This window comes from Xenopus laevis, chromosome 2S (assembly GCF_017654675.1).
Source record: "Xenopus laevis strain J_2021 chromosome 2S, Xenopus_laevis_v10.1, whole genome shotgun sequence".
In the NCBI taxonomy this organism is placed as follows: Eukaryota; Metazoa; Chordata; class Amphibia; order Anura; family Pipidae; genus Xenopus; species Xenopus laevis.
The window spans coordinates 60,245,366-60,317,454 of NC_054374.1; the positions used below are offsets into that span (position 1 = coordinate 60,245,366).

Sequence of the window (72,089 nt, forward strand, 5' to 3'; positions counted from 1 at the left end):
CACACAATATAACTTTGCTCTGGGGAACCTGTGTGGACTATAAACCCCTGCCACAGTCTCTCAATGCCACAGTCCCACACTCCACTCTGGGTGGATAAAAGTAGAATAAATACGGTCAGTTTAATGTCCCTTCCCCAAGAGCTCTTATGTCCCCAGGTAGCGCTACCTGCCTCAAGGTACCTTTTCCTTTGGAGTTAGTAGCCGCTCCCAAGTGGCAGGTACACGAGGAAGACCTGTCCTAACCCTGGGGAATCACACAGTGGCCAAAGTATCCACTGCCAAAGGCAGGAGGTAGAAACCAGCTCTTCCTGAAGCTCAAATGCTCAATCAAAGCAGAGCACAATGCAGCACTTTCTAACTTGTCTGATCCCCTACATAAGCTAAGGCCCATCTGGCTACAAGTTCAGTGTGACCCATGGATCTACAGTTCACTAGCTTGGAAAGTAGGGTTGCCACCTTTTCTGGAAAATAATACTGGCCTTCCTATAGTCTTGCCATTTTTTCCTATTAATAACATTGGCATCAAGCATCATTTATACCGGCCAGATGGTTACCTTATTGGAAAGGAGTGGTCTAGCCAAGATAGGACTACACATGCTCTCATCTATTTTGGTTGCTAGTGTGAATTCAACCAGATAGCTGCTTAAATTCCAAACTGGAGAGCTGCTCAACAACAAAAAAAACAATTCAAGTGTTTAAAACCCCCACTATATACATGTCAGGGAGCCGGGATGCTCCCACCAGGGAGGTTGTCAGGATCAAGGAGGAAGCCCACAAGGGAGTCAAGGTCGCGGTGTCCAAGAAAGGGTAAATCAGGAGAATAACCAAAGTCCAGGCAAGGGTTCAAGGGCAGGCAGAATATCAGCAAAGTCCAAAAGTCCAGGCAAGGGGTCAGCAACAAACAGGAACAGGATAAGTCTTCAAAATAGCAGACAGGAAACCCAGGAACGAATCCTATACTTGGACGCCATTCTGGCGCCAAGGCTTTTATATTTGAATTTGGCGCCATTCTGACATCATCGGCGTCCTTGCGTCGACGCGCTGACGTCATCGCGCCGGCGCCGCTACCCACCTGGCGGCCATGGGCACCGCGATTTTGGGAGCGACACCGGCAGGGAAGGACGCGCCGCCCGGAGCTCCTGGACCTGCTCCGGGCGGCGATCGTGACAGTACCCCCCCCTCACAGGGGGCCTCCGGACCACCAGGACTTGGCTTCTGGGGAAATTTGGAGTGGAACTCCCTCACCAGACGAGGAGCATGGACATCAGAGCTTCCTTCCCAGGAGCATTCTTCAGGGCCAAAGCCTTTCCACTTAATGAGGTACTGAAGAGAGCCCCTGGAGATTCTGGAGTCAAGGATCTTCTCCACCTCATATTCTTGTTGACCATCCACAGAGATGGTAGGAGGGGGAGGCTGGACAACGGAAAAGCGGTTGGAGGTAGCGGGTTTCACCAAGGAGACATGAAACACGTTGGGAATTCGCATCTCAGGGGGAAGCTGAAGTCTGACAGCCACAGGGTTGATCACCTCCGAGATGGAGAATGGACCTACGAACCTCGGACCCAACTTAGGAGATGGTACCTTCAACCGAATGTTCCTGGAAGACAACCAGACTTTATCACCGACCTTGTAGGGAGGAGAGGGTCTACGTCTACGATCTGCAAACGTCTATGAACCAGAGCACTCTTCTCCAGGTTTGACTTGGTTGCAGCCCAAATAGCAGACATGTGGGCTGCATGGTCATCAGCGGCTGGAACATCAGACAACACAAAGTCTTGTGGGAAGGCTTGAGGATGTTGACCATACACCGACATAAATGGGGACCTTCCAGTGGAAGTGTGGCAGGCATTGTTATGAGCAAATTCCGCCCACGGGAGGAGATCAGACCAATCATCTTGACAAAGGGAAACGTGGTTCCTCAAGAACTGTTCCAAGGCTTGGTTCACTCGCTCAGCCGCTCCATTAGTCTGGGGATGATAAGCTGAGGAGAACTGAAGATTAATACCCAGATCTTTGCACAGGGAACGGCAGAACTTTGCCGTGAATTGGGACCCTCTGTCAGAAACGATCTCGGCTGGGAAGCCATGTAGGCGAAAAATGAACTGGATGAACAACTGTGACAACTCCACTGCAGATGGAAGCTTCCGTAGAGGGATGAAGTGGGCCATCTTGCTGAAGAGGTCAATGACAACCCAGATCACGGTGTTCCCACTGGAGGGAGGAAGTTCAACAATGAAGTCCATTGCCAAATGCGTCCAAGGACGAGAGGGAACAGGCAACGGCTGTAGTAACCCACTGGGGCGAGAATGGCTGGACTTGGAAGTGGCACAAACAGTACAGGCAGAAACAAAGTCTTTGACATCTTTACAGATTGTCGGCCACCAGACTAGACGCCGTAAAATTTCAAGAGTTTTAACAGGACCAGGATGTCCCGCTTGTTTGGAACTATGAGTCTGTTGCAGGATAGGCAGACGAAGCTCAGGAGGTACAAAAGCCATTCCGATGGGGGTATCAGGAGGGGCAGAAGATTGACCAGCCAGGATTTGATCAGCAAACTGAGGGTACAATGAAGCGATGATCTTGACAGGAGGAATAATTGGCTCTTGTCTTTCAGGAGAACGATCCACCGGAGAGAAACTTCGCGACAGAGCATCGGCCTTCCGATTCTTGGAGCCAGGGCGATAAGTCAAGATAAAGTTAAATCGGGAAAAGAAGAGAGCCCACCTTGTCTGCCTGGGGTTCAGCCTCTTGAGAGATTGAATGAATTCGAGATTCTTATGATCGGTGAAGATCGTGACTGGAATCAAGGAACCTTCAAGGAGGTGACGCCACTCTTCTAAGGCGAGCTTGACAGCCAGGAGTTCTCGATTTCCTACATCATAGTTATGTTCAGCAGGAGAGAATTTCTTAGAGAAATATGCACATGGGTGCAGCTTTCCATCAGAGGGATGCCTTTGGGACAAGATAGCTCCAGCTCCAACTTCAGAAGTATCCACCTCAATGAAGAAAGGTAACCCCGGATCAGGATGGCGGAGAACCGAAGCGGAAGTGAAGGCATCCTTCAGGGATTGAAAGGCTTCAATAGCAGATGGAGGCCAAGAACTGGGTTTACCCCCTTTTCGGATGAGGGCCAGGATAGGAGCTATACAAGAAGAGAACCCCTTAATGAATTGCCGGTAGTAATTGGCAAAACCAATGAATCTCTGGATCGCCTTGGTGCTCAGCGGAAGAGGCCACTCTTGGATTGCGGACACTTTAACGGGATCCATCTTGAAACCCTCTGGGGAGATGATATAGCCCAGAAAAGGAATCTTGGACACTTCAAATACACATTTCTCCAGCTTGGCAAAGAGAGAGTTCTTCCTCAAATGAGAGAGTACTTCCTTCACCTGGGAGCGATGGCTTGCAAGGTCCTTGGAGAAAATCAGGATGTCGTCTAGGTATACGACCACAAACTTTCTCAAGAGATCCCGGAAAATGTCGTTCACAAATTCCTGAAAGACAGCGGGGGCATTGCAGAGACCAAAGGGCATTACGAGGTACTCATAGTGCCCATCACGAGTGTTGAATGCTGTCTTCCATTCGTCACCTTCCCGGATGCGGATAAGGTTGTACGCCCCACGGAGATCCAACTTAGAGAAGATTTTAGCCCCCTTCAGTTGGTCGAAAAGTTCTGCGATCAGAGGCAAGGGATACCGGTTCTTAACGGTGATTTTATTTAGACCCCGGTAGTCAATACAAGGACGTAGGCCTCCATCCTTCTTCTCCACAAAGAAGAATCCAGCCCCTGCAGGAGAAGTGGAAGGGCGAATAAACCCCCGCTGTAGATTTTCTTGAATATATTCTTTCATGGCAGAGGTCTCTGCTGGGGAGAGAGGATAAGTGCGACCTCTAGGAGGCATGGTTCCAGGCAGGAGATCAACTGGACAATCGTAGAGACGATGAGGAGGGAGAAATTCTTCAGACTTTTTACAGAAGACATCAGCGAACTCCTTGTAGAAGGAGGGAAGCGTCTTCAAATCTGACGAAGAAATATTCACCCTCTGGATGGGTTCAGCAGGAAGGCAGTGCTGTTGACAGTATGGACTCCAATGGGAAATCTGCCCCGAGGACCAATCAATAATAGGGTTGTGCAGGCGTAACCAAGGAAGCCCCAAGACGACTGGAACAGAAGGACAGGAAATAATCAGGAACGATAACTTTTCTTTGTGTAAAGTCCCAACCTGTACAGGCAATTCCCCAGTCGTCATAGAGATAAACTCGGATTCAAGGGGTCGATCATCAATGGCGGTTACACGAAGTGGAGGAGTCAATGGAAACAGGGGAACATTCATATGCTTGGCAAAGAGAGCGTCCATGAAATTGCCGGCAGCTCCAGAGTCAATAAAAGCAGAGCCAACAATGGTCTTAGAGGACAGACGGATCTGTAAAGGCAGAAGAAACCTATGAGAGTTCTCTTGTGACTTGGGAGTAACACCCCCTACATGAGTCTTTGCAAGGTTACCTTGAAGAGGAGAACTCTGAGGCTTCACAGGACAGGAGTTGGCAAAGTGAGATTGACCCCCACAGTAGAGACAAAGTCCAGCCGTACGTCTCCGGAGTTTCTCCTGTTCAGAGAGACGAGCTCTTCCGACTTGCATAGGTTCCTCCGGAGGAATAACAGAAGGCTGCTGGGAGGTAGGAGGTAATAGAGGTCTTTGAAAGCGAGGAGCCAACATGGGTTGAAATTTCTTGACTCTGTCCCTATCAGCTTGATGTTCTCTCTGACGAGTGTCCACCTTGACAGACAAAGCAATGAGGTCTTCAACCTGCGTGGGTAATTCACGGGAAACCAGGTCATCTTTGAGGCGGATAGGGAGACCATTGTAGAAGGCAGCATGATTGTTCCAGCAAGTCTCTGCAGCGAGGGTACGGAATTCAATGGCATATTCCGCTACACTTGGCGGATCTGGAACAGACGAGAAGCAGCAGTCGCCACCCGACCGGGAGCATTGAACACCGTCCGGAATTCATGAAGGAAGGCTTTGGAATCATCAATTAAGGGAGACTCCTTCTCCCAGTGCGGAGATGCCCATTCGAGCGCCTTCCCCGCCAGACGAGTGATTACGAAACCAACCTTTGCTCGTTCAGAGTTAAATTCCGCAGGTTGCAGGGCGAACCGAATCTGGCACTGGTTCACAAAACCACGACAGGCTTGAGGGTCGCCACTGTAGAGAGGCGGTGCAGGAATTCGCGGACCAGAAGTGGAGGATTGTGTAGCCATATCGGCAGCAGCTAGCGTGGGCGTTGTCGGCGTTGGAGTAGTCGGCGTGAGCATGGATAACTTTTCCAAGATCACCTCCAGCGTGCGTCCGACGTAATTTTGCAGAGCTTCGTACGCCTCCATGCGGGTATGCAGACCTCAAAAGGCCCTGCCGAAATCTGGCTGAGCTTCCTCAGTGGGATCCATGGCCCAAGTATAATGTCAGGGAGCCGGGATGCTCCCACCAGGGAGGTTGTCAGGATCAAGGAGGAAGCCCACAAGGGAGTCAAGGTCGCGGTGTCCAACAAGGGGTAAATCAGGAGAATAACCAAAGTCCAGGCAAGGGTTCAAGGGCAGGCAGAATATCAGCAAAGTCCAAAAGTCCAGGCAAGGGGTCAGCAACAAACAGGAACAGGATAAGTCTTCAAAATAGCAGACAGGAAACCCAGGAAACACATAGGAACGAATCCTATATTTGGGCGCCATTCTGGCGTCTTGGTAAGTCTTTTATATTTGAATTTGGCGCCATTCTGACGTCATTGGCGTCCTTGCGTCGACGTCGACGCGCTGACGTAATCGCGCCGGCGCCGCTACCCACGTGGCGGCCATGGGCGCCGCCATTTTGGGAGTGACGCCGGCAGGGAAGGACGCGCCGCCCGGAGCTCCTGGACCTGCTCCGGACGGCGATCGTGACAATACAGGATTTCAGCCTTCCACTAAAAACTGTCACCAATGTAAAATATGCATACGGCCCTACCTGTCAGTGCAGGACGTATGGGGTTAAGTACAAACTCTAAGTGGCAGGACAAACTCTAAGTGTTTCTTAGGCGCATCCTCTTCCTTTGTCTCCTTCTTCCCTCAGTTTTTTGTTTGCCCTGTTCGGAGTTGGACACAACCTTCATTCCTCCTCACTTTTTATTTTTTATTATTTTTATTTATGAATTCAACTTATGATCTGCGCGCTCTTAACCAAGGTGAGCCCTCTAGTTTGTGTGCTAGTCTAGTCAATGTTTCCCTCTGCTATTATCCTTGTCTTTCAGTGTGAGCCCTATCAGCATTGCTCCATGTTGGCTTTAGTTATCCAAATTGCATGTGAGACCCTCCCCATTGGGACTGGTGTTGCTCCATACATATATTTGCTCCATATATATATATTTATTTATTAATATACACTGTTATAAGCCCCCCTTGTGAGTGCGAGCCATCAGGATGGCCAGCGGTGTTTCATCACGCCTTTTGGCCTCAGGAGCACCTATGGAATCCTGGCATTACTTTACCCCACTCCTGTGGGCTTCGGTAAATTTTTTGCCGAGATATGGCGGCTTCATGGGCGCTCCCGCATTAAGCGCGACTGCGCCTCTACTGCACATCACTTCAGCCATGTCACCATGCTTATGGTGGCGCCAAAACTACCCGTGCACTTCTCAGAGAGCGCACAGTGATGTCACCGCCTAGTACATGCTGAATTCAGCTGTGACATCTAAGTATTGCCTCCAGTTTTCTTTGCATTAAAGTTTACCTACCGATTCTGTTATTATGGCACAATCAAAGGAACTAGTAGACCTAATTGAGGATTTATCTGCACAGCTGGTTAAACCCGCTAAGACAGCTAAAAGGAGAGTTAAGAGGAAGGATGTTTCTCCTTCTCCACCGTACTTACAAAATATGATTGCCTCAGCTTTTTCCTCAGGATCTGAGGGTGATTTAACACAATCTAAATTTACTTCTACCACAGCCATGGTACATGCTGCACAAGTTCCTGCCACACCACCTCAATTTTCACCTGGACCCTCTAGAACATAACTCTCCACAATTTAAACTACCAGAGGCAGCCACTTCTTTGGACTCAGCCTCTACAAATCTGCTAATTTAGAAATTGGGTGGGGGCGTGGCCTGTATGGGGAACAAATACCAACATACCCGCACACAAGGATACCTACTAAGTGGTGAGCAACCTGAGACTCCTGCACATAGCACCGATGGTGCGGAACGGCCGGAGTAGAAGAGCAGCCCCAGCAAATACAAAACATCAGCGCACCATGCCGAACCAAAATGCCGCCGATGCGGGTACATCCCGAGGGGCGTCGGAGACAGACATGAGGGAAGGTGATACGGCAAAAAACAGGCTAGCCCGGTTCGAGAGGGAGGCCCCGCAACAGGGCAACAACAAAGGTATGCTGAATACCCCGCAAAAGATAGTAAACCAGGGGGACAGTGCCCCCTCCCCCACTAAGACAAACACCACTGAATGCGCACCTGCGCCTATGGAGCCTACAATCACTGATGTCCTCAGCGCTATTACCACAAATCACACCATGCTTATGGGTAAAATTGATGAACTCAAAACTGACTTTGCCATTCTGAAACATGACACGCAGAAATTAAGGGAGAGGACAGGGGAAGCAGAAAGGAGAATAGGTGATCTGGAAGACGTCAGTGCCCCAATCCTAGGGCATATGACAAATGCTGAAAAACATCTCGCCCTCCTAGAGAGCAAAGCAGATGACCTTGAAAATGGGCTGAGAAGGAATAACATAAGAATCCTTGGTCTGCCAGAAAGAGCAGAGGGGGCAGAGACAGAGAAGTTTGTCGAACACTGGCTCACATGCACCTTTGGCCAAGCAAACCTTCTCTAGCGCTTTCACTAGTGATGGGCGAATTTGCGCCGTTTTGCTTCGCCGAAAAATTTGTGAATTTCACGCGAAATTCGCGAAACAGCGAAAAATTCGCGAAACGGCGCCGGCGTCCGTTTTTTCGAAAAAAATTTTTTGACGCTGGCGATTTTTTTCCGCAAATTTTCGCTGGCGTTTCGCGAATTTATTCGCTGGCGGCGAATCGCGCAAATTCGCCGCGAATTCGCCTGGCGAATAAATTCGCCCATCACTAGCTTTCACTGTGAAGAAAGCACATAGAATACCTGGAAAGCTGCCGCCTCCAGGGTCACCCCCGTGCCCTGTTAAACTACAGAGATAGAGATGCAGCACTATCAGCAGCAAGGAAAGCAGGGGATCTCCACTATGAGAACTAGTGAATCTCGATCTACCATTTCCACGGAAGCAGAGAGCAAAATTTACAGAAGCTAAAAATCTACTGCGACAGAGACAACTTCACTACGCCATGATGTTCCCAGTGAGGCTTCGGGTCACGGATAAAGGCAAGGCGCATTTTTTCTCTACCCTAGAGGAAGTCGTGAATTGGCTGGAAATAAGACCACGTAGTTCCCCACGCAGAGAATAAAGATCCCTACTTTTTGCAACCGAATAAAGTTGATATGCTTCTTCAGATGACCACAAGTATGAGGTACTTCCTTGTTCTCCCTACAAGTGACATCCAAATCGGAGGACTTCTCGTCATCCCATTCTATAACGTACTTCTCAACCAGTTCAGGTAACGAGAAGGTCAATAACATTTGGCAGGATACAATCCCTGTATACTATATTTTTTCTTCAACCCCAGGCTTGTGAGCGACGGAGAGTACTTAAGCAGAGGGAGATCCTTTTTTGATCTCTAGGTGGACACTAACCCCCCAATATAGAGTTTAAGGGCTGTTAAACTCACTACATCAATGTTGGTGGTGTGGGTGGGGAGGGAAAGGGGAAAGTTTAGTGAGATATTGGTTATTTTTTGTTTTCCTGATATCGAACAAGTAACTATTTCACAATACAATGTCAATGAGGGGATGGATAGGCACTTGAATGGGTTGCCCATACTGTCAAGATTTTCCAAAGTAATACAATATGGCTAAGATTGATATTATATCATGAAATGTGAGAGGATTGGGAGAAACTATAAAAAGAACATTGGTTTTTGACTTTGTACATAGACACAAACCCCAGATTATTTTCCTCCAGTAGACTTACTTGGGGGAAAACATTAGCATTGAAAAAACCCTGGATTGGATCAATGTACCACTCAGTCTACTCTAGCTACTCTAGCTACTCTACAGGGGTCTCTATCTTAGTTTGTAGAAACTGCCCATTAGTGAAAGAAACAATTGTCTCTGATAAACTTCGCAGATTTATTCTTATACACAGGGTCGGACTGGGGGGACCGGGGCCCAACGGGACTGTTGCCGAGGGCCCCCCTCCTGCCACCTGTCCCCCCCCACTGTGACGTGCCGGCTCAGCAAGGAAGCCGCCCGGTGCACATGTGCAACAGCGTCGCTTGGCGCGCATGCGGCGCTGCATAGCGCCAGGAATTTTTTTTTTCAAATATAAATATTTAGAGAGGAGTTCTGGCCTGACACTGCTTATACAAGGAAAAATTCAAGGCAAAAAAATTACCTTAGCAAATGTATATGCCCCGCCTCCTGTGACGGATGCTATTTTGACTGAGTTGACAAATAAACTACTAACGCTGCCTGTGGCACCTCTACTTCTGATGGGGGATTTTAATGCTATTGCAAAGGTGGATACAGATAAACTCCACCCCCCTAGAGTATCTTCTGCAGTTCTAAATAAATGGACCAGCTCTTTTCAATTAGTAGATCTGTGGCGAGTACGTAATCCTGGTATAAAACAGTACACTTGTTACTCCCCGGGCCATAATAATATGTCCAGAATTGACAGCGTTAGGGTGTTCTTAGGTAAATAAATGGGTCCGTAAGGTAGAAGAAATTCTTACTAGAGGTATCTCGGACCATTTGCCTATAAATTCCTATAATTCGCTATACAATTTAGTATCGAAACGTTCCTGGCCACAAATAAAGAGGAAGTATCTCCACATTGTACATGGGATGCCTTTAAAGCATATATCAGGGGGGAATTTATTAGTAACATTAAGGCCCTAACAGATTTTCTTTCAAAAACCCAAAATTACAAAATGGAAAATGAAAATGCATATGTTTCTCACCCCTCTGACGAAAATTGTCAAACTTGGCAGGATAGACAAAGACAGCTAGATTTAGCACAACTTGAGCTCACAAAAAAGCTTAAACTCTATCAAAAGGCAAATATCTTTGAATATGGGGACAAAAATGGGAAGGAAGAATGGGCTGTCCAAGGAAGCTAATACCTCTTCTAGGGCTATCCCTGCAGTTAGGTTACTTAATGGTGAGACTGTCTCCAGCCCAGAAGACATTAATGTCCGATTTGCAGAATATTATTCGGATCTATACAGTACCAGGTTAGCCGTCTCAGTAGATGAGGTGCAACAATATCTAAGTGACACAGACTTACCGGAACTTGAGGTGCAGGCTAGGGCAGAATTGGTGGCGCCTATTACACAGGATGAAGTGGTGGCAGCAATAACAGCCTTCCCAGGGGGAAAACTCTGGGTTTGGACGGTCTGCCAATAGAGTGGTATAAGGAGCATTTTAAAAAAAATAGCTCCTCTCCTGGTTAACATTTATAATGGAATTCAGAGGGGGGACCCTCTTCCCGAATCCATGAGAGAAACACTTATTATTCTGATTCCTAAACCGAGTAAGGACCCTCTGGAGTGCGCCTCATACAGGCTGATATCACTCATTAATGTGGACGCAAACATTTTGACCAAAGTTTTAGCGATGCGACTAGCACCCCACATGGCCTCTGTGATTTCGCCAGACCAAACTGGTTTTATACCAGGCCAGATGACAGACACTAATATTTGACGACTCTTCACGAACATGTCTGTAGTTCATGATAACAAGGGGGAAAGGGTAATAGCCTCTCTAGATAATGAGAAGGCCTTTGATTCTGTGGAGTGGGACTATGTATGGGCCACAATGAAGCTGGTGGGAATACCCCCAGAATTTATTGCATGGGTACAGGTGTTATGTAACTAGCTAGTGGCCAAGGTCAGGACGAATATGTCGATATCACAAGCCATACCAATAAGAAGGGGAACTAGGCAAGGCTGCCCTTTATCCCCCCTGCTCTTTGCAATCGGGATGGAACCTATTGCCTGTCGTATAAAGATCTCGTAGGAAGTAGAGAATCTCGTAGAGTAGAGTAGGCACAAAACGGGAAATTATCTCCATGTATGCTGATGATACTTTCCTTTGCTTACCTAATTCTCACAGGGCATTGGCTGGGGCACTAGAGATAATTAACACACATACAACCTATTCTGGCCTTAAAATTAACTGGTCAAAATTTTCACTATAGACCCTCCCCCACCTGACAAGCCCTCAAGCACTCTCGGCCTGCAATGGGTAGAGTCCTTTAAATACCTAGGGAACTGGATCCACGCTGACCTAACCCAGATCATAGATTTGAATGTTCAACGCATATTAAGGTACATAGGGGTAAAAAAAGAAGCTTAGATGCATCTACCTCTTTCTTTATTAGGCAGAATCAATTTATTTAAAATGATAATTTTACCTAAACTCACATACGTGTTCAGGCAAGCCCCGATAATGATTTCAAGCTCAATCTTTACAAAGTTAAGAAATCTTATAACTACATTGTTTTGGAACGGGGCCCACCCAAGAGTGGCCCTGAGTACCCTACAACTGCCAATCACGCAGGGGGGCCTAGCTGCTCCCAACCTCTATTGATATTTCCTCACAGCGCAGTTGGTAGTGGCGACAAACACGGCAACACTCATTGAGGCACAGCTGGTGGGTTCGCTAGAGGGTTTAAAAAACCTACTGTATAGAGGAACCTCACATACCAAAAATGCCACCCCTCTAATGAAAGCCACAGTGAAAGCATGGCAGGTGGTCCTCAATTTTTACCCCAAATCACAACAACACTGCTCGGAATTATCTCCACTTTGGTGCATTCCCAAATTACAACAGCTCAGCACTATCCCCGACCCACAGATATGGCCGCAACATAATATAAAATACTTGGCTGACATTATGGCCGAGGGGAAGATAATGACATTCCAGGTCCTGAAACAAAACTATACCCTTCCCAACAGCTTATTTTTATATATTCTGCACTGAAATCCATTTCTCAAAAGAGCAAACAGATTTTTTTATATTCAATTTTGAAATCTGACATGGGGCTAGACATTTTGTCAATTTCCCAGCTGCCCCTGGTCATGTGACTTGTGCCTGCACTTTAGGAGAGAAATGCTTTCTGACAGGCTGCTGTTTTTCCTTCTCAATGTAACTGAATGTGTCTCAGTGAGACATGGGATTTTACTATTGAGTGTTGTTCTTAGATCTACCAGGCAGCTGTTATCTTGTGTTAGGGAGCTGCTATCTGGTTGCCTTCCCATTGTTCTTTTGTTTGGCTGCTGGGGAGGGAAAGGGAGGGAGTGATATCACTCCAACTTGCAGTACAGCAGTAAAGAGTGATTGAAGTTTATCAGAGCACAAGTCACATGACATGGGGCAGCTGGAAAATTGACAATATGTCTATCCCCATGTCAGATTTCAAAATTGAATATAAAAAAAATCTGTTTGCTCTTTTGAGAAATGGATTTCAGTGCAGAATTCTGCTGGAGCAGCACTATTAACTGATTCATTTTGAATGGGAATTTTTTTCCCATGACAGTATCCCTTTAGCTGCTCCTTGAGGTCTGGAGCTCTAGGAAGGGTACTGCCCTCCTCCAGGGACCTGAACAATTAAGGTACAACTGGGTTTGTATCCCTAATGTTTACCCTCCAGAATATTTTCCTAAGAAACAAATGGTAAACTTAATATGCTTTTTTTTTTCCAATGGCATTGTATATGTAAATGACGACATCACTCAGGTTAACGATTGTAAAGTTATGTTCATTTTATTAAAATATGTACAACAAAAATGTAACTGCTACATATGTCTGTAACGCTTATCAGTTGTTCATTGATAAAAAAGAATTGTTAAAAAAAAAATCTGCAATTTAACCAATTTATGAGGGTTTCAGCAAATTCCAAATACAAGCACAAGTCTACATTATTACTTGGCACGTCTGACTCTTGCTCTGAGTCTGATTCTAGGTCTGATTCACAAGAAAGTGACTTATCGGATTCAGACGATTCTCTATCAGACGAATCTAATTCCACCAACAGCCTGTTAAGATGCTACTTAAGTTGCCCTGCACTGGTAAAACTGATGTGTTTGCTTCACAAACACTACTATAGTTCATATAAACAAGATGCTGTGTAGCAATGGTGGAAATTGAAAAATGGCTATTTGGCACAGGTTAAATAGTGGATAACAGATAACACCATTATGTTCTATAGAGCTTATCTGCTGTGTAACCTAAGCCTTTTCTCTTTTCAATGGCTGCCCCCATGGCTACACAGCAGCTTATTTATAGAAACTATATTAGTACTTATCTGTTATCTACTGTGTATCCTGTGCTTGAATGGCTGCCCCCATGGCTACACAGCAGCTTGTTTATATAAATTATAGTAGTGTTTCTGAAGCAAAAACACCAGTTTATGTTAGTTCCTTTAACTGCAGGTGACTAATCTCCCTGTGCGCCATCAGCAATAGGGCAATAACACATGGAGCTACTACAGGCAGCTACTTGTTGTGGCTACAAAAAACCCTGCGGTAGACAATACTGAGAATTACCTCTGCGAAGCAAACACATCAGTTTTACCAGTGCAGGACAACTTAAGTAGCATCTTAACAGGCTGCTTGGTGGAATTAGATTCGTCTGATAGAGAATCATCTGAGCATAGGGCAGACAGGGCATGGCACACAAAGAGCATAGGACAAGCAGGGCACACACAGGGAGAAGAGGGCAGGCAGGGCATGGCACACGCAGGGAGCATAGGGCAGACAGGGCATGGCAAGCAGGGAGCATAGGACAGGCACGGCACACACAGGGAGCATAGAGCAGGCAGGGCACACAGGGAGTATAGGGCAGGCAGGGCACACACAGCGAGAATAGGGCAGGCAGGGCATGGCACACTTAGGGAGCATAAGGCAGGCAGCACATGGCACACGCAGGGAGCATAGGGCAGGCAGAGTATGGCACACGCAGGGAGCATAGTGCAGGAAGGGCATGGCGCACGCAGGGAGCATAGGACAGGCAGAGCATGGTACAGGCAGGGAGCAGAGGGCAGGCAGGACATGGCGCACTCAGGGAGCATAGGGCAGGCAGGGCATGTCGCATGCAGGGAGAATAGGACAGGCAGGGCACACACAGGGAGTATAGGGCAGGCATGGCACGGTGCACACAGGGAGCATAGGGCAGGCAGGGCATGGCACAAAGAGCATAGGGCAGGCACGGCACACATAGGGAGCAAAGGGCAGGCAGGGCATGGCACACAAAGAGCATAGGGCAGGCAGGGCATGTCACACGCAAGAAGCATAGGGCAGGCAGGGTGTGGTGCATGCAGGGAGCATAGGACAGGCAGGGCACATGCAGGGAGCATAGGGCAGGCAGGGCATGGCACATGCAGGGAGCATAGGGCAGACAGGGCATGGTGCACACAGAGAGCATAGGGCAGGCAGGGCGTGGCACATGCAGGGAGCATACGACAGGCAGGGCATGGCAAGCAGGGAGCATAGGACAGGTAGGGCACACACAGGGAGCATAGAGCAGGCAGGGCACACACAGGGAGCATAGAGCAGGCAGGGCACACACAGGGAGCCTAGGGCAGGCAGGGAACAGCGCACGCAGGGAGCATAAGGCAGGCAGGGCATGGCACACACAGGGAGCCTAGGACAAGCAGGACATGGCACACACAAGGAGCCTAGGGCAAGCAGGGCACGCACAGGGAGCATAGGACAGGCAGGGCATGGCACACAGGGAGCCTAGGGCAAGCAGGGCATGGCACACATGAAAATGTCAGAGTACACAAAAAGTCAGCTGGGGGCCGAGTGTCACGTGTTGTTAGAGACGTTCCCCAGGCATAGTGTCACGTGTTCGGCGTAGCATCACTTGTTTGGCGTATCGTCACCAGACGTTTGTTTGTGACGTCACCAGAGGTCTGTTAGCAACTTGGAACTAGCAGGTACCCACCTGCCACAGTAGTGACTAGTTCCTATCCATGGAAAGGATCGTCCCTAGTGGATAGGAAATAGATGATTCATATGGCAGTGAGCTAGTTTCTATCCCTAAAAAGGACCTAATGCCTCTAGTGGTGAGGTACCAGGAAAAGACAGGAATTAGTCCAGTCTATACTGACAAAGCTAAATGCCATCCAGTACAAGGACCTTCAAAGTAAGGTCCCAAATAAGGATAGAATCTAGTCTGTTTTATCAGAGCTAGCTATTTCCCATCCTTATAAAGGCCTTCACAATATAATAACCTTATGGTATGTTAAATAGATAGAAAACTATTTGCAACTCATTAAATGATTTATTTCTGCTAGTATTTAATTTGCAACTCATTAAATGATTTATTTCTGCTAGTACTTAGTTATTCATATATAAAATGTGTGAAATCCATCATCAACTGTTCTACTACTTCCAATGAGGTCCAGTATAGGGATAAAAACTAGACAGTTCATATAAGAACAAGCTAATTCCTATCCTGTCTAAGGATCTTTTCTAACAGTACAGGAACCATTTGTATTGGGCAATTACCTGACAGGTCCAGTATAGGGATAGAAACTACTCAATTTATATAAGAAGCAGCTTATTCCCATCCTGTCTAAGGACCTTCTCTAACAGTACATGAATCATCTGTATTGGTCATGTCCAGTATAGGGAAAGAAACTAGTCAGTTCATATAGTGTAAGACACAGTTGATTCCTATCCTGTCTAAGGACCTTCTCTTAACAGTACAGGAACCATCTGTATTGGGCAAATACCGGACAGGTACAGCATAGGGATAGAAACTAGTCAGTTCATATAAGAACAAGCTTATTCCCATCCTGCCAAAGGACCTTCTCTAACAGTACAGAAACTACATTGCCTCCTGTCCCATCCGAGCAATTGTTTTCTGACCTCCTGCAACATTTGTACGTGAAAGAGGGCAAACCAGGATCAGATAGTCCAGTTCATGCAACTCTGAACTGCTTGTCTGGATGCCTTGCAACAATTGCCTGCCATTCAAGAGCTATAACCAAAGGTTCCCTTTCCCAGTATGTTGCATTCCAAGAAACCTTTACATTCGTTTGTTGCCATGCTCTTTGACTTTAGAGGAGGCTAAAATTTAATTTGTTATAACAAGGGGATACTCAAATTTGGGCTTTAAATTTACCTCCAACTGACTCTGCAAGAGTCTCTTTAGAAGCATCTTTTAAAGCCACAGCATTACTCTATGATGACCCTGATCTCTGTGCTTCAGCAGATTATACTATCCGCAAAAATGAAAAGAAATATGCAGAGGAATACTGTACTGATTTCAGATGTTGGGCTGTTGATACCGAGTGGAATGACACAACTTTGTGCAGACAGTTCCGAGTGGGGCTCTCTGATGCTATTGGAGATAGTCTAGTTCAGTAACCTCCCCCCCCTTCCTTTGAAGACTTCCTGCACCTAGTTATACAGGTGGACAGCAGATTAATGGGAAAGCATCAGGAGAAGGTTTCATGACCTGGTTATGCTCCTACCAGCAAGGTCTTGATTTGCTACGAATCTTTTACTCTTGCTCAATCCCCTGAGGATCCCATACATATTGTTCCCAGGGTCTCTGCATGTACTGTGGCGCTAAAAGCCATTTTGTTCCAACCTGCCCAGTAAAGGTAGGAAAACTCCTGAGTCTGAATGAGGTATGGGAGATTCATTTGGGCTGTACTTCTGCTCCCTTTAACACTAGTTCTAACATTTATGTTCCTGCCAATCTGTCCTGGAATAACACCCGTTTCTGTTAAGGCTTTCATTGATTCAGGGCTACTGGGAATTTTCTTGAAGCAACTTTTGCTGCTAAAATGTATTTATCTACTTATCTCTCCTCTCCTGTCAATAGATGACAATCCCTTAGTTCAGTAATCCCCAACCAGTGCCTCCTGAGCAACATGTTGCTCGCCCACCCCTTGGATGTTGCTTCCAGTGGCCTCCAAGCAGGTGCTTATTTTTTAATTATTGGTTTAAAGGCAAGGTTTAGATTCATTAAAACCATGTGCAATGCCAAACAGAGCCTCCTGTTGGTTGCAAGGCCACATAGAAGCTACCAATACCCAATCAGAGCCCTTATTTGGAAGTCCCAGTAACCTTTTGCATATGTTGCTCTCAACATTATTTTAAACTTGAATGTGGCTCATGGGTAAAAAAAGTTTGGGGACCCCTGCCTTAGTTACATCAGTAACCCCTAAACTTGAGATGTATGTGGGAGGCACATGTTCGGAAGAGATTTCCACCTTGTGCACTGCGCAAGCACTCCTGTGCTATTAGGCACACCCTGGTTAAGTCTACATAACAAACGAATTGGAGTAATGCAATTGCATTGCAATGAAGTCTTGGCTGTGTCAGTCTGCATTAAATGCCCATTACATCTTGCTGCCACAGTCCTTGAGAGTCTACCTGAATGCAGGGCCGGACTGGGAGTAAAAAGCAGCCCTGGCACAAAAAAAAAATCAAAGCAGCCCACACAGAAATGCATGCTGGTCTTTTATTTACACACGAGCATATTATATATATATATATATATATATATATATATATATATATATATATAGTTCGAATAAAGAACAGCACTCGCCATAAATGCTCAATATTTTGTATTAAATAGTAAAACAGTTACATCACCATATATGCGCACATATGTAACAGCGATGTTTCGAGCCAAAAAGGCTCTTTCTCAAGCCATGAGAAACAATGGTGTAAAAGTGCATACAAAGTCCATAACGTTCTTTATAGTCCAGCAAGGGAAGTGACATAGTGCATTCTTGTTCATACTCTCTGTAGGGATTCCACCCTGTAATCTGAATAAAATGTACATAGCCTTACAGATATATAAACATAGGCAGTTACTAAACACATTTTTTCTAATATCCTTCAATTATCATATAGATCATAGTCTTTATTAAGACCATGTGGGTGGAGGTTTGGTGGATTAATAAACTAAATTCACTCCTCCCACATGGTCTTAATAAAGACTATGATCTATATCTGTTTCTTTGATAATTGAAGGATATTAGAAAAAATGTGTTTAGTAACTGAACAAGAATGCACTATGTCACTTCCCTTGCTGGACTATAAAGAACGTTATGGACTTTGTATGCACTTTTACACCATTGTTTCACATGGCTTGAGAAAGAGCCTTTTTGGCTCGAAACTTCGCTGTTACATATGTGCACATATATGGTGATGTAACTGTTTTACTATTTAATACAAAATATTGAGCATTTATGGCGAGTGCTGTTCTTTATTCAAACTATATATATTATGGAGGACTGACCGGAGACCTCATGGGACGTGCTCCGCAAAGATACTGCAAAGCGTGAGTGCTGTTACTAGCATTTGTATTATATATATATATATATATATATCCTTATAAGTTACAGTAGGGGGTACTTTATCAGAGTTCCCCATTTAACTCAGCCTGCAGCCTTGTGTCTTTATGTGGTCACAGAACAACCCCTCAGTGATTTCTAATATCCTTATCATTTACAGTAGTGGGTACATTATCCCATATAATACATGAGTGATACTCAGAGTTCCCTGTATAGCCTGTAGCCTTGTGTTTGGTGGGAAAGAGACTGTGTTTGTCTGAGTATTGAAGTGACCCCCCCCCCTCACCCCAAAGAAATTCAGAGGCACAGTGATTCCCCCCCCCCATAGCTCACAGAAATTGAGTGACACAGCAATTCCCCTCCACATACCCCACTGAAATTCAAGAAGCACAGCTATCCCCCCTCACCCTACAGAAATTCAAGAGGCAGTGTTCCCCCTTTGCCCCACAGAGATTCAGAGGCACAGTGACTCCCCTTGCCCCGCAGAAAATCAGAGGCACAGTGATGCCCCCACTCCACAGAGATTCAGAGGCACAGTGATCCCCCCACTCCACAGAGATTCAGATGCAAAGTGATCCCCCCATAGCCCACAGAAAATCAGAGGCACAGCGACCCTCCCCCCATAGCCCACAGAGATTCAGAGGCACAGTGATCCCCCGCATACCCCACAGAAATTGAGAGGCACAGTGATCTCCCCCTCATTCCACAGATTCAGAAGCACAGTGATGCCCCCCTCACAGATTTAGAGGCACAGTGATCCCCCCTCATTCCACAGAAATTCAGAGGCACTGCAATCCCCCCCTCACCCCACAGAGATACAGAGGCACAGACACCCCCCCCCTCCCATAGCCAACATAAATTCAGAGGCACAGTGAACCCCCCTCACTCCAAAGAAATTCAGAGGCACAGTGAAACCCTTTCACCCCATATAAGCATCCAGCGTCACAGTGAACTAAACAAAACCTAAAGTAAAGGTTGCAGCCTGTACCAAACCTACATTACAAATTGGCATTAGCGCTTTTGCCTGTTTGAATGTACCGCTCAATAACCGGTAATGCGCAATGGAGCGGTCACGTGGTAGGGTCACATGGTAGGATCACATGACCGTGACGTCACGGAGATTCTTTCCGAGGATAGGAGCTAGCCGCTACCCACCTGCCACTGCTCCCGACTGGAGAGACATCCGGGGCTAGAAGAGGTTATTTGGGTCACAGGTGACTGTTACTCAAAAGAGCATTTAAATCACAAGTATGTTTTAAAGTTTATTTTATCATGACATGGTCTGGCAACTTTGTTTTCTTAATGCTTCGTTCTGGATGCTGACGTATCTAGTGAATATGCAGCACACTATAGTATGATCCAAGCATAAACAGAGGCATGGGCACTGTACTAGTTGCCACTGGACTCATATAATAAGTATCTATGATAGAGCCTGGGAGTGGGTGTAACCTTTATGACGCATTATTAGGGTATCTGCGCATTTTAAAATAGTCTCATGTTGAAAATAAGTATTGCAGTTATGTTTTGAGAACAAGTGATCTTCATTTCACTGTATGTTGCTTTTTGTTGCGATGCATTTCCATCTGAACTTAAAAGAAAAACATTAGTAATTTACTTCAAGTAATGTTGGCATAATGCAACACAAATTATTAATCTACTGCCATATCTCCTTGTGCCACTCGAAAAACCGTGAAACCTCATTTTTACATCACGTCATTTTAAGTTTTCCTGCATTTTATACCTTTTTTTTTTGTGGTCCCTCCATAATATTATTCATAATGCATTTCCCTGATTTTACTTTCTCCTGTATTTTACACCATTTTTATCTGGTCAGCTAAAAACATTTTATAGGGGTTCTACTGTACCTAGCATTTATGATAATTAGAATTCCAATGTGGGGTATTTAAAATATGTCAATGTTAATTCAAGGCTAGTGATTGCAGATGGAACTATTTATCTTTGCAGCAAGTATACTACTAGTAATGTAACACTACCTACTTCCAGGCCCAGGTGCAGGATGTGCACCTGCCCCTCCCCTCCCTCACACACACTAGACAAACTATATATATATATATATATATATATATATATATATAATATATATATATATATATATATATATATATATAGTAAGTTAGGTTGAAAAAAGACACACGTCCATCAACTTCTTTAACTTACTTTTTTCAACCTGCCTATCTGCCAGTTGATCCAGAAGAAGGCAAATACATCTAATGTATCAGCCTGTACAACTGATTCAGGGGGAGAATTCCATATCTTCAGAACTCTCACTGTAAAAAATCCCTTCCGAATTTTTAGGCGGAACCTCTTCTCGGAATTCTCTCAAATCAGAATGGGTGACCTCGTGTCAGCTGGAAAGACCTATATATATATATATATATATATATATATATAGATATATATATATATACACACAACTTTTATTTTACTTGATTTCACGATATTTCTTTGCAGACAACAGGTAGATAAGGAATATGCCGCCATTATAATCTAAGCATGATTCTTACCTATTTTATTTTTTTTAAGCTTTTTTGTGTTTGCAGTATTTGTATATTGTCTGTGGATTTTGAAACTGTACAGCATTCAACTCATTATGTCTCACATTTTACCGGGGATGAATCTTTGTTAATTTTATGCCTTAAGGTGGCCATACACGGGCAGATAAAGCTGCCGATATCGGTCGTTTGGACCGATTTGACAGCTTATCTGCCCGTGTATGGGGGTTTCCGACGGGTCTTCCCGATCGATATCTGGCCACGATATCGATCGGGAAGGTTGGATTTTTACCCGACCGCCCCGTCGGAGCCGATTGGCGCATCGTAATCCGTACGGCCGAACGTTCGAATAACCCCCGATATAGCCATGCAGTTTAGTGGCATATCGGGGAAAGATCCGCTCATTTGGCGATGTCTTGGAGTCTATGGCCACCTTTACTCCTAAATAGGGATGCACCGAATCCGCTATTTTGGATTCGGCGGAACCCCCGAATCCTTCGCAAAAGATTCGGCCAAATACCGAACCAAATCCTAATTTGCATATGCAAATTAGGGGTTGGAAGGGGGAAAAAATTTTTACTTCCTTGTTTTGTGACAAAAAGTCATGCGATTTCCCTCCCCACCCATAATTTACATATGCAAATTAGGATTCAAATTCGGTTCGGCCGAGCAGAAGTATTCGGCAGAATCCTGCTGAAAAAGGCCATATCCCGAACCGAATCCAGGTTATGTATAATAATACCAGCGAAGACAGTCTGCAATGAAGCAAAGTATGGTCATATTAGATGGCTTGTTAGATATCTGTTTCCAATGGCTATAGATAACTTTATTTTTGTTTAGATGGTGGCTAAATACTTTGGTTCTGATCTGCTTTGCATTAAGAGGAAGTGATGAGTTTAGTCATGTGCTGCTTATCAATGTTTAAAGTCTCATGTCACTTTATGTACTGCAGGTTACATGCAAAAAGTACAAGTTCAGAAGCTTGTTTATGGAGATGTGAGAACATTTGCAGAACAGCAGAGTTGTGCAATGTATAAGCCACAGATTGCAACAGAGTTGGAATTATTCTAGCCAGTGTTTCATTTTAAAGAGGCTGCCATTAATATTATACAAAGTGACTGAGCATTGTTTAAATGTTTCATCACACAGATGTTGCCCAGTTTACAGATTTTTCAAGGTTTACAGATTTTATGGAATTAAATACACATCTCAGCACTGTCACTTTGAATGGCAACTGTACCATCCAACTACAAAAAGTGGGTGGCAGCTTCGTTGGGACTTGGACATGGTGCAGAGAATTGGGACAAGTGCTTTGTTGACCACTTTGCAGTTTTTGTAAAATACAAACATATATTAGGTAAGTTTTTGTAGTTTTACTAGTAGTTTTATATCCAGTTTTATTGGTCAAGGTTTGTTGGATGCAATTAAGTTTTTTTTAGTATAATTCAGGGAAGGTCAAACTGTGGTTGTGGGGTTGTTCTGGGATTTGTAGTGTAGCATCTGACAGGTCACAGGTTGTCTTACTACCCTCATATTCAATGCTTGGAAACTGTTCCAATGGAACAGGTTTAAATTAATATTTTAATTTTATGACATCAAAATGGTTTCAGAATACTATTAAAACTACATAGATATTAATGAGAAAGTCCATTTGCTTTGTTTGCATAACAATAGACCTGCCCATGTTTTTACAACTTTAGTCATTGCATTGCTGTTTTGTTTTAGCCTGCAAATTAATTCCAACAGTCTGTACTATATTAAATGCAACTGCATATTTTGAAATAGCTGTAGTTTGTTTGACATAGAAATCACTAACACACAGGTGGTGCAAATTTGGGATGGAAAGTGTTCTCAGACTTTTTTATGAAATGGATTATATGTGTTTATTTGGCAGATGCACCTCATTTGTAATGTTGAGAAAAAGTAATGTTGATAAACAGTCTGCTATAAAGCTGAGTTTGAAGAATTGAAGAACTGTAGTAGTAATAAACTAGAACTGCATATCACAAAATGTAAGCGTGACTTCAGGGTAGGGGCAACAAAGATAAATATATATGTACAGGTTTGGGATCTGTTATCTGGAAAACCAATATCAAGAAAGCTATGACATTTATATAATGTCTTTATGACAATTTCCTTATGTGGGAAACCCAAGGTCCCAAGTATTCAGTATAACAGGCCCCATACCTGTATATTAAATTATTCTCACGATTTAAAGTCCAAATAAGAACAGTCTTGTGGGAAAGGGTAGTCTGTGTGGAACAAGAGATGTATGACAAGCCTGTTAATAATGGAACATTGTCTGTTTTACAGCTATGCAAGGGGTGAATGGGTCACACAAAGCAATGTGAGGAGGGTTTGTGGCAGGGTAGAAGACGAGGCAGTAATATACAGAATATACTTGTATAAGACCTTTGCTAATTGCTATGCATAAATGGCAATACGTTCTTTGCACACACATGAAGGTGTTTAATTTTCAGTTTTCACTTGGATGTACCAGGTGGTATATGTAGCCTGATTATGCATTGATTAATAAGCAGTTTAATATAATATTATGAAAAATGTTTTATTCCTCAAATTTAAGGGGGTTGTAAAATGCTTTGCTCTGGGGGCCAGTAATGTAGTTATGCCCCAGTACACACAGGATTCTGTTGGGGGTTTTCACTTCCCCTTTTTGTCAAACACAATGTCACAATGCAACTTCCACATCATGAAACAAATACAAAAAATGGTATTATATATTAACAATGTATTTCACATAAAATAAGCATATCCACAAAACACACACATCATTTATAAAATAGATATCCAGTTTGTGGCCAAAGGGTGGGGTGTGGGGGATACTGACTGTTAAAGTTCAATAACTACTTGAGACCTACATTTCTGCTTTTTAGAAACAAAATGCTGTTACATTCCCGGACAACTGGCCTTGTGACTGTAATAAGTGTAAAAACAGCTACATAGCACTATTTGTAAAGAAACATTTTGTAGTCCTTGCTTTTTTTTAATGTGCTGGCCCAAGCCTCTCCTCTTTTCATGTGGTAAACTTTTTGTCTGGTATATGGACAGAATGTAAGTACAGGTATGGACCTGTTATCCAGAATGCTCGGGACCTGGGGTTTTATGGATAACGGATCTTTCCGTAATTTGGATCTTCATGCCCTAAATCTAATAGAAAATCTTGTAAACATTAAATAAACCCAATAGAAGGGTTTTGCTTTCAGTAAGGATTAATTATATCTTAGTTGGGATCAAGTACAAGGAACTGTTTACAGGAGACATCTATTGGAGATGACCTTTCCATAATTTGGAGCTTACTGGATAACGGGTTTTCCAGATAACAGATCCTATACCTGTACATGTGATTGGTATCGCTTCTTCAGCCTTGTATTTATGTATCGTGAATATAATAATGTGAGCATACAAGGCACTAACATTTAGAGATGTACAGAATGTTAAAATCACGTGCAATTATCCCCTCTCTTGTAACAATGCCGTACATGACATCCCTTGAAACCTTATTATCAAACATATGGGAGTCTATTAGTGCACTAGTGCAGTTTCACAAGACTTTGTGCTTTTTGATTTTTGTATTTCTGTTTAACTGCAGGCAACAAAATTAAACCAAGAAGGTCCAGTGTCTTACTGTTAATCAGAGAATATACAGTGATTAGGCTTTTGCTCAATTTCCGAGATAGGTGCCTCTAATTCATTCAGCCAGTGGTATTCTGCCTGCTTGATAGACGATCACTAAGTGGCACTTAAGGGCAGATTTATTACGGTTTGAATGGTAAATTCTAATATTAAATTTTTTTTGTGTCAAAATTTGAATTTAAAAGCACCAGCTCTAATGTAAATTTGAATGTAAAGTTTATCACACCTCCATGGACCATGGAGTTCTAATTCGCCATCTTAAACCTGCCAAATTAATTTACAAGTCAATGGCAGAGGTCCGTTGACCCATGTGAAGATGTTAATAGCCTTCCTGACATTCGAGGAAAATCGGATTCGAGTTTTGTTCGTATTCAATTTGAATACAAATCAAATTTTGGGGTCGTTCTTATTCGATTGTATTTTAGACATTCACATTTTTTCATAAATAACCTCCCATTTGAGTTGTGAGTACATACAAATTTATTAGAGTAAAATAAAATTCACAGTTCTAAATTGATAAATCTGCCCCTAAGTGCTTTGCTCACTTGGTTAACACACTATGGCCAATTTGTCAGGGCGAATGGCTCCATGTGGCAAGCTTTCCAGGTAAAAACTACCCAGTGTTCAGACAAATAATCTTTCTTTCCTAATGACAGACAGGGGTCAGCTTGCCCATGTGGTGACATTTCTTACAAATGCCACTCAAACACTGCGCCAATAAATCTGATACATAATAGACTTCTTTGGAGCAGCATGCCTCTTATTATCTTTTATATTTCCATATTGAGTTCATTTGAACAAAGAAAGTAGAACCATTTTGTTCTGTGTTCAACATGGTACCAAACAGTGATGTGTCCAATGTCAAGACAGATTTCACAGAAACTTTTGTGTCTTGCACAATCGCTCTTAAGATTCAAAAAAGCGGATCATTGTTGTCTTCAAAAGGGAAGTAATATTATTGCTTTAGTGCAAAGCTGCTAGTAATGTACATTGTTTTGTCTAGAATGGATAATATTTAAAAGGAATATAATAACAAATGAAAATTAAACAGTGAGGGTTGAGATAACAATGTGTTATATAATATGAATTATACATAACTGTCATTGTTATTCTGGGCAGCAGGACTGAACGTGTGTGACTGATTTCCTGCTCACTCAGAGAAAGGAAGCAGGGATGTCTGTATCTGGGGATTGCCCTAAAAAATAGGCTGCAGGTTAAGAGAAATAGATACTTAAGAGAGCTAGAGACAGAAACCATAACAGTCAGTGTCTGGGACTGCTGTGCAAATTCATACAGCAGGTGCCATTCAGAGCTTGAAACATGCAACATTTATCAAGTTATGTATTTTATTCTCTCTCTCGATATATATATGCTGGGCTTAATAAAAAGTGTATTGTTGCAGTCAGCAACAGTGGCTTTCATTTTGCCTAACTTAAATTAACATTTTTTAAAGTCCAGTGAGTGCAGTACTTTACTCAGCATATGCTAAAATTGGTCACATTGGTAAGTTTATTGGCAATTGGCAAGTTTAAGTTGCATATAAACCATCTGTACTGCAGAAACAGACATAGCTTCCTGTTGCCTTCAAGTCCACATAGGGTTGCCACCTGCCTGGTTTTGACCCCGACAGTCTGGTTTTTTGAAGGGCTGCCTGGGTCAAAACTGCCTGCCCGGTAATCCAAATTAGGGAAACCAGGCAGGATTTCCTATAATTGAACCATCTTGTCCCCACCACGTCATGGCCCCGCCCCCTGCCCGGATTTCACGGGAAGAAAAAGTGGCAACCGTATCCACATAGGAGCTCCCTATACCCAATCACTTTTTGCATGCTTATGTTGCTCTCCAACATTATTTTGCACTTGAATGTGGCTCACGGGTAAAAAAAAGTTTGGGGCTCCTGATCTAGGGACTGGTCTTATTGTAATATTGGCAGAAATATTTTTTTCTTTCTTTTCTGGGACAACATGGAGACTGTACATTTATTGTTCTTTCTTACGAAGTACATGGAGAAATTATCTATTTACAGACAGACGTTATGATATGTATTCTTAGGCCTCAGGCATACTCGGAATTTTGACCGCCAAAGTGCTTTAGAGGAGAACCACAGCTGTCAAAACACCCCAAATCGCCTGTCACTGCTTCCCATAGCAAAGATCTTCCTATGGCAGGAGCAGATAGTGTCCAGGGGACATCACTCAGAATTACAAGTGTTCTGGATCATAAATCCAATCTCAGGTAGAAACATTTTTAATTCCCTGCAATGCAAAATAAGGGTTTTTACTAATGTTATTACTGCTTAATTATATTGGTTAATAGAAATGCCTTCACTCAAATTCTCTCTCTGGTCAGATTGGCAAATATTAATTTGGCTGAATCTGATGCTGAAAGGGAGCAGATACTGCTGGGGTTTATGTAAAATATGCAGTGAGAGAGGTCCTTTTGGTTTTTATATTGGTGTCTCTGAGTCAGAAAGAAAGCAGAAGTTACACACAAACAAGCTGAGCAGAACCAGAGAGAGAGCTATTTCTGTCTATCAGTTCTCCGCCCAAGGCATGCTGCCCCCTCCTACACTCTGGGAGGCACACGGACAAGTAAACATATGACACAGAGGGGCAGATGCAACCATAGACAACGTAGAAGGACTCAGGGGGTCACAATACAACTCAGAGCATTCTGCACTAAAATATTTACAGGAGAGGACACAGAAAACGTGCGTAGATAAAACACACATGTCAAATGGGGGCAGGAATCCACTACATGCAGCGACGGAATAACTCTCAGTTCCACTCTGTTTCTGTGGGATAGGTTGTCACTTCTTTGGCTCTCACTACACCAGTGGCAGGTGACAAGATGACATAGACATGTTGATCAACATAACAGCACTTGACTGCGCTTCCAGATAATCATTTCACCACAACTAGCTTTATGTTTTACACATTATGTACTCTATTGCAAATATTAAGCACATTGTATTAAAATATATTCCTCCAAACAGGCAGGTTTTTATAGAAACTCTGCAGGTAGGTGTTCTGGCTCATTGAACTTGCACAAGTCTTTAGCAGGGACAGAGTGTCTCTTGGATAAAATGTAACTGGCTGCGTTCATATTGAGCCTCTGGGTTATGTTCTGTTCTGCAATTCAGTTTCATTGCCTAGAGACTGTGTTGGGGCTACTTAGCAAATAAAGGCTTTAACCTTTTAATGTTGTGTGGCTAAAAAAAACATGTATTGCTTAGACTATTATGACAACATTTTATTTAGTCAATTTTATTTAAATTTGCATTTACAATTTTAGGCTTCGTTTTTTTTTTTTTTTGTGTTAAGGCTATAGAGTTTTCTAGCTGAGTGCCTCCCCATCAAGCAGACACCCACATCTTTTAATTGCATATATGTACAGTGTATATTTATAAAGTACAGTTTATATTCATACAGTACAGATGTATGTATTTATACAGTACTAATTGAGTGCTTCATATTTCTAACAATACATTTTTAATGTGGACGGGAAAACAGTATAATATACATTTAAAGTATATTTAGAGACTAATATATGTCCTATTGTAAAATAAATTGATATTAAGGAGGTTATTTATTAAAGTCTGAATGCCATAAACTAAAAAAATCTGGTTTTTTTTCTATAAATTCCGAAATTTTAGTGGGAAAAAAAACTCAATTTTTTTGTGATTTATTATACCCCAAGGCTGCTAAAAGTCTGAGTCTGAAAATACCGCATCTCCAAGCTGTCGAGGACCTGTAGAAGTCAATGACAAAGGTCCCATTTCAAATTTGAAGATATCATGGTCTGCACTGAAATAATTCGGTGGTTTCAAACGATTTAATGAAAAATTTGAGTGTTTCAGGCATAAAACCATAAAAAAATCAGTTTTTTTGGGGTTTTTTTTTTTTTTTTTTTGGCAAGATTCCGAATTTTTCGAGTTTTTTCAATGATAAATAAGGTCAAATTGTCGATTGTAAATTGTGGTCGAACTTTATAACTCAAAAAATCAGATTTTTGATAAATTACCCCCTAAATGTCCACAAGGTGTTGCATGACCATATAACAAGGTGGTCAATTTTTTTTATAATACAAAGCAAAACACTATTGTTGAGTTATATGACAACAAACTACATCATTGTACACTGTTTATAAGGATATATTTTACAACATATTCATGCAACTTGTATTATGTTATATTATGTACACTTTTACACCAGGGGGCACATTTACTATGGGTTGAATAACGAGGGTTAATTAACCCTCGATATTCGACCATCGAAGTTAAATCCTTCGACTTCGAATATCGAAGTCGAAGGATTTGCCGCAATTCCTTCGATCAAACGAAAAATCTAAAATGATTAAATCCTTCGATCGAACGATTTTTCTTCGATCAGAAATTGCTAACATTGGTGCTCGGTAGGTTTTAGGTGGCGAAGTAGGTGGTCGAAGTTTTTTTTAAAGAGACAGTACTTCGACTATAGAATGGTAGAATAGTCGAGCGATTTTTAGTTCGAATCGGTCGATTCGAAGTCGTAGTCGAAGGTCGAAGTAGCCAAAAAATACTTAGAAATTCTATGTATTTTTCATTCTAATCCTTCACTCTAGCTAAGTAAATGTGCCCCCAGCTGTTGAGTGACACAAGTGGTAGTATGTTTCTTCCTATAGAGCAATCTAAATAGGTTGGTAACTCATCCTAAAGATGTATGAAGTGCAATTTATAACAGATACAGTAATCAAGACAAATCTGCTTGTGTGGTCTTTAAACTGGTATCCCTTGACATTTTCACTATCACTAAATGCATAATATTTAATTTTGCAGGTAAAACAATAATCCAAATGGATCCTACTTTTGTTTTGGTTAGCTGTCAGCTGGTGACTATTTCCTTATTGGCATGTCAGACAAACATGGCACAATACATTGCTGTTGATCTTAGAGTTTAATGCCTTCAAAGCAATTTTCTTTGTATAAAGCCATATTATAAGTTAATGACCCATTTAAGGGCAAGGGCACTTTGTCTTCCACATGGAATCTCTTTTTACATGTGGTGATCCTTAATAATCACACAAAAATATGGAAGGCGGCTCTCCCGCGGACAACAAATCGCCCTGTTTGTCTTTTTCCATACTTTACTAATGCGAGGTCTTCTTTTAGTGATGTTGTCCCATTATGATCTACATCCATAAAAGTATTGTTAGCAATCTGTTCGATGGAAAATACTACTTAGATATTATATTGAATTATGAGATTTATATTGCTATATTTAACAAACTATTCTTATATTATTCTTTTATAATAATTATAGAATATTATTATTCTTAACGTAATAAATGTCTGAATGAAAGCATGAAATAGAAGGGTGATTTAGACAAGCTAATTGTTGATCGTGTTTTCAGATCTACTGATCACCAGTCTAGTGGTAGATCCCGATCTACCTTTTGGGCACCCCTGCCCTAAACCCTTTTCGTATAGTATCCTAATTTCTCAAAACGGAACTAGCATTTAAAAGTTATGGGGTAATGTAATTTTACTTCAGGTCTAATCACCTACAGCAACAAATTGGTCCCGTGTTTAAAAAGCAAACGTCAGTGGTTGCTATGGGTTACTGCACCCAGGCAAACGTTGTGCCTTTTATTACATATGGGAGCAAGTCTTAAAACTGATAAGCAATATTCTTGCTCTTGTGGCCTCATATCATTTTAACCAATGAAAACATTATCCCACTTGGTTTTACATAGATTCTGGCCCATCAGAAGCTTAACATAATGTTAATTGGCAAATAAATATGGAATATACTAAGTATTCAACTTGTTAAATGTCTTCTTGAAGGACCAGTAGGTTTTCCTAAAATATAAACTATCTGTTTTTATTGCAATAACTCTACACCCATGTTGTTGCTCAGCTATTGCAGTAAGAATACTGTACATGATGTTATCACAGATGTCTCTCATAGTTGCACTTAAATGTAATATAAACTTCATCATACTGAAATAAGAAACTTTCTAAATGCAATCAATTAAAAATTCTGTACAGTTTCTCAGCATCTGTTTCTCTTAATTCTGTCTTCATGCAGGAGTTTGGTGTCTGATATATTGGATATAACGGTCAATGAATATCTGACACCCAACTGCTGCATGAAGACAGAATGAAGAGAAACAAATGCTGTGAACATAAACTTGATTATTTCAGAAATGATGCAGAACATTTAATTGATTGTATTTCCAAAGTTTCTTATTTCGGTATAACGAAGCTTACATTAAATTTTTATTTTCCCCTTTAAGTAGAAAGTTGTTTTACGATTTTATTTGTAAGGTGCTATTCTTGAGAATTATGTTACCCATGACCTAGTTCAGGATATGTTTGTAAGCATTTTAGAGGCAGGGCTTGTGTGTGCGTATGCCTTTATTTATGTAAAAACAAAACCCTTCATAGCTGTATAGCACTGTAGAAGGAAAAATAACAGGGTATTAATGCATGACAGGGTAAGAAGAAGCTATCAAACAAGGAGTTTTTTCTAAAATAGGTAAATTAGAAGCCACTGTAAGGAAACCAAAGCACAACAGTTTTACACCAGACATAATCACAGACATTATAGGTGTTGTATACTAAGTCTACATAGGTATACCCTAACTTGTGTGTATGTCCAAACCATTGGGGTATGCCCCGACCTGTCCCAATTCTTTTACATTTAAAGGCAGGATGCAAAGTGCACTTTGCTTTTCAGTTTGCAATGAAGTGGCTGATTTATAAAGATATGCTAAATTATGACAACATAGAAACAATTTAAACCTTGGTGTTCATTTGCTAATAAATAAAGTAGTCTCATGAAAACTAACTTGACTTGTGGCTATGGGCAGCTGCACTGCTGCGTTTTAGGTAAACGTAGTAAAGAGTAAATTTACTGGTCCATCGTTCGTAATTTTGTTTCTCAGACAAAAATGCTGGGAACTGTCCCTTTGCTAATTAAATTGATAATTACGTGTTCCTATAATTTATAGAAATGTGTTCCTATTAACGGTACTGTCCGATCTAAGTAGGATTGCCATTCATTCATTTTTTCTAGGCTAGGTGTGGGGCAGTCCTTCGGTAGGGGTACAAATGTAAACAGTAATGCATTCTGTTGAAGGATCGCTCTGCCCCAAATACTACCTATAAGAGGTCAGCAAAACTGATGTGCCCTCAAACAACAAGACTGCAATTTCCCTTAGTCATAGTTTTAATCTTTTGTAGTTATAAGAACTAAATAGGCTAAAAAGACTTTACTGTGGCCCCAACATAGGAACAGTGCTAAAACTGTTTCTGGTGCTATACAGTCTGTAACTGTGTCTAAAAACATACAAAACATTAATTTGGCACAACATTCAGTAACACTGTTTCTAACTACCTATATGGTACCAAAAGGGTATTGATAAAATATCATTATAAACTTTTAATGTCAATATTTATTGTACTGCTGACAGCAATTGCACTTGTTTATGTAAACATCCAGTTAATACTGATCATTGGCACTGATACTGAGCCCTTTGGTTTTTTAGTGGCATGGTCAGACTGGGGTGATTAAAAAGAACCCAGTGGGCCCGGCCTTCTATAGCCCTGCTGACCCTGACCTATTCCTTCTTTGAAAGGTTATCGAGCTTACTATCTCTCTCTGGTGCGGGGGCAGATGTTGGGAAGAGGTCCTGGGAGGTTGTGACATGGGCTCTTGAAGTCGCACTCCCAGTGGGCCTCAGATGCACCAGTCTGATGCTGTTTTGTGGCAACAATAAGGGAGCGCTAACTGCTGAAGGTACATTAGGTCAACTCAGCACCCCAATGCATAGAGGCAAGGTCAGAACTAAGACAGATCAAGAAAGACCGCTTATTTCAGAGCAAATGTCAAGGACAGGCAGAAAACTTAATTGAAAAGAGTTAAACCAATTAAGTACACAAAAGCCTGAGAAGGTATTTTTAAAACCAGAGGATGTTAGGAAGTGTCATCAGTGTTCTTTTCTTTGATTGCATGGTACTATTCGGTATAAAAACAAATACAGCAGCTTTGTACAATGAGTGAAACATTTTACAGAAAAAATGCTCTTGTGTCTTTAGTGCTTTAATAAAAGTTATGGCACATACAACACATTTTAATACAAAAATATCCCTAGTACACAGAATCAATGTCTCTCAGGGTACACAAGTATTTGTGATCCTATACACATTAAAAAATATACAAGACTATTAAAGAGATGAAAGAATGAGAATTATATTCAGTATGTACAAGTATGTAAACATATGTGTATCTATATCTGTTATTTCTAATCTATAGCATTTATGCATGGTAAAACCACAGCCACTTTGTTGGAAATTTGATTCTGAGGTATATTTACTGTAGGAGTGTACAGCAGGAAAAGCTGTAGTATTCTTTATGTGTTGCATGCAGTTTGAATACAGCTAAAATGTGTTCAGATTTAGATACACAAATATTAGCACTTAAAAAAATGACTGGCCTTCCTATGCTTCTTTTTTTCCTGAAAACATAGCCATCAACCATTATAATTTTTACCTGTCAGGTTTGTAAAATATTTTATACAAATAAAGATGTATGAAAGTACAGAGAGACAAAACCAAAGAGTAGAACTTTTAAATGGGGCACCGCTGCTTCAACTGATGAGCAAATTAACCATTTGTGTTCTGTAAGTTTAATTTATTGAGGGAATTAAACCTTTAAGTGTATTACATCAGGGTAGCCTGCCCTTCTTTTCTGCTAGTATACCAGCCTAGACACCAAACTTAACTAGAAACTTTGTCTAACCTATGTAGATTGTAGGCAACTTCACTTGTTTTGTTTTTTTGCCTTCCTGTGGATCAAATAGAAGTTTATTTAAGTTTCACTTGGAAGAAAGGTTAAAGTTGATGGATGTGTGTTTTCTTCAACCTAAGATACTATGCAGCTATGTAAAATGCAGCAAGATTTGTTTTTCCTTGATGTAGGTAGTGGCATTGCTTAGCAATAGATTTGCAAATTCTGACAAATATTGTATCCATATTATATGTATCTACATTTAGCAGCACTTATCTACATTTGTATCTACTTTTAGCAATCAAGTAGTATACTGGAACTGTCATGTAACACACTGAATTTTTAATTTTTCTATACCTCCATTCTCTTTTACCCAGAAGATTTGTGCTTCCGCCAATCATGGCTTCTCGAATTGGTCTCCGCATGCAGTTAATGAGGGAGCAGGCACAGCAGGATGAGCAGCGTGAGCGAATCCAGCAGCAACACCAGCAACATTTCCTACAGCAGCATCACATTGTGCCTGTTACTGCTTCCCCTGCAATTAGTACACCAGCTTCTTTTCAACCACCTCCACCTGTCCCTGTGGAAGTCCTTCAGGTAACACCTATTGTGGCATGTTATATATTGATCTATAACTATACAGAATAGTATAAGACACAAACACACATTGTTACCAGCTAACAAAAATGTAAGCATCACAACATGAACATTTCTGTGTTATTTTACTATCCACTGTAGAATACAGCATTTTTGGCACTGAAGCTTACACCAAGTAGTGCCAAAGTATTAGTAGTATGTATAAGGAGGTAAAAATAATTTTCATTCTTCAAAGTATAAATAATTCAAGCAATAATAGTTCTACCACCAGGTGGTACCAATCAGTATGGTTAGCTGGAAGGGGGGGTCCCCTTCAGGTGCCTATATAAGGAAATGTATTCAGAGAAGTCAAGCTATCTTTCAAGGAACAGTAACATCAAATAATGAAAGTCTTTTAAAGTAATGAAAATATAATGCACTGCTGTGCTGCACTGGTAAAACTGGTATGATTGCTTCAGAAACTCTATAATAGTTTATATAAACAAGCTGCTCTGTAACCATGGGGCAGTCATTCAAAGCTGAAAAAGTTTATATAAACTATAGTTGCATTTCTGAAGCAAACACACCAGTTTTACCAGTGCAGGGCAACAGTACATTATATTGTCATTCCTTTAAAACATTTTAATTTTTTGGTGTTACTGTTTCTTTAAGAAAACTTTAGGATGTATACATTTATCCATGTAGTGCAGTACAAGGGCTTTTGAGCAATGGATACTTTATCATATCTATCCAGGCAGCCTCGATTGTTGTAGGTTATTCCCTATATGGGATTGTCTGATTTATTTATCCAACCATCTAGGGTTGGGATCTGAGATGAGATCCAGTTGCCTGTTATGTGTAAAAAGCACAATAAATCAGCTCAGCCATTGTAGTTCACATATATTTAAATGTTTCTGCTTAGATGTCTTCTATAACAGCCAGTAGGCACACTTTAGAGTCCAGTGAGACTGGAGTGTCCATCACATTGTGTATGAATTGAAGCAGGGCCAGAACTAGGGGTAGGCAGAAGAGGAGGGGCGCCAGGTAGGTACCTCCTTTGCCGCTTTCCCCTAGCTCAGACCCTTGTGTCTCACTTCTCTGGTAGCTCCTTCTGTCTCTTTAGCGCATGTCTGCGCTCTTCCACACATATGCACATGCATATGTGCCTGTGCTCTGGCTCGCCGACAGCATCTATATTATACTCGGTGTGTGTGCGCGCGCTTCCGAGCACTTGAGAAGGAGGAGATGTAGCTGGCCGGGTTGCCTAGGGTGCCTTGCCGGCTTGTCCCGGCACTGAATTGAAGTACATATTTCCAATCGTTAATGAGGGCTAGGCATATCTAAATTAAGGTATGGAGTGGGAATGTCAGAGTGGTATCTAGGGCAGATAACATTGAGTAACATTGAGTTCCATTGAAAGTGTCTGCGTGCCAAAGGGGTCAGGTAAGTGCTATGTAGGATATAGGTTTGGATAGTATGTTCCTGTAACGTATGGTATCCCAAAACCCAAAACAAAGCCCAAGGTCCCGATCTCAGCAAACAACCGCCTTTCACCTCGGGAGGAGCCCTCTGCTGCTCAGATGCAGCCAGGTCTTAAAGTGAGCCAAGGGGCAGTTCTGGAAAAGGGAAACATAACGTATGCAGGAAGGATGGGTAACAGATAGCATAGTCGTGAAATAAGCCGGGTCAGTACCAAACAGACAGTACAGTACAGGATTAGGAACCAGGAGCTTAGTTGTGTAACAGGCTGGGTCAGTACTAGTGCAGTACAGAATCAGGAACCAAGATTGTAGTAAGGGTAAAGGGCTAGGGTCATAACTAGGGATGCACCGAATCCAGGATTCGGTTCGGGATTTGGCCTTTTTCAGCAGGATTCGGCCGAATCCTTCTGCCCAGCCAAACCAAATCTGAATCCTAATTTGCATATGCAAAATAGGGGTGGTGAGGGAAATCGCGTGACTTTTTGTCACAAAACAAGGAAGTAAAAAATTATTTCCCCTTCCCACCCCTAATTAACATATGCAAATTAGGGTTTGGTTCGGTATTTGGCCGAATCTTTTGCAAAAGGATTCGGGGGTTCGGCCGAATCCAAAATAGTGGATTCGGTGCATCCCTAGTCATAACCAATCGGTAACGTGGTACAGAGTCTGGATCCAAAACAGTGGTCAATAGCAGGCAAGGGTCGGTTCAGGCATCAATACAGCAAGGTCAAAACAGGAAAGGGTCAGGAACAGACAATCAGATGAAGAATTACACCCAGGAACTATCAGGAAATAAACCTATGTTGGGCAATGAGTCAGTGCAGAGCAGGGGGTTTTATGGGCAGCCTAATGGCTTACACTGATCACCTATGGCCAGATTGGTAACAAGTGAAACAAGCCAAGCCCTACTTGCAATTACAAGGATAGCAAAAAGAGTCAACCAGGGCCTTAACTGTCCGCCCACATAGAGCAGTGGCAATATAGACCACACAGAAACATCAGATCCCAGGTTTAACTCCAGGCAGGATATCACAGTTCTCCTACATGCAGGGAAGCATTGGAGCGTGAAGTGCTTTATCCTGCTCTTTCTGGTCAATCTGGCCAATATTCTCCTACCAAGTTAGTCTAGAGCAGTCAGTGTGTTGGTGGAGGTTGGTCTTAAGAGGATACTTTAGAGCAGTGCTGTCCAACTTCTATGGTACCTAGGGCCGGAATATTTCTAATCTACATGGTGAAAGGCCGATAACGGAAGCCAGTGTTAGCCAGTCCCTGTTTTTAGACCACACCCACTTTAAACCACACCCATGTTACCACAAGACCATGTCCATATTAATAGCACACCAAAAAACCAAATGATTGGTGCGCGCTGTAAGGATCAGGGCTGGAACTAGGGGTAGGCAGAGTAGGTGGCTGTCTAGGGCGCCATCATTGAGGGGCGCACTTTTAAGGGATTTTTTTTTTTCCGTTTTTTTTAAAGCGTTTATTTAATAATTTGTTTCAGTAATCATGGTCACCCAGTTGGGTGGAATCCATCTCCTATATTAGAGGGAAATTGTGGAAGCACTCAAGGCTAAATCCATCTCCTTCACCTTCTCCCTCGTACCGGCAAGTAATAGCTCCTTCTGTGCGGTGCAGCGCGACGTGCGTACAAGCGTCAATGACATCACTAATGTGATGGGTGACAGAGAGAGGCAGAGAGCTGGCGGCCTGCTTGGTGTGGCTCTCGCTGCTCTCAACCTTGCACAGTTGCACTGAACTGAAGACATTCTTTCTATTAATGTAAAGTGTGAAGCTTCCTGCTGGCACAGCCAGGTACAGATTTGTAGCCCATATGTTTGCTGTTGCTGCTGGGCGCTGGCACAGGTACATAAATACTTGGGGGCAATATGATGTGATCAGATTTATTTTTGGCTGCTGCTGACACAGGCAAAGATTGGGGTCAATATAATGGCTGCAGGAGGGGTGTATGATAATTGGCTGCTGAGCTTGCTTGCACAGGTACAGGAGGGATGTATGATGGATGGCTGCTGGGCTTGCTGGTACAGGGAGCAGTAATATAAATGAAAAAATGTTGTACACTTTCTTGCTCTCTTTATTTAAAAACCATCATGGTAAGGAGGGAGATGGTAATGCATGACAGGGGGGCACTGATTGAAGCTCTTGCCTAGGGTGCCGAACTACCTTGTGCCTGCCCTGGCAAGGATGTCACTCAGCTAAGTCATATTAGTACATACCCATAAATCCATATGCTTCCTCCTTCCCTGTGTATAATACAGTACCCCAGCATATGATTAAACACCTTTGGGGCCACTAACAATAATTTTCAATTGCTAACAAACCCCCAGAACAAATACCAAAGTATGACACACACAGGGAGCATATGGAAGACAGAACAGAGCAGGAGACAGGAATCAGGACCAGTCTAATATTTACTACATACAGTGACACAGTGCTGGTGCCCCATTAGCATTTTGAATAAAGTGTGAACAGGTGAACAATGTGGGCAGTTTCAGTCTGGGTCTCAGGTGTGAACAGTACAGGCCTTTAGGGGTGTGAACAATAGAGGTGTCACAAGTGTGAACAATACAGGGCATTACAGTGTGAATTTGAGGTTTAGACAATGCAGGGGCCAGTTAACCTCTCTAGTGATACCTTTTAAATCTTACATATGGTAAACAGACACAGCAGGCAGACTTTGATTTGGAGGGCCATATAAAGGGGGGTCGCGGGCCGCCAGTTGGACAGCCCTGCTTTAGAGTCTTGGAGATCACATATACAAAAGTTAATGTATTGTATGCATACTACATTTTAACTGGATATAAATGTAAAAATGGACACACTGTATACATATGTTTATGTAAAAAAACATAAAGTATTTTTCCTTTCCCCCCGATATTTGTACCAGAAATACATTGGCAACCTAAATACACCAAACACTTTGCATCTTCCATACTATTTAGGCAATACTATTCATTATTTTACAGGTCCAAACACACCTGGAAAATCCAACTTCATATCATTTGCAACAGTCTAGGGATAAAAAAGTACGTGATTATCTATCTGATACCTATGGGAACAAATTTGCTACCCATCTCAACCCACATAGGCTATCCCCAAAGCCGCCACCTGCACCTGCATCTGCATCTCCTGCCCATCGAGCAGCAAGGCTTTCTTCTTCTGCAGGAAACAGTGCACCTAACAGCCCCATGGCCAGAATGAATTTGTGCACCAATGTAGAGGTAAGTGTGGTCAGAATGTTCATATTCATGCAACATGGTCTTTCACTTCTGGTCACAGAAATAGCGTGTTGCTATGACGTAACCAATGGCTACGATAACAGTCATAGAAAAATGTGGATAATTCCTTCAAATGTTGGATTGTGATTATTATGATAAAACTTCACATGTGTAAATGTTATTTTAAGAGTGTTTCATTGGTCATAACACCTCTCTAACAGATGGAGGATGTCATCGATAACATCATGAGCCTTGATGACATGTTTGGATACCCTGAGCCTGCAATCTCCATGCCAAACACGGTATGTATATGTTTGTGCAAATGTATTTGCATATGTGTCTGCATTGTCTTCTATGCTGTTCTTGACACTCATAATTATACTGTATATAGGCTTTGTCCTGCATCTCCATTTTACTCTGAATTTTATATCTGTCTGTTTTGTTCTTTTATCAAAATTTTCTGTGGCAAAGACTTTTCCCCTTTGAAATAGTATTTTTCATTCACTTATTTCCTATACATATATTAATCTGTGCAGCCAATATTCTTTTCCTCTGTGAAAGTAGGAGACATTAAAGGGGTTTTAACTTTTAGTATGATGTAGACAGAGAGTGATATTCTGAGATAATTTGCAATTGGTTTTCATTTTTCATTATCTGTGGTTTTTGAGTTATTAAGCTTTTTATTCAGCAGCTCTCCAGATTGCAAGTTAAGCCATCTGGTTGCTACGGTTCAAATTACCTTAGCATACACGCATTATATTGAACGAGAGACTGGAAAATGAATAGGAGAGGCCTGAAAATATAGAGGAGTAATAAAAAGTAGCAATAACTATACAATTGAGGCCAGTGATCCCATTTGAAAGCTGCAAAGAGAAGAAAAAATGGCAAATAATTCAAAAACTATAAAAAAGAAAAAATGAAGGCCAATTGACATATTGCTTATAACTAGCCATTCTACAACATATTAAAAGCTAACTTAAAGGTGACCTACCCCATTAAGGCTTATTTATTATTATACCAGGACGAGTACTCTGAGGGGTGGGAAACTGAACAGAACACTTACATTCTGGGGCAGTCACTGCTGGATTAAAAGTGCCATGCAAGGTGCCTGTAGTTAAGCATGCTGGGTAGCTCACGAGACACATGCACATACATACTATACATATAAGTAAGTAACGCTGACCAGCCATAAGAAAAGTGCCAGGGATAACTGCTCATCCACATTATACAATCCTGATTGGATAACTGGAAAATCTAACAGAGAGGCTGCTTGTCTCAGTTTCCAGTTCTCACAGCTTCATGCAGAAAGATTGGAAAGAAAGACATGGGGCAGTTAGATAGCTGTTGTCATCTGGCAGAAAACAGCAGCAGTTAAAACACCTCTGCCTGCCTGTCACCTGATGCACATGCAAAACAGAAAAGCTTTCTTCAGTTTGAAAAGGCACATTTTGTCCATTGTTGATTTCCACTGGATGGCAGCATTGGACAGAATGCTTTATGTGCTATCAACCTTTAAGTGCTTCAGCAGAAGACATAGCAACACACAAATACCGGTGGATGTATGCATATTTTTATTTATAAAGCACTACTTGTGTACACAGTGCTGTAATACATTAAAGAACAATGAAAGTTATAAAAGAAATCAATCTTAGCAATAAGACTAACCACTTAAACACTCACTGGGCAGCTTTAATCCATTGTCCCTGGTCTCCAGTAGTAGTAGTAGTAGTAGTAGTAGTAGATATGTGTGCTGCAGAGAAAGTACAGGACCTGGGTGACATCACAGATTTTCCTCTGTGCTTCCTGCTTGTGCCAGCGGCAGTCTTGAATCACAGTAAGCTCAATTAGTTTCCATTGCACAGTTTGTTCCTCCCTTTCCTGATGACATGAGCCCGAATGAAGAGCAACATCAACAATGATGTGTGAATTAGCGACGATAAGTGGAATAAAGCCATTACACCATATGCAAGATGGCAGCTGCTTTCTGCTACTATGATCAGAGAAGGAGAGGAAAGAGTTAAAGGCTAGTCCTGGACAACGTTAACAGGGTTTATAAGCATGCCTCACCAATAGAAATAGAAAAGGGGGAAACCAGGTTTAGGTGGAAAGATGAGCATTTAATTTTTAATTAGGTTCAGTTTGAGATAGCGTAAGAGTAACACCTTTCTGTTGGAGCAGCTTGACAACACAGTGCACTGAGCATTCCTACTACATAAAACTATGGTCCCCAGTTCTCCAGGAGGACACCCCCCCACAGTTTGTGAAGCACAGATTTATAGGTTTCAACTGATCACTAGGGATGTTATTACACTAAGATCAAAGGTAATGCCTCTTGCAACATGGCAACTCACTCACATTATTACCATGTATTTTTAGAGCGCTAACATATTGCACAGCGCTGTATAATAAATCTGTTTATACAAAGAAATCACATGAATTACAAACATAGAACATACAGAGTTACATAAATAATGACCAGTAGCGGAACAAAAGGGGAGGAAGTCCCTGTGCAAAAGAGCTTACAAACTAAAAGGAGAAGGTAATGAGACACAAGGAGTGGGCAAGATAAAAAAAAAAGAGCGATGTAGCATATGGCATTACATTCGGTAGCTAAACATAGTGATGGTAGGCTTCTTTAAAACGTGTGTTTTAAGAGAACTTTTGAAAGTAGAAAGGTTAGGATAAAGTAGCTAGGCTGACATTTCTATACCTTTGTGTCAAGTTGGAAGAGGTTGCAAAAAATGTTTTAGAAAGCATGAAGAGACAGGTTAAAACATTTTTAAATTGTGAAGTCTTGTACAACTGCCTTGCTTAAAGGAGTGGTTCACTTTCCAAACACTTTATTCAGTTCAGTTGTTTTCATATTGTTTACCATAAACAAAAAAACTATTTTTCAATTGCTTTCCATCTTTTATTCTTTACCGTTTACCCAAAATATAAACCTAAAGTTTAATGTTTGTGTCTCTGTTGTCTGTCTGGCAGCTCAATAATCCAGGAGCATCTGAAATGTTACAATTTGCTACAATTAGTTGAATACATTTCTCAGCAGTATCTGTGGAATATTAGCAACTATTTTATCAATTCTATCAACTCAGGGATTTTGCTCAGCAGGGATATAGATAACAAATGTATCAACTAAATGTATCAATTTAGAACAGTTAAAGAGTCAGCGACCCCCCCCCCCCCCAGAGCTGCTTAAGAAAAAAAATGAAAAATGAAACTTTACACTTCAATATTAGAAAAACGGTCACAAATAGAAAATAGAAAGTTATTGGAAAAAGTCTTTATTTCTGGTGAACTATTTAACAGCAACTGAACTGAAAAAAAGTGTTTGAAGGTGAACAACCCCTTTGCTGCCATTTCTAAGCACCTGTGAAATGTTACCATTAGTGCCATCCCCTATGCTGGGCTGATTAAAAAAAAAAAAAACAGCCTAATTGACTAATTAATCAATTAACCAGCGATCAAAGGGCAGGGTTTTACAGACACCAGAACCAAGTTTGGGGTTATAAAAATATCTCTTGCTCACTGAGGAGTGGACACAGATATGATTTTGAGATATTTATCACAAGTACTAAATCAGTGTAGGCCTAACAGACAAAAGTTATTGGGGTTAACTGATACAATTAATGATACGAGCAGAATTACAGAGCAGAGTTTAAGCAGTATACAGGAGTTGCAATAGAGTGGTGTATATAGCAGTATACAGATGAGTAGAATTATCTTTTATTGCAATCATGCAGAGATTAAGGGGCAGATTTATCAAAATGTGAGATTAGAATTCACCATTCCTATGGGATTTTTAGAATCATATTTATCAGTGGAATTCACCATTTGATAAAAATGCTTTTAAAAATCCCATTGGAATGAATAGAATGTGAGTTTTATTGTGGTGAGTACTAAATTCACACTTTGATAAATCTGAAGCTAAATGTTTGTGCAAATAGTAAATTATAGGACAACTAAACCCTAAAAATGATTATGGATAGAAATGCCATATTTTATATATTGAACATATTGAACCAGCCTAAAGGTTCAGCATAGTAATAATGATCCAGGCCTTCAAATTTGTCACATGACCTCACCATCTTGGATTTTGTTAGGAGTATCTGTGACACATACATGCTCAGTAGGCTTTGAGCAGCAATAAGCTTAGGGGTTGTTGCAAATCATCAAGCAGGAAATTAAGGATGTCTTGTCATATAAGATGATACCACAGGGCTGATTATTAAATTCTGCTGCCATGTAACAATAATCTAAATTATTTACTTACCTGTCTTATATTGTGACATTCGTATTATATATATTTTCAGTATCTTGTGTGTTGGCCCCTTAGCTCAAAAAGTGACCGCAACACAGAGCATGTGCAGTGAATCGGCATAAAATACACAGATCTTCCCTGCTAAAGGGCTATAGTTGCCTTGGGCTGGTACAGAAATGTACAACATTTCTGCCCTACTTCTTAAGTAAAGCTGTAATTCTCCTTTAAAGGATAATACTGTATATAAGAAACTAAGCCATTTTCATAATAAGGTTATAATACTTTTCAGAGGCTGTTTTTTTATGTATGTTTTTTTGTTCATAAAATATGTAGATGAGCTTATGATACACATAACAAAAAAAACACTGCTTACATTTCCCAGTTTTGTATATTCTGTAGTTTCTGATTTTTGCATCTCCTCAAAGATATTTTCTTAAATTTTTTTGGTTTCATAAATGAGAATTGCCTTTTGATCTAAACAGTAATCTATAAGGGCCTCTTCTGCATGGCGAGGAAACTTCGGAATTAGAAGTGCCGACGAGTGCATTAGCGCAGGCGATTCTTCATTCAAGCAGACGGAAGGCAGTTTGGGGAGATTGTCGCCACACAAAAGAGGCGATTAGTCGCCAGGCAACTAAATCTCCCCGAATCTGCCCGTCTGCCCCAACCCTAAGGGGTAATTTGGAACCTCAAACTACAACTTGCAAGAATAGGGAGCAAAGTAGGAAGTTTGAGAGAATTGCACGAGGCACCGTATATGTTGCAGGTGGGGAGCTTACCCCTTTTATTTAAGTGACCACGTGTGCACCAACGTTTCGAGGGGGATTAACCCTCCCTTCGTCAGTGTGCCGACTGTCTAGAGAGAGCTGCACCACCAGGGCAGGAATATCATAGGAAAGGTGAGAGGAGCGGTTCAACTACATACAAGAATAGGGAGCAGACATAATTTTTATTCTGTGCTCTAGAAGTGATGTCTTCCATACTTTTTCAGCTCAGCTACATCGAAAATGCACATTGGGTCATATGCACACTGCATTGCAGTCGTAAACAACCATTGTTTTGTCCCAACTTCCCAAGTTATACCATCATTTGTTTTGTCACCTTTTAAACAATGGGTGCTAACCATATTTTGTGTAATTTCCTTATTATTTAGCTTCCATTTTCCAGTAGTCATTTGGGACTTTACAGTGACATCCCTCGTCTTAGTGATACTGTTGTTGGTGTCACCAGCAATTCATGCCCTGCAGATCTTGCCATTAAAAGGGAACTGTCAGGTGAGATGTTTTATTTGCCTTTCATGTTATACAAGTGATACAGAGTATTCTGTCATTTCTTTTGGGGATGTACCGTTTCATTTAGGGATTTTCTAGACTTCTTGCAGGATTTGTCTAAATTTGGATTCAGTTTGACAGAAGATGTAAAGTCAAGTGCCTTTATCATGCAATTGTATGAGACAGTTTTATGCTTACAAATAATGCAATTGTTTAAACTGGAATATGCAAATAAGGGGTCAGACTTGTTTTTTGTCTAAATGACTGATTCCGTGCATTCACAATTTCTGTTTCTTATTTATGTATTTGTAAAGAGCTCCCTTCTGTACTGTATATCTATAGAAATAAGTCAAATCAACTGGACTTGCTGTGTTTTTTCCTTGACCTCTCACCAGTCAGCCAACTGGCTTTCACAGTTCAGAATAACTTGTAAATCTTCCTTCGAGAATATATATCCTCTGGAATGTTGCTCCAATCAGCATAATCTGTTTATCATAATCCACAATGATGTCATTACAATAAGAGCAAGGAAAGGCAACAGAACAAGTTCACCATTCTTGTATCCCGTTCAGGGAACAACCAAAAAGAGGAGAAACTAACCTGGAGAAAAGTAGAAACAGGGACACAGGAAAACAAATAAAAGTGGGTAATGAATCTGTCTGGCAGGGCTCTTACCCAGCCAGAGATGGAGGCCCTAACCAAAGGGTTAAACTTTGCAATTGCTCCGAAAACCATCTCGGTGGTAAATATTGTAGCCACTGAAGCATCAATCCATAAAAACAAAGTCCCACAAAATGAGGCTGAACAACTTCGCCTCAAGGTGTCTGCAGCCCTAGCCAGTGCCAAACCACCTCCATCAACCCTGACATCACAGGAAAGGGAAGCAATGACATCCCTCAAAAAGGACTCGAATATCACCATCCTGCCGTGGATAAAGGAAGATGCACAGTTCTACATAATATATCAGACTACCATGCAAAAGTGACCACACTTCTGAGCGACAGCAACACATGTGAAGCCCTGTGAAGGGACCCAACCAACAGCTACAAGAAAAATGTCATAGACCTTTTAAAACAATGTGGCAAAATACCTTGCCAATATCCTAGCCCCGTTGGTTGGAAATACAAAGCATCACATACAGAACTCCCAGGAATTTACTCACAAAATCCAAGGGTTAGTACTGGGCACAGAAAGAAACCATGGCATCATATAATGTTACTTCTCTCTTTACATGCATTCCCATCACAAAGGCTGTTAAAACTGTGAGAAAACTGTTGCTAAAAGAGAACAAAGCTTAACCCAGAGCAAGTATGTTCCTTACTGGTTCAATGCCTAAGTACCACATATTTCAAGTACAAGGATAAGTTCTATGGGCAGAAGCATGGCTGCGCCATAGGTATGCCAGTTTCGCCCATTGAGACAAACCTGTACATGGGGGAAGTGGAAAGAAAGGCCCTGGAATCACTCAAAGGAATCACTCCCAGTCATTGGTTCTGTTATGTGGATGATACATGGTTTAAAATACACACACAGGAGGTACAGACTTTCACTGAACACATCAACAGAGTGGACCACAAAATCAAGTTTACACAAGAAGACGTGCAAGATGACGCACTGGCATTTTTGGACTGTTTGGTAAGAGTCCGAGAGGGTGGAAAGCTGGAAATAGAGGTCTACAGGAAAACTACCCACACAGACCAGTACCTGCTGTTTGACTCCCACCATCCACTAGATCACAAACTGGGGGTCATCAAAACTCTACATCACAGAGCAGACAAAGATCCCCACCAGTACAGAGGCTAAGTTGAAAGAGATGAAACATCTCAGAGGGGCCCTGAAGACATGTGGGTATCCAGATTGGACTTTTGTCAAAACCGGTGGAAAAAGAAGCAATAACACCAAGACTACTGGTGAAGGTGGAAAACAGGACAGGAGAAAGACCTTGGTACTCCCATATGGGGTTTCGGAAAAACTTAGAAGGATTTTTAATTAACACCACATTCCCTATCTGCTTTAAACCCAGCAACACACTGAGGCAGCAACGATTTCACCCAAAAGACCCCATCCCAAAGCACAAGAAGAGTAACATTGTGTATGCAGTGCAGTGAGGGATCATCTATTGTCTGCCACATAAAATGCTGTTTTGGCACCTCTCCCTGGAAGGTTCAAGAACACATCAAAGCTCAGATTATGCTGATTGGAGCAACATTCCAGATGATATATATTCTCAAAGGAAAATTTACAAGTTATTCTGAATTGAGAGCCAGTTGGATGACTGGTGAAACATCTTCAAGGAAAAAACACAGCAAGTCCAGTAGATTTGGCTTATAGATATACCATGATCTGGAAGAATGAGAATCTTCACAAACTTCTGTACTGTGCTTTGTATGTTTCCTTTACTTTTTGTTCCTAAAGTTAACAACCAAAATAATGATGGGAAAGTTTTTTTTTTTTGTGTAATTTGCCTGTATAAAGGACAAAAATGATTCTGTTGCCCATTTCCTTATGTGCTTTTTGCAGCCTCTTTAAAAGAGAAGGAAAGTAAAATGTGCCAAATGTGATGCACCTCTCCAGTAATTATAACTGCTTACCCCGGGCAGCTGCACCTTTTAGCAGAAAACTGCACCAGCCTGGGGTATTTTTTTATGAGCACCATATAGCAATCTTCTTCTGCCACTGGGGTATCAAGTACGTGATTATAATCACAAGGAGTTGTCTTGCATGTGGCAGACACCCCCCTCTTTTAACCCCTGAAAGACTGACTATGATTCCAGTATACATCAGTTTATTGTGCAATGTATATCCTACTGTTCTTGAGGCCCACAGACATTTAAAATCTACCTACAGGTATATATTTTTGTTCCAGTGCTGTGTGTGTTACTATAGATAATCCGTATGTTAGAAGCACTCAGTAAGGGAGGCTTGCAGGATCCTGTGGAACAGCAAAATATATTGCCAGCACATTTTATACATGGTTAATTATTTGTCCCTTCTCCTGGGCTCATCCCAGCCCAAAGCTGTAACCTTATGAACAGGGTTAGATTGGACCGGTGGGGCCCCGCCGACCCAGGACCATTGCCCTGCCTTCCTGCTGGCTGCTGAGGATCTCTGCAGATCTCTTATGTGCCACTTTCCAGGTCCTTCAGCACGGAATTCAGTGTGCTCATCTGTCTTGTAATTCGATCCCTTGCCCCCCCCCACGCTACGTAGGAAAGGAATACATTTGACAGCAGCAACTCTTGAGTAGGCCCAGAAGCGGGCTCTACTCTTCATATACATAGGTGTGAGAGGTTGCTTCCAAATTTACTTTGATGTATTACAGGCATAGCTAGGTTTGAATAGCTAGGCCTTGCAGGGGATGAAATCTTTTCTGCCCCTTAAAGGAAAACTATACCCCCTTAACAATGTAGGTCTCTATTAAAAGATACTGAGTAAAACAGCTCATGTGTAAAACCCTGCTTCATGTAAATGAACCATTATCATAATAATATACTTTTTTAGAAGTATGTGCCATTGGGTAATCATAAATAGAAAATTGCCATTTTAAAAAATAAGGGCCCCCCCTGAGATCGTAAGATTCACTGTGTACACATACAAACCACATGTAAGGTCACATGAGCCAATTAACAGACAGAGTTCTGCCTTTTGCTTCCTCACTTCTTCCTGTTACAGTTAGTGTTGTAGTATTTCTGGTCAGGTGATCTCTGAGGCAGCACAGATAGAGTCACGAAATGGTGGTTCAAGGCAAGAGATGTAAAAGGGCAATATTTATGTAAATATATATTCCAGTTTGGTAAGATTCTTTAATATGTCATTCAATTTGATATAAACTAACTGTTGCTTAAGTATTCATTTTGGGGGTATAGTTTTCCTTTAACTGGCGGTCCTACTCCACATTCCACAGCAACCCCTGCTTTGCCCATTGTAAAAGTTGGTGACAGAGAAATCTATTTGCTCAACCTGGGCCATTCCTGATTTCTTTTCCTGCTACAGTCCACATCTGCAGTGTTGGTACATGCAGTATATTTTCATTGTCACCTCCGCTCATTATTGACCTGTTACTGCATTCCCAGTACATTTCTGTCACTGGGGAGGTATTATACATAAAATTGCCACTGCCATCCTGCTGTGAGTTCTGGGGTGTTATACATGTGATTGCCACTGTTCCATCCTTCTGTGAATTCTAGTGTATTATACATTAAATTGCCACTGTTCCATCATGCTATGAGTTCTGGGGGTATTTATACATGGAATTGCCACTGGGTTCATCCTGTTATGCGTTCTGGGGGTATTATACATGGAATTGCCACTGTGCTATACTGCTATGAGTTCTGAGATATTTATATATGCAATTGAAAGTGTGCCACCCTGCTATGAGTTCAAGGGGTTTTATAGATGAAATTCTCTTTGTGTCACCCTGCTCAAGAGGAAATCGGAGGTATGCAACGAGCTGTTGGGAGGGGAGGGAGTTCACGAAAGGGGGTGAGGGTGGTGGGCCCAACACTGCTTATGAAGTAAAGAAGCATATTACCAAACCATTTATGAATGACAAGCTATGTCTCCTAAATATTTGATGGACACAAATAGGATTGGTTGAGGGAGTGCATAAGTGCAAACAAGAGTGCTTCTTATCACTTACCACTACTATATTTGCAAAATTATAGTGATAGATGTAAACCTTGACGATTCTAACCCTGTCACCGTGGAAAAAATATATTAATAACTGTATTTTTTGTATGTCTTTATGCTGTACATATATACAGTGTTGCAGTATTATTGGTTGTTTTGCCCTGTGTTTATAGCCTGTTCTGATGTAAGTTTTGGTTGTTTCTGCAACTTCCCACAGATGCAGAAAACCGTGCTTTGGTACGGGAACGTCAGAAGAAGGATACCCATAACATGAGTAAGTCTGAGTCTTCAATATGTATCTAAAGAATATAGGCCTCGTTTAAGAAGCCCAACACAGTGGAAGTGCAACAATGGGTAGCAATTTGCTATTTTATTGCACGTGCACACTGCATTCTGCTTTACACAAAAGCTGCAGGCCTCAGTGCCCCATTTTAGAGACCAGCAGCACGGCCTTTGGATTCTGCTATGACTGTATTAGGTGATGGAGGATCCAAGAGAGGTGGGTGGGGGGGGGGGAGGCGGCATTTGATGTTCTCTCGCCCACATACTATCTGCCCCTAACTTGCATGCCATTTGAATGCACAAAGCATGGAGTGGCAAGAGGTGCCCTCACATTGGGTCCCTGTCCCCAATGCAAGGACAGGACTGGCCACACCTTGTGATGCTGCTCTATTCAATGAGTTGGCAGATGTTCAATCCAACTTCAGCAACTTCAGGGACACAAGTGCTCTATAAATGAGAACTTAGGGGTGCACTCTTGCATTTGCACCCCCAGAGTAGTAAATGATCCCTTATTTTTCCAGTATAGTTACCTTCATATATTTTCCATAACACAGCTCTACAGTATACTGTCTGTAGTTTTTTTTGTTTTGTCTCCAGTTTATGGCTCTCTCTCTGTATAGTCATTACCTTTTTATCATATACAGTATTTTAAAAGAACAGTAAGGAAGTTGTGTCTCCATATCAAACAGTATCAAATCTAAAGTTTTCCATATCTTTCAGTTGAGCGAAGGAGGAGGTTTAACATCAATGATCGGATTAAGGAGCTAGGGGCTTTGATTCCAAAAACAAATGAACTGTAAGTATTTCTGCAAATATCATACTAAAAAAATGTAAAACAAAGAATATTTGATTAGGAATGGTGTGATAAAAACACTATACACGATATAACTTTTAAATGAGCGTTAAAAAGCACGTGCAATGTGCTAATATGTTAGTTTTTAGATGCAAATCACCATATTTTTTACCCACAGTGCAGCATTTTTCTCCATAATTCAGCATAATTGTCTCGTACAGTTTAAGACATGTGATGGTGTCTGTTGGCGTGCCAATACATGTTATGGCAATAACCGTATTATTCTTTGATTCACTTAGTGTAAGTAAGCTGCTTCCATTAGCACTCTCCACAAGTTTCTAGGAACATGAATGGGCACAAGTACCTTTGTGAATAGCATAAATTAGCACATCAATTTTAAATACATATTCAAATGATACAAATTTAATAACATCCTATGCAAATTAAGAATGCCGCTGCATATTGATGGTCTGGGTTAAATCCAAACCACAGTTCATATTAAAACAATCTTATCAATTGTTCCAATATAAGTTGTGGTTCTGTCAAGCATTTTATGAGCATTTGGTTGCAGTGACAGCTGAAAACAACAGGATGCGAGACAGGCACATGTAGCCTGAACTTTAGTTTGTACCAGAATGTGCATGGTTTTAAATGGGGTTTTTTTTAATGGCATACTATTTAGTCATATGTTCAGATTGACAATATCTGCACCTTAGACGAGAGAAGGGAGAAGATATACCAACTTTTACAGGATACATGAATTCTCATACATTGATCAAGCTCGTTGAAATCACATGTAATAGATATAGGGCCAATCTAGATTTGGAGTATAATTATCACTGCATGGCGTATTGAGGATTTAACTTCAACTATAAATAGGTGTGGAATGCATTTGCTGAAACAAACCAGAGCTAAAACTGTGCATTAGTCTTTGTGTTTTGTTTTGAATGAGTCTTTTATGAACTCGGTAAACACTGGAGATAATTTAATATGGGGATACACTGAATCCAAGATTTAGTGTGAGAACTTATTTGCAAAAATAAATCCAACCCCTTAATGATATGACGGTTTAATGTATCCCTGTATTTCGTTAATATCCCTATCAATATCCAAAACTGCATTGCATATTCCACATGGGACCATACCAGTGTTTGCTGGCTACAGCCAAGTTTATTAGTCACAAGTACCACCAGGTCCTTCCCCATCAAGAATGAGGTCTAGCAGAAACAAATCCTTAATAAAAAAAAAAAAATTCTACCCTACGCTGCTACCCCGGGTGAATGCCCCTAACTCTTTACTTACCCCTCCGTGCAAATTCTGTCCAGTGGAGTTCACAGCAGCCATCTTCTTCTCTTTGGTAACTTTCGGAATGAGACTGCCATAGCAGCACATGTGCAGTTGGAGAAAATATCTGTTTCGCAAAAACTACACCTGCGCTTAAACTCACGAAAATTGCCACAGCAACGGTCTCTTTCTGAAGAAAAGTGAAGAGTTAGGGGCATTTGCCCCCCTAGGCTGGGGGAGGCGGTAGGAGGGTAGGGTTTTTTTTTATTAAGGGTTTGTTTCTCCTTTAAGTGGCTTGCATATTTTAACATCCCAACTGCATAACCTTACATTTGTCATGGAATCTCCTCTACCACATAACCTCCCAGTCTTCAAAGCCAGATCTCCTTGAAAGGATGCCACATAAAATAAACAAATTCTGTGGCATAGTATCAAATACTTTGGCAAAATCCAAGTATGTACATCTACTGCAACTCTACTGTCCAACTTCCTACTTACTTCAGCATAAAAATCCACTGAATTTTTTCTCAATCCCACAGCAGTGACACACGATGGAATAAGGGGACAATACTAAGGTCCTCAGTGGAATACATCAAACACATGCAGAAAGAGCAGCAGAAAAGTCGAGATCTGGAGACACACTCCAGGCAGCTGGAATTGGCAAATCAGCAGCTTTTGCTGCGGATTCAGGTAACAAACCATTAGTGCAGGTTACTTCTCATACACACTGCATCTTTTGTAGGTTAAATATAATCTACTCAATGGATTTTCTCCTCAATTTCAAGTATTGTATCTTATGTATATTCTACTTGGTTCTACTTGGTTCTACTTGAACTGTAAAATATTCAAGTTTTACTTATTATTATTCTTTATCACAGGAGCTGGAGAGCCAGGCTCAAATGCATGGCCTTCCTGCATCCTCACCTCATGGTCTGAGCCCAGCTGACCTGATTAAGCAGGAATCTAACCTTATTCCATTGGTTCAGCGACAACTTGTAGCCCCTTCACAAACATCCTTTCAGATGGACTACCCTGCTCCACTCGGCTACCAAAACAATACTTCTGTAGACACATCTTTTCCTTCACTCTCCAGGACAGAGCTGGACCTCATGCTAATGGAGGATGCCATGCTCACATCCGACCCTATAATGGCTTGTGACCCAGTTATGTCCACCCTTTCTCCTGATACCTCTAAGGCCAGCAGTCGGCGGAGCAGCTTCAGTATTGATGAGGTTGATGGGCTGTGACCCCGTGGAATGGAGGAACTGGACCCCGTTTTTTTGAAATATTGACATATAGGGGCTGTGAACACACAAGTGGCTGGGAGCCAGGCATCACGCTGCATTCTGTTGGACATATATAAATGGCTCTTCATAGAGATCTCTGTGCACTGAATAATATAATATTCAAACCACATCTAAGTACACTGCATCTTACCTAGCCACCATACAGGCATCATTAGACCTATGCAATAACAGCTACTTATCTTTATATTGACACAAGTATTTAATAGCTGTGCTACATGATTGACACTTAAATTTACAACAAATAGTACCAGTAAAGCACTTAATATTGTGATGAAGTAATGTCACATAAATGTACAAAACTCTGCCACTGCCTCAGGGATTGAAATCTTGCAGAAGATTTGCCAAGAACCTGAAGTGCCTTTTATCTTCTACTGCAATAGCAGAACAGAAGGAGCATGTATTTGTCTGTCTGTTTGTAAATCAGTATGTATATATAGTAGCAATGAAGCACTGTTATTGTCTAGGCTAGATATAATTCAACTCTACAAAATGTTCAAACCCATTTGTCAGGAGTTTATTAGTGTAAGCCACAGACATAGTGTAAAACACAGGGGTCAGTAAATAAATATTGGATATCAAACATGTCATTAAATTTTTAGAAAAAGTTCCGGAATTGCAAATCCCCAATTTGCATTGGGGATTAACAATTCAAAAAGGAGTATTAGAGCTGAGAACTGCTGCTGAGCTCCAAAATCCCCTAAAAGAAGAAAGGTGTTAATGTCAAACACATAACTGACATATATATCTGCATTGATAAATATGTAAATTAAGACTTTCTTAGGCACCCCCAAGCATGTGATCGCATGTACTGTCAATGCACCAATTAGGAGAAAACTGCACCGGCCGGGGATTCTTCCAGCGACCAACACGGATCGATCGTCTTCTGGCTTCTTTTTGCAGCTGTGCAAGTGCAGTAGAGTGAAAAGCTGAACTTTAACAAAAAAGCCGGCTATTTCGTTCAACTGTGCTTGCGTCTGCCCCAGGAAATTTGAAGAAAGAAGAAGCCGGAAGAAGATCGCTCTGTGGGGCTCACTAGAAGAATCCCAGGCCGGTGCAGTTTTCTCCTAATTGGTGCTCCGGCCCGGGGTTTTAGGTAAGTACATTCAATCACTTAGGGGTGCCTAACTTTTGGCACCCCCAAGTAAAAAAACCTTTCCTTCTCCTTTAAGTTCAGACTGCTGAGAATCTGTTAGAACACCAAGTTTAAATGTTAATACATTTGCCCTTAATTGTTGCTAGAACCTTGCAACAATACATAGCATTGTCTCTTCTGAATTTAAGTTTATACTGTTTAAAATCCACTGAAGCAGGAATTCCTAAATTATTGCAAACCAATTTTTGGGTCTTTAAACAAATCCCAGTCCCAGGCTGAGAAACAATGCATTATAATTCGTGTTACACACACAGTTTTCCCAACTGATAGAATATCTGCAGAGAAGATGCCAACTTAGCCCCTAGTACATTAAGTGTGTATGCAACAAAGGAAAACTAAATACCTGCTGAACAATTTAGATCTCTTAAAAAATACACTGCATAAAACAGCTCATATGGAAATGAACAATTTTCACAATAATATACTTTTTTAGTAGTATGTGCCATTGGGTAATCCTAATAGAAAATTGCCATTTATGAACTAAGGGCTGCCCCCTGAGATCCTACGATTCACACTTGCACACAACAAACCAAACATGTAAGGTCACATGAACCAATTATCGGACAAAAGTCTTTCTTTTACTTCCACATGTTTTCCTGTTACAGTTACAACTGCAAGTGATCTCTGAGGCAGCACACAAACCATCACAAAATGGTAGTCTAAGGTAAAAGATGTAAATGGGCAAAATTAAGGGATATCCATATTCTGATTCCATAAATGTATAAAATATTTAAATATTTATTTTGGGGTTATAGTTTTCCTTTAACAAGAATGAAAAATGCCTGTCACTGGACATGCAGGGCAAATAGGGGAACCAATGCTTTTTCCTCTGTCTTATTCCATCACATGGGAAAACACAGTGTGTGACAGCAGCCTTCAGGTGACCATCTTCCACTATTACTTGTGGATGTAAATAGCCTGGTGGTTTTTAAACCCAAATCACTTTAAACCCAAAGGTTCTACTACATTTAAGTAGTTTGTGTGTTCATTGTATTGTCTGTGTGTGTGTTTGAGAGAGAAAGAAAGAAACTGGTGCCATTTGCCAAACTGGACATTGAGATTGCAGCTTTTATTTGTCTTGAACAGTCAAGACAATGGACTGCACCCTCAGCAACCCCCCTGTCTCATATATGATCACATTTTGAATGTTATAAAGCCAGCTTCCCCAGCTTTGTCTGTAGCTGCCAAGTGCCTAATAGCCTGAACAGGACAGGAAATCCTTCAGTGGGTTCAGAAATGTTATAGATGTGTGAGCCTTCTTTTAATGATTTTTACTTTTACTAATGAACTCAGGTAATTTCAACATTTATGGTAAACCATTTTGCATAAATAGATTCCCACTGAAATAAAATCTAGGTATACTATTATGTATAGTGCATATATATAATTGTGCATTACTTTTTTCCTGTGGTCGTGCACCTTCCAGTTTTGCATTGCATTAACTGCTTCTTCGGTTATCCCCAAACAGATATGTGCACCTTATATTGATTAAAATTGATTGCTCAATTACTCACCATTCTTCAGGTTCTCCTCAGTGATTAAAGAGGAATAAAATTAAGTTTTGACATATTTAATCATTTAAAAAAAGCGTTCCTAAACCTTAGCAGAAGTAAATTGCTTGCTTTATGTGATTTCGGTATCTACTTCACTATGAGTTACTATGCTATATTGTTGCCTTTTATAAACACAACCTTATCTGTCAGTAGATTTAGTGCCATGTAGTCTTATGTAAATAGTATAACAATTCTTTTCTGTAATAACATCTTTTTCTCCAATATCGTGGGTTCTTTCAAGCATATGAGATCTTTAGGGCTCATAAGTGCAACATTTACATTGGTAAGTGCGTTTGCTACAAAGTGCAGGAATATGCACTCGCTGTAGCCCTACTGCTGTTATGTCTCCCAATGGCGCTAGACATACACCCTGTGAAGATCATTGAATACAATAAAAATAAAGCAGAAAAATAAATAAAGCAGAAAAATAAATAAAGCAGTAAACACACTTACCAACATAAGGGTTGATTTTTGATGCTTTGAGTGTCATCTTTGGGTAAATTGATGGCAGAAAAACAAGTGTCAGTACCTGAACTGACTGTTTTTTTCTACAATTGCTTTAGTTTAGTCCACAATCCTGTTTTGTAAAACCCCGGTGTATTTCTTTTTCCATGAGTGGGTGTTTGTTGAAAATAAAAATCTTGCCAAGTTTCAGGTGGCAAACTTTTTATTTAGCAAAATCCAACTTGTGAAAAAAAAAACTGGTTTTGTAAAACAGAATCAGGGAAAATTTCAAAAGCAATTGATTGTAGAAAAGATGAGTTAGTACAGGAACTGACCTGACCATCGGGCCAAAAGCATATCGAGTGTTTCCCAAAATCACAAAATATTTCTTATAATAAGCCCTGGAAGTTTGGGCTAGCACAAGTTAGGTAACATCGTAACTATGTTACCTAACTTGTGCTAGCCAAAACTTCCAGGGCTTTATTATAAGTACTATTTTGACACAAAAGCTCTAGATATGACATAAGCCTTGCATATAATCTATCAGTGAGTTTATCTAATACTGTTTATATTTCACTTACTCTTAGTAAATAAACAAACATCCAAAAAATGTAGAGAACCTTAAAACATCCTCCTCTTCTCAGTTTAAGCCAAAGCCTTTGCTTTTAGCTTTCATACAGGTGCTAAAATGTCACAAAGTGATAAAACAATGTAATATGCAATGAAAATATTAGGCCAAATCAAATATGTTTAGTGATATACTTGAGAAAATGAAAGCAAAAAAAAATTGAAAGAAATCTTGGAGGCCCGTTTATCAACATTCTGCTTTTAGAGGTTTTAGTAACCCATGAAAAAAATGAATTTTCTCTAAAACGAATGCCAAGTAATTTATTAAAAGGGCCTAATATAAAAAGTCCAAACAAATATAAATGCAGAACTAATCTGAATGCTTACAGGAAAACCGCAATATTCTCAGATTTTTAATGCAAATACAAACAGAAAAAAAAAGAACCCCGAAACCCTCTAAATTGGATTAAAGAAAGATATTAGATTTGGACACAATAACTTCTACATGACTTTGAAGCTTTGTATTTGTGTTTTTCATGGGTTTTACCTTTTTAGAATTTACACATTTTTCATGATTTAGAGTAATTAGTAGAATACATAATTTTGTAGTGCTGAAAAATATGTTTCAGGAAAAGAAATGTGAACATTAATAAATCGAAAGAATAGGACATGATGATAATTATCCCAAAATAGCCACTTGCATCAGAAGTTAAATTCATGTATAGCATGTTGATCTGGCCTTTATCATTTCTTTCCCTGTTGCCATATTTAAGACATTAATGGATGACTTTGATTTTAAATTATTATTTTCAAAATATATTCACAGCTAGACCACAGCTCTGATGTCTGAAGTTGCAACCATTATTTGATTTTATTTTCAGCTTTGTAAAGAATAATACATCCCCAGCTACATTAAGATGCCACTTCTGTAGTTTACATCTGTTGCCAAACTTCCATTTACCAGCATCCTGGATGATCTGCTAATATTAGTAGTTTATATATAGGTTGAGGGCTTCAGTTATGGTTGTTAATTGTTGCTTGTTAAACAAACAATAATAACTTTTAAAGGGGAACTAATAATAATTTAATTTAATATAAGCTTCATCATAGGGAAATATAAACTTTCTAAATACAATCAATAAAAATTCTGTATCGTTTCTGAAATAATTACGTTTATATTCACTATCCCTCTCTCAGCATCTGTTTCTCCTCATTCTGTCTTCAGGCAGGAGTTGGGCAGGGGCGTAACTACAGAGGAAGCAGACCCTGCAGCTGCAAGGGGGGGGCAGGAAGTATAGGGGGGCTCCTTTTGCCTAGAAGATGGCACTATGACCAGACATAATGTCTCTCTACATGGAGCATTTGTGCAAAAGGCAGTTATTTTGTTACATTTTGTTTGTGCTGGAATCCGTTATTTGAGTGAGCTCTAATTCATCTGCTAGGACCCCCCCCCCTTATAAGATATATTGGATCTAACTGTCAATGAATATCTGACACACTGCCAGGTGAAAAGAATGAAGAGAAACAGATGCCGAGAGAGGGATAGTGAAGATAACCTTGATTATTTCAGAAAGGATGCAGTATATTTTATTGATTGTATGAACAAAGTTTCTTATTTCAGTATGATGAAGCGTATATGAAATTTTCATTTTTGAGACGTTTCCCCTTTAAAAGACCAGTAACATAAAAAAATTTTTAAAAAAAACAAACTTTAAATTCGCGAAGTCTTTATTAAGAAATTACTTACCGATTCTCCGCTTGAGCTCCTCTTCAGAAATGGCGACAGGGCGACAAGCCATCATGCGGTGCCTGATTTTCTCCTCCCTGCCTTCTATAGGAGATAGCCAGGGAGGAGAAATCAAGCGCCGCACGATGGATCGTCGTCCTGTCGGCGTTTCTGAAGAGGAGCGCAAGTAGAGAATCGGTTAGTAATTTCTTAATAAAGACTTTGCGAATTTAAAGTGTCTTGGTGTTATTTTTTCGATAAGTAGAAATTTTATTTTTTTTTGCAATTTTTTTATGTTACTGGTCCTTAAGGTCACATTGCAGTTCTACGGCCTGTATAAAGTTTTCCAGCTTCTTGTCCTTAAAAGAAGTAACCAAGGAGTATTGCTGCATGATGCACACTGACACAGATAGTTAGGTTTAGGTGTAGACCCCTTTCAGAAAACCTAAGAAAATTTTCAGACTATGGTGACACCAGCTTAGTTGGGTCCACTCGGGTGCAGCTGCCATGAGGTGAGTTGAGAAACTAGATTTAGGTGACAGCAGCCCACAGGGGCTTCAAAAATCCGCTCCTGGTGACCTAATTTCTGCTTACTAAACTGGAAAATTTGATTCTTTTATTGCAGAGAGCTCAATTGCACTTGGTCCTGCTCCTGTGAAGGAAAAGTTTAGGAGTGAGGGTGGGTATGGTATCATAGGAGCAGTCTCAAGCCGGTGCGGAGGAGAGAGTCTGGGTGTACTGTACATGACTGTGCCAGCCAATAGTGAAAGTCAATATTCATAGGTACAAATATCCAGATGAAATCTCTCAGTCCAAGCTTCTACTGGTGAATATTTATAGCATGTGGCAGGAAGCCAACGTTCTGTATCACTTTTAAAATATGTGTTAATAAAGCAGTCCTTAAGCAGAATAAAGTAGAAACAGGGGCATTCTTCTTTATGCCATTTCCAAGCAGGTGAACATGGTTAGACAAAAAAAGACTGATTGTACAGTAAAATGGCACGGACCATAGACCAAGTGTTCCATGGAAGGGCCTTAGAGCTGAAGCATTTGCGCTTCTAAGATTGCTAAATCAGCCCGGCTGTTTGCACACACCTGGTTTCTAAACTCTCAATATTCTATGTACAGGTATGGGATCCGTTATCCTGAAACCCATTATCCATAAAGCTCCGAATTACGGAATTTTAACCTCCATTTTATCCAAATAATCACATTTTAAAAAATGATTTCCTTTTTCTCTGTAATAATTAAACAGTACCTTGTACTGGATCCCCAAAAAATATATAATTAGTCCTTATTGGAAGCAAAACAATCCATGATTTTCTAGTAGACTGAAGTTATGAAGCTCCAAATTATGGAAAGATAAACATTCTGGATAACAGGTCCCATACCTGTATTGTTTTGTTGTTTAAGTTGTTTAAGCGTACCAGAGAAATGTATTATCTACATACATTTATGTGAATCTGGTTTTTCTAGCTTGTTAATATGCATTAACAGACTCAAGGGGGTGCTCGTGTTATACAAAATGCATAATCGGATAGATAATTGGCTACAGCAGCTAAATGCTTTTAATTAAATACTTTGAATAATAAATCCCAGTTGTATTACCCCCATATAAAAGATGTTTTATTTGTGTTGCATAGAGATACAGAATTAAAAAGCACGTTATGTGACTTTTAAGCCCTACCCTGCCCAATTTGTTCTTTGTTTAAGGCAGTTTTAAAGGGACACCATCATGCCTTTTTTATTATTTTATTTTTTTTACTAATTTAGTTTTGAATACAGATTGAAATGAGCTTTCCGCGTAAGAATCATTTTTGCACAGTTAAACAAAATGTTATTCTAAGCAACCTTCCAATATACATTAATGATAAATTTAGCATTGGTTATAGTTGTGTTAAAAAATGGTATTGTCTTTTAACATTCTCTGCACTCATGACTCATAAAACAATGTTGCAAATCAGCTAATTAAGACTGAAAGACCTACAGGAGACCTGTTACAGAGTCAGACCCAACGAATAGAAAGGGATAATCAAACACAGTTTTTTAGCGTTGGAATGTTGCTTAGAATGCTGCTTTCTTTCGCTCTGCAAAGAAACTTTTATTGGGTGCAAGACCCAGATTAATTTATTCTGTGGAATTTTATGCTTGATCTATTTTTTTTTGTAAGTACTGTGCTTTTGCCTACTTTGCCATTATAAAGCTTCTCTGGCCCTTTCTGTGTAAGGTTTCTTCTCATCGCATGCATAAAAATTGACTGTAACATTAAAATAAAGCATATTTTTACAACACTGTGTTTTTGATCAATTGCACATTGTTTCATGGTGCAGATATTAAAAGTAGTGTTCCTTTACGTCTAATCACAAGTATTGTTAAAGCCCATTATATTCCAGAGAAATGTACAATAGAAGCCTGTATATGTCAAGCTTACAGACTGGACTCTGGCTAACAGAATGAAAGATTGGAGGGTTAACATTCCTGCTTTGGGCACTGCAGTTGAAGTCTACACCAAATATAGCAATGGAGATATTATATTGTGCTTTAAATGGGTTGTTTTAAGGAATTCATAAAATGTTCAATTTATTTAGATGCCACGCCATGATAAATGCCACTTAAAATGAAAATATTATTTAAAGTTAAAGCAACTTGGAAAACACACATCAAATCCATCTGGTAACAGTTCCATGAAAGCGTCAATGTACACCTGTATTTAACATGATCTCAATAAATAGGGCATGTTTTGAAACTGAATTCTGTCTTTTGTTTTAATTAATAAAACAATAGTTTTGTTCTATTTTGTCCTAAACAATAGCCCTGTCAGTTTAAACTTGATACCACCAATTCTAACAAATCTACCAAATAAGATTTTACCAAACCTTGTTTAGATTAACACAATATGAATACTAAAAGTCCTTGGGGCATATTTATCAAAGAGTGAAATTAGAGATCACCATAGTCCACTAGAGTGAAATTCCGGCACTCTTCATTCATTTCTATGGGATTTTTAAAAGAGTATTTATCAATGGGTGAAAGTAACTTCACTCTTTGAGAAATATGCCCCCTTGACTCTCTTGGAGTTACTAATAATTCAAGGGAATGTGTAGTAAGGGTAAAAAAACGGGTGCAAGGCATGAGATTGCAGCTGTGTCCACATATCCTTATGGCCTGCCAGTAGGGTTGCCACCGGGCTGGTATTTTACCGGCCTTGCCCGTGACAACATGGGATCCTCAAAGCAACTCTCAAAAAACAAAGATTGTTCAGTATCATGGTTTAGGGGAAGGCTACAAAAAGCTATCTCAGAGGTTTAAACTGTGAGTTTCAACTGAAAAAAATGAGTTATTTGGTCATAACAAAAAGCACTTTGCATGGTGGAAGAAGAACACCGCATTCCAAGAAAAACACCTGCTACCTACTGTCAAATTTGGTTGAGGTTCCATCATGCTGTGGGGCTGTGTGGCTATTTCAGGGACTGGGGCCCTTTTTAAAGTCGAGGGTTGGATGAATTCAACCCAATATCAACAAATTCTTCAGGATAATGTCCAAGTATCAGTCACAAAGTTGAAGTTACACAGGGGTTGGATATTCCAACATGACAATGACCCTAAGCACACTTCGAAATCTACAAAGGCATTTATGCAGAGGGAGAAGTTCAATATTCTTGAATGGTTGATACAGTCCCCCGACTTCAAAATCATTGAAAATCTATGGGATGATTTCAAGCAGGCTGTATTTTGCGCACCCTTAAACAGTTGTTGCATATAAAGCTGTTGCTTTCACTTTTCTATAGTTGCATTGGAACGGCTGCCTTCGTCCCACCACCTGTTATGAACTTTGCTCAAGTGTGCCTAGTAACGCAGGGGAAACCTGGAGTTACCACCACCTCCAAAGTGGCACACATTGCATTGACGGTAAATTAATGACCTCACATTTTGTTTCCTTAATATATTTATTGCCATAAAAGAGGTTTTTGTAGACATTTCCTTAATGCATCTTATGCATCTCACTTTACTATTGAGTGCTTTACGCAAAACTCTATAAAGGGTACAATAATATTTGTACAGCTAGTTTACAATTTCATAGTTAGCTGTGACAGGGTTAATATACAATAACAAATTATGTTTAAATTTCTAAATTTTCAAAACTGAGCATTATTTAGGCCTCTGCACCCTGTGGGATTTTATTTGCCGCATGACAAAGGAAAATTTTTAAAGGTCAGTAAATTCATATCTTGATCTCAGGAACTGGGGGAGGACAGCATGTAAACTCTACTTTGTAGATGAATTAATTAGAATATCTTAATTGGCTTGCGTATTTCACTCCATTGAGATTTAGAGGATTGTCTGTTTTGGGAAATCCAGAATTAATAGTTTGATGGAACCCTTAGGAAGTGTCTCCTATATTTGTCCGTAAATGAGATTGAATCTTCATCTAATTTAATTAATGCTGACAGTGTTAAGGGACAGTCAATTTGACATTATGGTTCATTTATACTTTTGTTATAACCTATTTGTGAAATGTGCTTTACTAAAACCATATGGTAAGTTTAAGGTACATATTTAAAAATGCGTAAAAAAAAAAATATACTTTTCTGCTCTGAATTTTAAATCATTAATAACATTAAAAGTTAATTTGGGCTGAAAGAAAAAAAAAACTGTTTATTAATTCTATATGATCCCTCGGTATATTTATGTAGCTTGTGGTTTAGTAATCAGAAAACAATACAAAAGGAAGGTAAGGCTTTCCCAGCATGCTTTATGAGACAGGGCAGATGTAGTGAGTAATACTGTGGACTGTGTTCAATCAGGCTGAAAAGCCAGTACAAATATTGGAATTAATACTTAGTTGCCAGCTGTAAAAAACAATGGGTGGTGGTGCCTGTTTAGGAAGTGATAACAAGCTGTAAAATATTTGAATTTACTCCATTGTGTTGCATTAATGGTGGCTGAGGCACTGGATGCACTTTTCCTAGTGCCAAAGTCTAGTCTGTTTTGGTTTGCGAAGAATGATCTTTGATTTGATTATTTTAAGATGTGTGTGAAACACACCTTGTCTTTTAAGAAACCCTGCTATAAATAAATAAAATAGGTTGTAAGATGGATTAACTTCTACACAAGTTTACTAGACTTACTGACACAATGCAACACAGCTACCCAAACTGGGTACTAATTCTTTATGAATTGGGTAGCTGCGGCTAGAATTATCGTAGTGGGGATGGCATTACTACTGGCATGTGGTATTAAAATGGCATTAGTGCATAAATCTTTGGGATCAAGTCTGGTGCACCAGAGGATATTGTCCAAGGGTTAGACATCACCCTGGCAGCAAAGCATTCTGTGTTCAGTGTTGGACTGGGCTGGAGGGACACCGGAAAAAAACACTGGGGAACGTGGCACAGACCCGGTCCTTGCACAGAAGCCCTTGCACGGGGGCTGTAGCAGTGTTTGTGGCTCAGGGAGAGGGCCAAAGGGCACTTTGCCCGGGCCCCCAGTCTGATTCTGTCTGAGTTCCATTGTACTTATAAAACTGGTGGCTGTTTGGCTGACGTGAGTTGCTGAGAAAGTTGCAGAGCAGTTGATATTGGTCACAGCTCCCCAAGCCAAATCAACAGATATACCCATATAAATATGCCCAGTGAATGGAGGGCTTTGCTGGAAGTTTGCAGGTAACAGTTGGATTCATTCAAACAGGCTGTCAACTGCCAATTAAAAAACAGATGGTTTAATTTCTGGGTTGCAAAGGCATTTAAATGCTTCAATAAATATTTATAAATGTTACAAAATGCTCTTTTACACACTTTAATAGCAGTTCTCTTCTATACAATGACCTAATTGTTTAGGCGAAAAAGACATTAAGTCCAACTCATTTACTGATGTGACAGGGCAACGTTTTTATTCAAATCCTGGCCTCCAAGTCCACATTTTAGTGTTTTTTTTTTCTTTTGGTTTTCTCAGCATTTGCTAATTAATTCTAAGCTTACACTGAGCTAATTAGCTGCTTAATTACACGGCATAACATAATTAGCAGGGTGCTCAGTACTAATTGGTAATTAGGGAAATTCAATCTGGTTGCAATGATGATGCACTGCGAAGCACGGTTCATGTCACACAATGATGAAGATCTGTATGGGGGGGGCGTTTGTCAGGGGGCGGGGAAGCTAAGTGATCATTTCACTGTATTTGTTTTCACACATACCGATTATTTGTTTCGTTAGGAAAGCACAGAAAAAGGATAATGGCTGGTTATAACTGTGCATGTGCCAAACCCATGAGTGGTGGTGTTATCATGCTACACAGAGATCAAGCAACAGGAAAAACATTGACCTGGATGCTAGTTAAACTGAGCAGTGACCTGTTTCAGTGTGAAAGGCAAACTATTTCTTAAATATATTTATAATTGTATAATTTAAATTGGAAATACTTAGAGAAGAATAAATATTTATGTTCTGGTTGCTTCTGTTTTATTTATTTCCTAAATCCACTTGATCTCCTCCTAAAAACATTTGGTCAGTGTAGTGAGATAAAATGTAGTGGAGGCATCATCATAATCGAAGTAACTGCTCATTGCAGAGGTAGAATTACCACTAATGCAGCAGGTGCCTATATACATTCTAAATATAGAAACTAGAAGTGGTCATACAATATGTTTCTGTAGAATTTGGGCTATGTAATCTTTTTATTCTGGGGCTATACATTGTTTTGTTATTTATTGTACTGTGCAAAGGTATCTCCTTAAAACAGCAGTAACATAGCAAATAGAAAGTATTTCAAAATAAATAAAATGTTCTATTGTGCTGCACTAGTAGGATTGCCACCTTTTTGGTTTACTTTTGCTGGCCTGCTGGGGCATGTGCTGCTCAATGATGTCTTAGAGCAGAAAATAAGTGGACCTGTGACATCAGGGGAGAAGAAATAGGCGGGCCTATGACTGATGAAATGGTTGGACTGGGACTATGTAAGCAGTCAGAGAGGGGATGGAGGGTTAAGTAGCAAATCACTTTAGGGAGGATTAACAATTACAAATTTACCTGGTTCTATCTAATGATTTAATGGTTAAACACTGGTTGGGTGGCATAATATGCACTTTTAAAATTGGAGTGTTGCTTCAGAAACACTATTGAAGTTTATATAAATAAAAACTGCTGTATAGCCATGGGGGCAGCCATTCAGTTTCAAATAGGGCTAAATAGGTTAAATAGCCGATAACAGATACACTCTGTAGAATTCAATAGGGGGAATGTAATAAAAGTCACAAAGATCTTAATGCGGTCATGAACTTGTATTCCAGTCCTTCTGCCAGAATATGTAACCTAGGTATCTCCTCAAATGACTTCCCCATACTCAATGGCACCCGCCAAGGATGCCCACTTTCGCCACTACTGTTTGACCTTTGCATAGAACCCCTAGCTATACTCGTCAGGTCTGATCCCTCCATACAGGGGATAGATATAGGCCGGGGAACCTATAAGGTCGCTCTGTTTGCTGACGACGCGGTCTTCACCCTTTCACGTCCCTTCACGTCGCTTCCGTACCTATTTCACTGCATTACGGCCTTTTGCACTGTCTCTGGCTTCCGTATTAATCATTCCAAAACGGTGGCTACCCCACACAACCTCTCAGTTGCCTCTCTTAAGCTGCTCAAATTGAACTTTAACTTCAAATGGATAGATAACGGTATGAAGTATCTGGGGGTCAAATTGGCAGACAATCCTACCACACTTCACCTTCTCAATTTTGCGCCAATGTATACCTATGTAGGGACCTATAGGATATCCTATCCCTATAGAGTTAATCCCCTACCTTTTGTATGTAGTTCTCTTTTCCCTTGTTATTGGGCCTTGCCCTTGTAACTGGTAAAGTGTAACATCCACACCTATTGGACAAAGAGTGTAATGACACTCCCCTGCCACACTGCTATATAGTGTTGTGTAGGGAGTGGCCTCTTCCTCTTTGGCTCCTGGTGTCTGTGCTGCTAGGTGTTTCCCATTGAGCCTGGGATCACCAAGGCCCCAGTAAAGCCATTTACCCCAAAGGGACCTGTACCTTTGGTGCTGAAGTCGGGAACCAGGCAATCCCGTGAATGAGGATTAGCTATCATTAGGGCAGATCTGTAATAGTCTCTCTAGGAGAGAGAGATAGCCAGATTAAGGTAGCATGAGCAGTTCTGTGCTCCAACAAGGAGAATAGCAGGGAGTAGCCTCCCAAAGGCTTTTAAGGTGCCTTTAGTGTAAGGAACTCAGTGATAGGGAATTCAGTTAGCAGAGCACTGCCTGACCCCTACTTGATCGATCCTGTTTCACTTTGGTCGCTGGTCTTTGGGAGTGAGATATTCTTCCTACTGTTTGACTTGAGGAGTGACATCTGTACATGCTGCATCATCATCAATGCTATCCTTTCTCCTCTGTGATGTGCTAACTCCTACTGCAACTCCTGCGTGAGTAAACCTGTGGTCAATTGCTTGCATATTGTTGTGCTAAATAAACCATCTCACTTGTTTCCACTATCTAAAGAACCTCCTGGCGTCCATTATTCTATCTTTTACACTAATTAGCCTGTGGGTTGTAGTTTTACACCATCTTAAAGGGGAAGCTTCCATTTAGCGAAGGCTCCGCCCTGAGTGTAGTTTCACAGTGTAACCCATGCTCATACACTAGCTGGACACCCTTAACCCCTAATTGGCGGGATAGGCCAAGAAAGCGTTACATTTTGGCGCCCAACGTGGGGCCCCGCCCCCACTCCAGGCTATATTGTGTTTTTGGCAATTTTTGTAATTTTTGCAAAATTGTGCACTGTATCTTTAAATTTTGCTGACAGGCTGCCGGACCCAGTAGGCAAAGGGCAGTCCTGCACGCACTTGCTATTTTTGGTGTGCGCATAGTAAGGCCGTGGGTTCGGGCTTGGTGGTTCTTCCCGTGTCCCATTATTCGCCTGCGCCACTAGTGCTTTCGCCAGGCGCATATTCGCTGGCGTTTTTGTTTTTGTGCGCTGTGAATTTTCGCTGGCGCCATTTTTGTCATCGCGAGATTTCGCAGGCGCCATTTTGTCCTTGCGCATACTCTTAAGCGCGCTTGGACTAGGCGGTTCCCTGACGTCACGTCACCACCGCCATTTTGTGGAGGATTTCCTAGAGGACGGACGCATCTCTGTGTGCTCCAAACTCTGCACAGGCCTACACCCTTAGCGGCTGCTAAGGGAACTTGCCTTTTGCCTCCACTACAAAGCGATAACTGCTAAAGGCATACCGCTTCTTGCTGTGGATCTCTGGAATCAAAATCATCCATTTTCTCCAGGGTCCCAGCATATCATATTTGTCCTGCGGCTGCAGGTACACGCTGTTCACGAAACTCTCCAGCCCCTCACCTGTCCTAAACAAGGATGGCGGATCAAGGCTGGGATGGATGGCCTGACCCAGAGGCCCGAGAAGGACATATCACCTTTTCATTCCGCCCAAGCGTACCAGCCCCTTCACCTAACAGGTATGTCTGGAGGGGCACTTTTGGTGAAGATTTCCTCAGCCCTGGCTGTAATATTATGGTGCCATATTGCGGGGAGTGTGGGGCAGAATGTGGTGCTGCATTTAAGAGACTGACTCCCTCATGCAAGATGTGTGGGCGAAGCTGCTGGATGGGGCCCTTCATGAAAATGGAGGAATCCTCAGGGCCCATTTTACTGGCTCCACCATTTCCTGCTGTATTGCCCGCTTCACCATTTTCTACTATACAGCCTATGGGGGCTACCATTACTTCCAAATCACCATCTTCTTCTCCTATCTCGGCCGAGCCTAAAGGGGAGGAATTGAAGGAAGTTACAGATTCCATGGGGGGTCTGAGTGTGGAACTTTCTACCAAGAAGACCTCTACAAAGGGAAGGGGTCGCGGACGCGCCCCTCCCAAAGTGTTTGGAGAAAAACCACCTACCATGCTGACTGGTGTGGTTACCTCCGCCTCCTGCTCCTCTGAAGGGAACAGCTTTGAGTCCTTGCATTCTTCTCCTGACCCAGATTGGGGAGAAATGGATTTTGGACCGCTGCCTTCATCTTCTGCGTCCTCTAAAGAGGAATTGGTCACTTTCTTCGACAAACCCATGCCGCCTGCAGGGGACCCTGCTACTGATATTTCCTTTTGGGTTTCTCCTGGCCGTGCTGATCCCCAAAAGCAGCGTACGGTGTCGAGAATCCAGAGGATAATAAATATTCGGGTGTTTGATCAATGGGGCTACTACATGCCATATGCCCCTGAGTTCGTTTATGACGAAGTGGAGAAACACCTTGACGAATGGGTTTATGGAGAGTTAATCCGAAGGGAGAAGATTGGATCAGGAGGGCTGTTTCAGAAAAATGCTTCCAAGGGGGAGCGTGACTTTTCCTTTTTGAGCAATGTGGTCCATGAATGGTGGTATGGCCGCACTGTGCTGAAGCATTTTGTGAAAAGTTGTGGAAAATTCCAAGAAGATAAGCAGTTTAGCTTAATGGAGAGAGTTTCCAATGGGGGTCGTGTGGAGAAGCCCCACCCCAATTATTACCTGTCCTACAAGGATACCGTGGCAAAGTCCTGCCTTGGAAGGGAGCACCACCAGCCATCCCCTAGGGGGGTGTGAGGTTTCCTTCCTATACATATGGTTTCCTGCAGGTTGTTACAGGTCAAGGGACTCCTGTTTGAGAGCCTGATTTGTCTGCTGTTCGTCTAGATTGATGCCCGATTATTGGGGCCTTCTTCAAAGAAGTCGTCTAGATTGATGCCCCTGTTTGGGCCTTCTTCATTTGTTTGTTCACCATTTTCAGTTGCTGGACTTATGGACATTGTCCAGGACCACTTGTAAATAGTTGGGTTCATGAGACAAAGACTGCTGAGCCCCCACCAAAACTCTTCTACCTCTAACTACTCGCTGAGTAGCACCTTTATTCTTTGCCTTACTACTCCCCAAGTGGCTCTCAGTAACTTTGTACACTTGGGTAGGGGGGGGGTGTGATATGGAATAAAGCTTTTGGTTATGGTGGGGTCATGTAACTCAACTGCACTGAAAATGTGTGTTCATATGTGAAAAGAAATATATGCTAATTTTTCTTTTCAGCCAAGCTTGTGCCTGGACCTCCTGATACACTATGGATGGTTCACGTATCGTAAGTTAAGTGCCTGAGTGTCCTTAGGGGTTCTCATGAAATGTAATAAAGTTATGTAACTGATGTTATTTGCACTGAAACTTACTCCATACAGTATTTGCATTTTTGCTCTTTACTGTTCTTTTCTCCACAGTACCCATTGTTACCAGGTATTCCTCAGGAGGGGATACCAGAAGATTGATGTTCAATGGTATTGTTGGTTTGCACTTATATATTCACTTTGTTACTATTGTGTCTATATCATTTCACCATTGTCGGGACGAAATGGATTTTTCCCCCGGGTGTATGTAGGGACCTATAGGATATCCTATCCCTATAGAGTTAATCCCCTACCTTTTGTATGTAGTTCTCTTTTCCCTTGTTATTGGGCCTTGCCCTTGTAACTGGTAAAGTGTAACATCCACACCTATTGGACAAAGAGTGTAATGACACTCCCCTGCCACACTGCTATATAGTGTTGTGTAGGGAGTGGCCTCTTCCTCTTTGGCTCCTGGTGTCTGTGCTGCTAGGTGTTTCCCATTGAGCCTGGGATCACCAAGGCCCCAGTAAAGCCATTTACCCCAAAGGGACCTGTACCTTTGGTGCTGAAGTCGGGAACCAGGCAATCCCGTGAATGAGGATTAGCTATCATTAGGGCAGATCTGTAATAGTCTCTCTAGGAGAGAGAGATAGCCAGATTAAGGTAGCATGAGCAGTTCTGTGCTCCAACAAGGAGAATAGCAGGGAGTAGCCTCCCAAAGGCTTTTAAGGTGCCTTTAGTGTAAGGAACTCAGTGATAGGGAATTCAGTTAGCAGAGCACTGCCTGACCCCTACTTGATCGATCCTGTTTCACTTTGGTCGCTGGTCTTTGGGAGTGAGATATTCTTCCTACTGTTTGACTTGAGGAGTGACATCTGTACATGCTGCATCATCATCAATGCTATCCTTTCTCCTCTGTGATGTGCTAACTCCTACTGCAACTCCTGCGTGAGTAAACCTGTGGTCAATTGCTTGCATATTGTTGTGCTAAATAAACCATCTCACTTGTTTCCACTATCTAAAGAACCTCCTGGCGTCCATTATTCTATCTTTTACACTAATTAGCCTGTGGGTTGTAGTTTTACACCATCTTAAAGGGGAAGCTTCCATTTAGCGAAGGCTCCGCCCTGAGTGTAGTTTCACAGTGTAACCCATGCTCATACACTAGCTGGACACCCTTAACCCCTAATTGGCGGGATAGGCCAAGAAAGCGTTACACCTACTTGAAAAATCTTATGTGTAAATGGATGCCTTACCCGATATCCCTCCTGGGCAGAGTCAACGCTGTCAAAATGATAATCCTTCCGAAACTCCTGTACTTATTTAGGGCCTTGCCCATCACGCTACCCGATAAGGAATTAAAGACCTTCCAATCCCACATAACTTCTTTTCTATGGCAAAATAAGAGGGCTAGAATCTCCACGGCTATATTAGCTAGGTCAAAAGGCAGAGGTGGGTGGGGTTTGCCGGACATTAAGAGCTACTATTTAGCTGCCAGACTGGCACAGTTAGTCCAATGGAATTCTGTTATAGAGTCCCATAGATGGGTCGAAATTGAGCATTACCTCACCTCTCCTATTGGGGTCCAGGGGCTTCGTTGGCTCGCAAAAAAACACAGACCAGCTTTGTCAGAATGCCCGTCTCCCTATATACATCATACGTTATCAGTTTGGGATTCCTGTCGTTTAAGATATAATCTACAAGGCTCACCAGGCCTGGTTGCCCCAATACATAACAACCCAGATTATGCTCCGGGCCTAGTGACCCTAGGCTACAAACGATGGGCAGCTAAAGGGCTGTGGTCTCTGCACCAATTCATCCAATGGGACAAAATCCTTACGTGGAACGCTTTTAAGGATAAATTTGCCATGGCAGATCAGGATCAGTTCCAATTTTTACAACTGTCCCATTACATCTCTACTCGATTCCCTACAGGGCCCATAGCTAAACCTACTAGATTTGAATGGTTATATTGTAACTTGTCCTTTCGTAAAGCCTTAATTTCTGAACTTTATAGACTGATATGGCACGATAGGCCGCCAGCGAAAACTAAACACCAAATACGGTGGGAGACACACATTGGCGAAAGTTTATCAGAAGAGCAATGGACTGACATCTTCCTCACCATGGCAAAGATATCGATGAATGTTCTTATAAAAGAAAAGCCATACAAAATACTGTATGATTGGTACGTGTCGCCCACTTTGCTTCACAAATGGGACTCCACTATACCCAAGACGTGCTTTCGTGGTTGTGGTCAGGAAGCTGATAATTGGCACAATTGGTGGACTTGCCCAATCGTCCAACGAATATGGACTGACACGTTCGCCTTGATTTCCTCAGTCCTCCAGACTCATGTAGATTCGGATCCATGGGCGGCGTTATTTGGCAGACGCCTCAAACTCTCCAGACATCACAACAAGTTAGCCACACAAATCTGCTCCGCCACAAGATGCGTTTTAGCCTCAATGTGGAAGGGCCCTGGCCCTCATCGGTCTGAGCTGGAGAGGAAAATTTGGTGGATTGCTGCAAACGAAAAAATTACATACCTGCTGAAAGATAAACTGGACACTTATGACCTAATATGGACTCCCTGGATTACCAAAGCTGGCCCTACCTAGTCTGCCCACATGGAACTGTATATGCTATTTCCCTACTTTCTGCCTATACGGATAATTTGACTTGATGACACGGTGACAACAGAAAATGTATGCAACATGTTTCTTTATTTTCTTTTCTTCTTTTTGTTTTTTCTTTTATTTCATATTATTTATTTCATTCCTATTACTTTCCCTTTACTTTTTTGTATGTTGTAACACAGGTTTGCAAATTACAACTACTTTCTGGTATTTTGCACATGATACTGAACCTGAATAAACACAAAGTTGAAAAAAAAAAAAAAGTCACAAAGAAAAAAAAAATTTGCACCAATACGAATAAAAATTCACATCTCGCAATGTAATATTCTTCCTTAAAGGAACAGTAACACCAAAA

General features: G+C 41.2%; 1 protein-coding gene across 5 annotated transcripts; it reads left to right on the plus strand.

The window, feature by feature from the left end:
• Positions 1-18,343: 18,343 nt before the first annotated feature.
• On the plus strand, positions 18,344-53,007 carry tfeb.S (transcription factor EB S homeolog). Of its 5 annotated transcripts, XM_018249323.2 has the most exons (10): positions 19,528-19,707; positions 22,122-22,329; positions 33,775-33,994; positions 38,439-38,693; positions 38,912-38,992; positions 44,105-44,225; positions 49,069-49,125; positions 49,854-49,929; positions 51,750-51,900; positions 52,089-53,007. In XM_018249323.2, the coding sequence occupies exons 3-10, from the start codon at positions 33,797-33,799 to the stop codon at positions 52,455-52,457; spliced, it is 1,308 nt and encodes a 435-aa protein (XP_018104812.1). In that variant the 5' UTR covers positions 19,528-19,707; positions 22,122-22,329; positions 33,775-33,796; the 3' UTR covers positions 52,458-53,007. The 5 variants fall into 5 exon arrangements, with proteins under 5 accessions (XP_041439787.1, XP_018104812.1, XP_018104813.1 ...); XM_041583853.1 differs by lacking the exons at positions 19,528-19,707; positions 22,122-22,329 and adding an exon at positions 18,344-18,446; XM_018249324.2 differs by lacking the exon at positions 22,122-22,329 and having other exon boundaries at positions 33,778-33,994.
• Positions 53,008-72,089: the final 19,082 nt, after the last annotated feature.

What these genes read in the sequence shown, in the direction of transcription:
- tfeb.S (XM_041583853.1), top strand. Translation starts at nt 18,355, where the DNA reads ATGGCGAGTGCTGTTCTTTATTCAAACTATATATATTATGGAGGACTG. An exon ending in GAAGGATACCCATAACATGA is followed by an intron (nt 49,126 to 49,853) that starts GTAAGTCTGAGT and finishes CATATCTTTCAG; the next exon opens with TTGAGCGAAGGAGGAGGTTT. An exon ending in ATTCCAAAAACAAATGAACT is followed by an intron (nt 49,930 to 51,749) that starts GTAAGTATTTCT and finishes TCAATCCCACAG; the next exon opens with CAGTGACACACGATGGAATA.